The 65,224-nt window shown below is 41.3% G+C and overlaps 3 protein-coding genes across 4 annotated transcripts in view; 1 reads left to right on the top strand and 2 right to left on the bottom strand.

Annotated features, from left to right (window-relative positions):
- The first annotated feature begins 4,529 nt into the window (after positions 1-4,529).
- wnt4 (Wnt family member 4) lies at positions 4,530-29,977 on the top strand. The gene is made up of 6 exons (XM_022745034.1): positions 4,530-4,606; positions 25,676-25,757; positions 27,052-27,205; positions 27,489-27,620; positions 27,982-28,124; positions 29,129-29,977. The coding sequence occupies exons 1-6, from the start codon at positions 4,530-4,532 to the stop codon at positions 29,597-29,599; spliced, it is 1,059 nt and encodes a 352-aa protein (XP_022600755.1). The 3' UTR covers positions 29,600-29,977.
- Positions 29,978-42,397: 12,420 nt separating this feature from the next.
- Positions 42,398-59,237, bottom strand: LOC111221873 (cell division control protein 42 homolog). Of its 2 annotated transcripts, none has more exons than XM_022745459.1 (6): positions 59,158-59,237; positions 51,612-51,752; positions 50,888-50,960; positions 50,424-50,533; positions 49,659-49,856; positions 42,398-44,245 (listed from the first exon to the last, which is right to left on the bottom strand). In XM_022745459.1, exons 2-6 carry the CDS (start codon positions 51,714-51,716, stop codon positions 44,156-44,158), a joined length of 576 nt encoding a protein of 191 aa, XP_022601180.1. In that variant the 5' UTR covers positions 51,717-51,752; positions 59,158-59,237; the 3' UTR covers positions 42,398-44,155. The 2 variants fall into 2 exon arrangements, with proteins under 2 accessions (XP_022601180.1, XP_022601181.1); XM_022745460.1 differs by lacking the exon at positions 42,398-44,245 and adding an exon at positions 47,615-48,405.
- An 814-nt stretch (positions 59,238-60,051) lies between these two features.
- The window catches only part of snrpe (small nuclear ribonucleoprotein polypeptide E), a 16,219-nt gene continuing 11,046 nt past the window's right edge, over positions 60,052-65,224 (bottom strand). Inside the window, exon 5 of the mRNA XM_022745327.1 lies at positions 60,052-60,274. Coding sequence (XP_022601048.1) covers positions 60,219-60,274 — 56 coding nt within the window. The 3' untranslated portion in view covers positions 60,052-60,218. The remainder of the gene's footprint in view (positions 60,275-65,224) is intronic.

Raw genomic sequence — 65,224 nt, 5'->3', positions numbered from 1 at the left:
ATGTTTGAAATACACCACGGAAACAGATGTGCACTAAAACACATTTATGTCACTTTCATGGAGAAAGGTGCAGGTTGTTGACTTTTGTCAACCACTGTCAGTGGAAATCTCTACTGTTTGGTAGATGCTCATAATTTAAAAAAAAAAAAAATCTGGCTGGTTAATAATTGATTTTTGTTGTTATTTCCCAAAGGAACAAAGGAAAAAAATCCATTGTTTTTCTTCTGTTGGTGAGACCATGAAAGGGGTTAACTTCATATATAACATGAGGCTTTTATTTGTTTCCAGTTGACAAACTTCTCCCTCACAAATATGGCTGTTTCAGCCTCTGCTGTATAACATGGTGGTTGTGTAAATGGGGTACAGTTCGGTTATGTAAGAGCAGTCTATGAATTTGTGATTCCCTGCTGATCATCAACAAGCTCCTTTACTCACTTCCCCCCTCTGTTGGCCAATCAGCAGCAGAGCTGAGGCAGGTGACCTGTGGGGAAACGACCTGGATGCACCGGTGAGTCGTCCTCTTCAATTCACCTGACGCCGAAGCCTTCGCAGCGGCAGCAGACTCGGCGGCGGCAGCTCTCCTGCTCTCTCTGTAATGCGCTGTGAGTTTTACACACTCCCCTGAGCTCGGTGCAGGTGCCATCCGTCTCACTGCGGAGCAGACACGGGTTCAGCGAGAGCACAAGTTTGGAAGAAACTGACAACAGAGAATGTAGGTCAGCAGGTTCCCACACCAGCCCCTGCTCTGCCGTCCAGGAGCCTCCACTCTGTGGCTTTCTCTGAAGAACCTGCAGACTTTCTGCCCAGAGGAGAAAACTTTAGAGCCCCTTGTCAGTTACTGTTTTCAGTGTTTAGCTGATACTCTGTTTTTGGGCTCATGTTCTGCCTTTTTCCACTGCTGAATTCATTTGGTTTGGCTGCTGCAGCAGAATCTCCCCACAGGGATCAATACACATTTATCTTATCTTTAAGTATCCAAAATCAGACAGATGACTTGTCTTACTCAATGCTACAGTGTGTGTGTGTGTGTGTGTGTGTGTGTGTGTGTGTGTGTGTGTGTGTGTGTGTGTGTGTGTGTGTGTGTGTGTGTTGCACACAGCTGGTGGCGCGGCTGCAGCGCCTCGTCCCAGCAGGGTGTATTCTTAGCTCCCTAAAACCCAATAAGTGAAATGAGATTAGACGACACACACGCACACACACACACACACACACTCACACACACACACATAACATAACCCAAACCTCAACCACCACCACCACCACCACCACCCACACACGAACACACACACACATAAGCTTCAGACTAAGCCCATGTGTGAAGAGCGGCTGCTGCTGCCGTCTCCTGTCTGTGAGGTTTCTCTGGGTCTCTCCACATCTGTGTGTTGTTTGCGAGCAGCTCTGATGTCACATGTTAACACATGTTCGTTGTCATGAACATATAGTTTTCCTCTTTATCTCCTCCTGAGGCAGCTTTAAGGTTGGGAAATGTCATCTTATCCCACAGTGTGTGACAGTATGACGCCCTGTTCGTTCTGCACATGAGCTGTATGATCTTCACACTCAGTGAAATATTCAAACCTGAGTGTTTTTTTTTCCTTTTTGTCTTGTGCATCATTTTCTCCTAAACTCGGCCTGACGTACGTAGTTTGTATCTTTGGAAGCTTTTCTCTTCTAGAATTCAGAATTTAAAACAAAGCTCTGTGGGCTTGAACAAAGTTTGGCTGAACAGCGGGACTCTGTACCGACTCGCCCAGCAGCAGGTCAGCAGGTCAACACAACAGAATAGGTAAGATGTCTGTTTTTGGGGGTTTTGTTCTGTTCTGTGATGTTTCTCTTCAGTCGTGGCATTTTGCTAACACCTTATTGGTTTGCTTGTCTCCAATTATATATTAACTTTAAGTGTGAGGTGTGATAATGGTATCATTAATTCCCATGGCCACATTATGCTTTACTTATACTATGTATTTATATATGAACAAGTGGCAGCTCGTGCATACTATATCATATTTTATGCTGTATTAGTGTATTAGTAGCCTATTATAAAGTACATATAGTATGTGCATAAATAGGCAATACATATATATACATTTGTATATCTTATGTGTATGTATACTATATTATTACATTATACACTATATTATAGTATTTCTAAATGAATACATATGGTTATATACTATTACTTACATTCTGTGGTGCACTGTTATTGTGGTTTGTATTATTATTGTAATTACTTTTATGCTTACACTGAAATATGATACACTATATATTACTATATTACATATATAATATGATATCTCAAATGAGTCTATCATGGTACATTATACATGGTGTCTAGTACAGTATATGATCAAGTATCATATACTTCATGTTAAGTCCTGTGTTTTTTAGAATTTAAAAATCACTGTATAAATGTTTAATAAATGGTTTATAATTATATTGTAGTTGTGAGAAGTCTTTATTAATGTGCAGTGTTGGTTGACAAATACAACTTCTACTATGAAGACATACTTTATATTACTACACCTGTCAGCAGCCTCCACTTGACAAATACATTCATATACATTTACATCTGCTCACATCTGTTATAAATCCTTTATGATGACACTGCTTTAAGTTTTACACTTATTGTTTATTATTATTATTTAATTTTACTTCTACTCTTTTTTTCCACCTTTTTTCTAAATGCATCTGCACTTATTTCTCTTCATTTCTGCTGTTTGAAACACCTGAAATTCTGTCTTCTTTTCTTCTTTTATCTCCATTTATTATTTATCATTATTAACGTCTTAGATCCTGGTTTTACCTTTAAACTTCCGTTAAAGCTACTCTAAAATATCTGTTTAATATCTGTAACATCTGTGTAACATCTGTTTGATATCTCTGTATCTGCTTCTTTTATCATTTCATTCAAGCTACTCTCTGATCCTCAATGAACATTCAACCTCTACTCCGGGGGCCGTGTTTCTTATGGCTACAGCATTTAAAATAGAAACACTCGACATGTTTGTGCATCTTTTTATACACCTTTCCTCATAATTCAGTCTGACATATTCGGTATATTTGGAAACTTTGGGATCCTCACTGCGGTTAAAAATAAAGTCCTGTGGGTTTGAAGAAAAAAAGTCATTTGTAGCGACGGACTCAGGCAGCGCTGATTCTCCTACAATAAATAACTACATGTGTGTTTTTTTTCATATTGAAAAGCTTTTGTTATGTAAATAATTTTAAATATCATCTTACAGCCTTCAGCCCTCCACCTCAGGCCAGGATCAGGTGAGTCATATGGAGTCCTCGGCGGTGTTACATGAGGCCAGCATGGCTGCCTCACCTTATTATCCTCCTACAACGTTTTCATCAATCAATAGTGTGTAGCTGACATTTGTCATATTATTGGGATTTGCTGGTTTCAAATGCAGACGTTTTGCAGCCAAGCTTTAAATAGCCTGTTGACCGCAGAATATTTGGTTGAGTGTGTGACAGAGAGAGTGAGGTGCTGCCAAGAAGTGTGTGTGTGTGTGTGTGTGTGTGTGTGTGTGTGTGTGTGTGTGTGTGTGTGTGTGTGTGTGTGTGTGTGTGAAAGAGAGCGTGTTTATGTGTGTGTTGGAGAGGAGTGGAGGGTGACTGGGGAGGGCATTAGTGAATGGCTGTGCTATTGCATCCTCCCAGGAGACCTCTAAAACACACACAAAGTCCCGTCTACACACACACACACACACACACACACACACACACACACACACACACACACACACACACACACAGTACCTTCGCAGCTCACTAAACCCGCCTCCTTCATCCCCAGAAAACTCCCATCTCGCTGCCATACCTCTATATCCTCGCACCGCCCCTCAACTAAAGTCAGCGCACACACTCTCTGCTCTGCCAGACACACCGAGAGACGGTGGTGTGTGAGGAGGAGCCGTGCGTATTTACGCTCAGACTGTGTGCATGTGTCGGAGGAGAGTTGGAGAGCCCGCGGCGCGCAGACAGCAGAGCCCCGCTTGTCTGAGAGCGGGACCCGGCAGCGGGTGATAAGCCTTTAGGGAGGAGGAGGAAGAAGGAGAAAGAGAAGGAGAAGAAGAGGAAAAACAAGAAGAAGAAGGAGAAGAAGCAGAAGAAGCAGAAGAACCGCCCGTGATCTCGCGTTCATTTGGCTTTTATTTGCCTGCCTCCCCACGCGCTCTCCCGGCTCACGTTAACGCGCAGCTGAGAAGGAAAGCAAACAAGTTGATCAAGAAGAAGGGTCCGATTCAGCCCGAGCGGCTCCAGAGTTTTGACCGTATTTTTAGCATCCCTCCTTCTTCCCCCTCTCCCCGTCCCTTCTGAGTGCAGAGGGAGGGACGGGAGAACCGGGCGGACGGATCGCGGAGCTGCGCGCCTCCCCGGTGGCTGATCCACTGGATGCGGGATGATGATGGATTAACAGCCTTCTCCGGACCCCGCCGCTTTCCTTTTCTTTTCTCACCGCTGTCCAGCTCGGGATTATTTCAACTCTCACCGACACCCACCACCCCTCCCTCCCTCTCGAGATGACCGAGGAATATGTTTTGCGGTGCGTCCTGATGCTCTGCTGTGCGCTCCTCTCCGCCAACGCGAGTAACTGGCTGTAAGTTGGACTTCACATATCTAACCCTGATCCTGGCTCTACAGAGGGGAGCACATCCCTCACTCTTCTTCACCTCCACTCTTATCATTCACCTGTTCTCTTTCTCCTCCTCATCTTCACATCCTCCTCCTCCTATGTCCTCTTTCCCGCTCAGGTTAATTGTTAACCATCCACACTCACGCGCTCTCTTTCTTTCTTTCTCCCCCATATTTAATAACTTACAAACACCGCTACATCCCCCATTACAAAAAAAAAAAGTCAACAAGTGAAAACGCACATGTTCTTTTTGGGAAAGGGCAGGTTTTACGCATATTGGCGAAATTTCATATTCTTCATCGAAAATGAAAATTGCATTTTGCTTATAAAAAATAGGTTTTATGTATGAAATAATATATATTTAATGGCAGATGGAAACATGACAATAACGTTCATTTACAGCCTGAAGAAAAACGTTCATAAGGTTGGTGTGAAATGTATTTTTTTTTTGGTTTCGAAGTGACCAGGTCTGTGTCTGTTTTGTCCCCCTGACGCCCCTCAACCCCATTAGAGAGAAGCTGCTCTGGTGAATCTACATTTTGGAAATGATGTGGAGACCCAGTAGAGAGAATGAAGAGTTTTTTAGTGCAAGCATTAAAACTTTAATGAGCTAGTAATCTTCTAAAGGGCAATAAAGACAAGAAAAGAAAACTGGAAACTAAGAAATCTTTACTAGGAGGAGGTTCACACACCAGTTAAACCCCTGCTCTGCATCCTTAATAATATTTCTGATGCTTCATGTTTTTGTCAATGCTGATGTCACAGTGCAGGTCAAGAGAAAGAAAAATGTTCTTAAAGTTATTATTAGGAAGGTGTGGGAACTCCTTCTAAAAATGATCAAATTATAAAATGAAGACAGATACAGATATTAGAGCCAGATTATCAACAAAATATACATAATTACAGTTTTCTTTAATTGTAGTTTAGCATTAAATTCTGCAGGTGGACACCAAGAGTTTACATGAACATAATACAGTATTACAGGGATATCTGTGGAGATTAGATACAATAAAAAACTTCAACAAGCTCAGTAAAAGCTGACGTCAGCCCATTGTACTGTTCATTTATGTGTTTAACTCAGGAGGATGTCAGAGCAGTCAGACCACAGGAGTCTAGTTAAAACCCCCGTCGAGGATATAACACACAGCGTGAGCCTGCAGCTGAACTGCAGAGTGCCACCTCTTCCTGGGGCCGGTCGGTTGGGTCGCATGTGTGTGCCTGCTCTCCCAGCAGCCTGTGGGAGGTGGTTAGGTGGGTTTCTGCATTCCTCCGCAGGCTCCACTCCATTTTCTGCTGCCATTCATTCCTCCCAGCTTCTGCAAATTTACAAGCAAGCGCTCATCATTTATAGGGAGGGCTTTCCTTTTCTCTTCCACAGAATCGAGGCCGGGGTGATTAGAATCATGACATTCATACAGTTGTTATTATCTGACACACTTCCCTGCTGTTATAATCTTCCTACCGGGGCTCAACGGGTGGCTGCTTTGCCAAATACTGACTGCATGTTGACTGTCATGTTTGTATTTTAATACCAGCTCATTTCCTTGTGTTAACACCTTTGTGAGATTCATAATAGGATCACTACAGCCTACTGTGTTTACATCAGGAGAGCGCTGCAGACGGTCTAACTGAGGTTGTTGACAGATTCATCAGAATGAGTCAAATTAAGGCCAATGCCAAACAGCACTGCCTGCCCTCGCTGAGTGCAGGGTAATTGTGCTGTTTGGGGCTGAAGGCGTGGTGACAGCAGCACAGAACAGGCATGTACAGGCAAGCTTCCGAGCTGCCAGTCTGCTCTGCGGGATTGCACTGTTGAGGAAAAGCTGTGTGTGTGTGGGGCTGTGTAGACTGTGTCGGAGTCTTCAACACCTCCACAGACCCTCACGCTTCAGTCTCACCCCCCGCACAGCAGCAGGTACACTCAGGGTCAAAGGACGGGAAGCAATTAGATTACTGCTGTTAACAAGTGGTGGCAGCTCAAATATATAGTGTATATACAGAGCAGTTCACCACAGCAGGTCATATGACCTCCACGTTTATACATGTGGACGTGTGCTCCCAGCTTTGAGAAATGTATAGCAGGCTGCGACTTTTTCTTGTGTTTACTGTAGATGGCGAAAGTGACAGGAAGTCAGGAGACAAAACCAGAAATGAAAAAGGCTGAACGTATAAGGTTAGTGCAGTTATTAAAGGAACAGCCCAGTGATTTAGTGGTACACCTTTAAAGGTCCCATGCAGTATAAAGGTAGATGTCCATGTGTTGTTTGATTATAGATCAGGTCTAGGTTCTATATTAATACTGTGAAAGTATCAAAGTGCTCAGTCCACAGAGAAATGCACACAGCCTGTATTCAGAAACTGAGCCTTAAAACTTTGTGATGTCACAACAAAGCAGTTACTGATCTCAGCCATGCCCCAAGCCCCGCCCACCTGGACCCACCATACAACCTTGCAGGATTTGTGGTCTCTGAGTGTTTACCTGAAATCTGCTATAATTTTATTAGATCACTCAGAAAACAGTCAGCCAATCAGAAGAGAGGCTCAGAGCCTCCTCTCTTCTGATTGGCTCACGGGCCTGTTGTTACCAGAGCTCCAGAGAGAAGCCTGAGAGAGGAGATGTAAAACTACACTGAGATGGTTTTTGGTTCTTAAAACCACAAATACATCTTCTAATGGATCAACACTTCAAATAAAACACAGGAGAAGAGGAAAATATGGAGCTTTAAACAACTCCGAAGAGGCAGATTCTTAAAAATCGAAAGCAGCAGAAGCTGTAGCAGATGTCTAGACTTTTACCCCCTAGTATGGGACAAGCCAGATGTCATACCGCTGTTTCTACAGGCAGAGTAACACTCTTCATGACTAGTGAGTTCATCTGCATGTGTTAAATCAGTACTCTATCTTGCACTTTAAGGAAAAGTGAAAAAAAATAAACCTGGATCCGCCCCTTTAACTGGATCCACACCAAAATTGTACGCATTCTTTCCTCGCCCGTGCCCCATCCCTGAACTGAGTTTGTTGCAAATCTGTTCAGTACTTCTTGTGTAAAACTGCTGACAAACAAACAAACAAACAGACAAACAGACTCAGGGTGAAAACATAACGTCGTTAGTGAAGGTAATAATTGCAGCAACTTGTTCGGCTCATGAACTGTATTGGAGAAATATAACATGCTCTCATGATCATGTCTTTAAATCTGCTGTCAATGATTATGATTCACCACAGTTAAACTGTTTCTGACAGCTCTCGGCTGCTTCTTGCATCACATTCAACTGCAGCCTGAACCGGACTGTTTATTTACCTCACCTGTAGCTCTGCCTGTCACTGTCACCTTTAACCCGCGATCAAGGATGTGATCACTTTGCTGTTGAGTCGTGTTTGGTGTCCAGCTGCCGAACAGGGATTTCAATGCTACTTTTCATTAGTTTGTCCGTCATTGCCCTCCTCCTCCTCCATCTCTACCTCCTCTTACCCTGCACAGACTGGTTCTGCTGCACCTGCACCTTGCCCTAGGTCTGCTGTGTGTGTATGTGTCTGTGTTTTTGTGTGTATAATTTTTTTTTTTTCATGATGGAGTACGTAAGCTGGCATCTTGCTCAACAGTGACACACACTCAGTAATTACCACAGTGACTGCAGAAGCAGCACCACACACGCTCCAGATCATACACAGTCACATGCACAGCTGAAGACAGCTGTGTGTCCGTGTGTGTGCTTTGAAATCAGATCAAAGAATTGATGAATATACAATACTCACTTTAGTTTGCAGAATTAGAAATAAGGTTGTTTTCACCCTTTAAAAGACCAGTGTGTAGGATATAATATTCATAATTATGTTTTCATTAGTCTATAATCACCTGAAACTAAAAATTGTTGTGTCTTCATTAGCTTGGAATGAGCTCTTCATATCAACATAGGGAGCTGGTCCTCTTTCACAGAGCCCACCATTTTACACCGCCATGTTTCTACAGTAGCCCAAATTGGACAAACCAAAAACTGGCCTTTTCCTGGGGGTCCCAGCAAAAAGGAGAATCATTTATTTTCACTATAATTCCATCTATAAGTAACACGATGACAGAATGTATGTATGTTTTGGCCATGGGTTTCAAACACTTTATGTAATAAAACATCTAAAAGAGAAAATCTTATCAGATGGGGGTCCGTGGTCTAATTTGTGTCAGTTTAAGGGTCCTCACCTTGATGTTTAAAAGTTTGAGAACCAGTGCTTTAAGTTTCTTATACATTCAGGGAGTTTTACAATAGAGGTCTAAATGTAAGGGATTCTGCTCTGTAGTGATGGGTAGCAACCCAAATACCATAGGTGACAAACAGGTATAAAAGAATAATTGGACATTAATATTTTACTTCTTTACAAATAAAAACAACAAGGGAGCCGAAGAGCGTTCTAACATACGCCCTGCTTTGTAGCAAAAATATGGTCACAAACCAAAGCACTGGAGAAGTAAAACTTGTGGGGACGCCTCTGTCGCTCAGGGGTTAAAGGATAGGTTACTCTTCCTCTGCCACAGCTCAACAAGGAAACAATGTAAGTGCAAGCAAAGAATAGGAATTTCATACCAAAAGACTAACTTTGGAAGATATCCATTTTATTTGCCTAGTTCCACCTAAGCCTAATATTAGCTGCAGATAAACTTTTGATCATGCTTTTGCACAGAATGTGGATTTCATCCCCCATCTCTTCCATTGCAAACATGTTAGGCTAGATGAATAATTATAGTGATCAAAACCTGTTTCAGTGTACATAAATGGACATGGGTATGTGATTACTGTTTTATGACAGACTTGAAAAGTGTAAACCTGTAGTAAGATGCCAACCATGAACTATCAAGTTGGTCCAGTTGAAGTCCAGTGAGGGACCTTTGTTGCATCTCTGTCTGCCTAATACTAAAGGTATAACAATGCTCCCCCTCCAAGACAAATCAAAAATCAATCTAAAAAGAGGACAAGTTAAGTGATTACAATTCATCCTGAGGTGGGCATGAATGTCTGCACTACTGTGCACAACAATCCATCCAATAGCTGTCAAGATATTTCACCCAAAACAAAAATGTCAACCTCAAGGTGGAGGTAGATGAAAAGTCAGGGGATCACCAAGGTCATGATGATTCATCCTCTGGGGACCATGAATTGGCAAAAATTTAATGCCAATGCATCCAATAGTTGTTGAGATATTTCAGAGTTGACCAAAGTGGTGAATGTGACGGATGGTTTAGTTCAGACATTCATGGTTCTCAGAGGATGAATTGTAAAAACTCTTTTCTTGTAGTGACATCAGGTCAAAAATTCAATTCGTCCAGTACTTTGGTTTAAGACTAATGACATTCCCATCAGCCTCAGCTGTACTGTTTCATACTAAATAGCAAATGTTAGCGTGGCACACTAAACTAAGATGGTGAACCTGGTAAACATTACACTTGCTAAACTTCAACTGAGCATTCACACAAGTCAAGCATGTGTTAGCTTGCTGACGATAGCATTCAGCTTAAGCATATATGACATTTTAGCATGGCTGTAAACTCTTACTCTTGTTTGAGGTATTTCATTATTATTTTAAATATTAATTGACTGCGCTCATTTCAAAATGTTTTCAAAAGTTACTTAAAATGTACAAAATCTCAAACACTGACCTGAGAAAATGTCATCACAGAATAATTACTCACACCAGTGCTGTGGCAAAAGAAGGATCACATCTGGCATGGGTCTAAAGAGAAGACAAAAACAAGAGGCCTTGCTCAGATTCATTTATTTGTTTAGTTAAAGTGTCATGAATCTGCTCCACAGAAAGGATTATAATCCTCATTTATTTGCTTAGGAAAGCACATCTCCCTTAAAACCTAGAAAGAGTTGAGTGTTTGCTTTTTAAACACTTCGCTTTCAGTGGGGAACAGTGGGTTCAAGTTTGGATGCCATGTGCTACTGTCAATGTGAATCAAAAGATACAGCAGCAAAGCAAGCAGCATTTGGAAATGAATATGGCAGAAACTTCATGTTATCATGTTATCCTGCTTCATACAAGGTTCAGCCACTATAGTGTCATGGTTATGTTACACCCTGGGTCAAGTCTGGCAACAAAAAGGGGAGGCCACATACAGAATTAGAATACCAAAAAGTCATTTATTGAACCCAAAATAATTTAGTATATCTATGAGGAGTGTAAATAGGGCAGAGGTCAGTAGTGTGTGTAATGTGAGGAGTGTGAGTGTGGTGTTCTGTGTATTTGTATGTTGCAGAAAATCGAAGACACTAACACCAGGAACACACGGCCTGCTTTGCGTGTGCATGTATGCTGCGTCACGGCTACTGACAACTCTATCTTTCTACATAGAGTTTGCAGGCTACTCGAATGTTGTATTTCCTTTCACTGTAAATTAATTTGTGATTTGTTCTTAACATATAACATCACTAAAGTGCCACTGTCTCCACATGCAGCTGCTGACATGGATAAAAACATATATTTATATTCTTCATATCTGTGTCATATTCGGATTGAGCCTGGACAACTATAGTGAAAGTCAGTTTTATATAATGTTGCTGTTTTGATGTCAATACGACATCAACAGGTCTTTTCACTGTCTACTTTTGCTGTGAGCCACACATGTCACGCGTGAGACGACACATCTCTGGATGATGAGTCGTGCATTTCACGCAGCCAGTGTGTCCACTCTAACCCGTTAATATGGGCGCCGAAATAAAAACCAAGATGTTCCGCAGCTGCCACGCACATGCCACGCATCCAGTGCCTTCCCGACCTAAGGAGGTAGGTTAGAGAAGATGCTGAAACTCAGGAGAAAAAGAGAGATGGCCCATGGCAGTCACTTTATGAAGTTTAGAGGCCCAGCCAGGATGCTGCAGGTTCAAGTAAACAAGCCTCCAGACGCTGCCAAGTACCTGCAGGGGAGCAGAGCAAAACAGGTGGAGGGTCATAGTCATCATCAATGTCCAATATATAACACAGGATAAAGAGCACACGTACTGGTCTTTTTTTTTTGTGTCTAACCATCAGTCTCTCTCTTTTGTCCTTCTACTTCTTTGTGTGTGTGAGTGTGTGTGTGTGTGAACGTATATATGCATATGTCCCAGGCAACCAGGTGCTAAAGAGGTGGCAGCTGATGGGTAACCAGAGAAAGCAAAGGCCTTGGGTACACAGTACATGCTGGCGCCTCGCACTTCTCTTACACACACTCTCTCTCACACACACACATACACACACACGCACATGAATGTGGTAAAACTGTGGCATGTTATTTCGAGACCTCTTGTCACCAGAGTGTACACAATTATCGTGTCACACTTTGGAGCCACAGGGAATTGCTCAGGGTGACCAGATTACTGCCAGGACAGCTTGAGGAAACACCAGGGTCGCTGACAGACGAGGGACAGAACTCGGAGATCCAGAGAGGTGCACTGGGTTTTTGGGAGCCATAACACACCCTCTGGCGGCAATGTCGGAGGGCTGGAGCTCCTGGGCAGTGAACAGCTGATTGCATTTTTGAATGTACACGTCAGCTGCTGTTGGATGCATGGGCTAGTGGGCAAGTTAAACATGGTGGGAACGGTGACTTTCCTTATAACCATGATGGAGAGGTGAGTGGTGGCATGTTGGAGTTGCTAGATGGGGAATGAGGGTCTGGAGTAGGTTTTTTAGCTGTAGCTGGGGAACATAGAGACAGGAGGCCAGTACACAGGCTAAAAGTGCGTAAAATGTGTTTTGTGCAGTTCTGCAGCAGGGTAGTCGCTGACAAGAATGACTCAGGCACTTACACGCAGAGGTGAGACTTACCAGCACGGGCCCAACAAGTGGACCGGCTGCATTGATTAGGCTTCGGTTGGTAGTTGGTTGCGTCTCGGTCCCCGTCGGCTAACTAGCTCTCATGCTAAAAACAAACCCCGGTAACCCAGGGGGTGCAGAGACGGAAATGAGACACATATATTGTGGTAAAAGGCCCACAGGTGTATGTGTGCAAGTTTATTATTGTAGTTTATCCCACTGACTTGGTTTGCAAATCAACATGTTAAGCCATTGCAGTAGTGATGGCAGCAATTAAGTTACTTTAAAACTAGGGTCCGATTGCTGCAGTTTGCATCAAAAAAATATAATTGTAGCTTCAATGGCATGTTTTTTAAGTTTTCTGCACAATCAAATAGGCTTGGGCCGATATTCAATGATATCGAATATCACGATATTTCCCAACAAATTTATTTTATTTTATTTTTTTCTGGCAGTTTTGCAGTCTGCCCTGCTGCTGCATCCAGCCCTTGTTCCACTGCTTTGCTTACTGTACATTGTACCTTGGTGTGAGGCAAATAAAACTGAAGTGCTGTTCAATGGCAGCATCGCTTAAACCTGAAACATAAAATACAATTACGTAATTATGTTTTTTTGTTGTTTTTTTTTTAAAGAAAAAACAACAGAAAGAAGTAGCCCACAGCTAGCTCACTGAATCCATTGTAACTTTATTCCATTGTTGTTGTCTTTATGGGGATCACAATTCGAAAGTCCCTGCCCAGGTAATACCCCTTAATTATTAATGCACGAGCAAACTGTGGAGCATTAGGAACATTTAAGGACATTTAAAGTAACATTCAGTTTCACTTTGGTCTCTAGATAAAAAGTAAAAATATAAAACTAAGGGATTCTGTTCAGTAGTGATTGATTGATTGAATTCTCCCCTTGTACATAGAGAGTTCTTTATACATACAAACTTGTGTACAACACAAAATTTACACACGTGTGTGTTAACTGTGTAAACAGTAGCAGGAGCCGTAGATTGGTGCATGTCCAAACTTGCCCACTGTGCATGACTGATTTCAACTTTACAAGCAAACTGATCTTGTTATGTATCAAAGTAAATGTGAAAATAAGAACTCATCACTAATGCAAAGATCAGGTCAGTCAGTTTTTGTTTGTGTTGACAAGCATAGGGACATAATGTTAATCCTACCCTGGATACAGTGCGCTCTTCCTCTCATCTCTATCACTTTCGCTTTCTTTTTCTCTCTGTCTCCTCATCTTGTCCTTATCTTCCCTTCCCAAAGCTGAACTTTGATTGATGCAGGCTTTTCATTTTGGAATTAATGTTGCGAGCAAGTCAGCTAGCTATTTCATTCTTCCATCAAAAGAAATAAATAATAACAGCCACTGTTTAGCGTAGCACAACCGCACAGGAGCTATTGGTCACATAATGTCTGAGGATGAAATGCATTGAACTATAAGCAGTCCTCTAGTAAAATTACCTGTCGTGCTTAGCTGGATTCTGTTGCCTGTCCACTTTGTTGACATGATCAAGGAACCACCGTGTTGGTAGTTAACAACAAACTGATTCACTCCCCCACCAACACACAAGTGATGACACGTGTGATCAGATGAGCGTCAGTTTTCTTGGCGTTAGACAACATCTTTGCAGAAATGGTGACAGGTACACAGCTCAGGAATCAGCTGCAGCCAAGTCCTGCATTTAGAATCAATCAGCTGTTCACAGCTATTGTTTCCCAAGAGCTACAGACCTCCAACATGGCCGCCAGAGAGTTTGTTACATCACCTGAAATATGATAGAAAGCAGGACAAACAATCAGAGGACAGTGACATTAAAACAGGCTGTAGATTGTGTTTGGATGAGCCCATGAACATTACACTGACACACACCTGTGGATACACACACGCTAACTGGTTCGTAGCCTTTTGGGGCCACGGCACTAACACCAAGCAGGAGGTTAATTTCATGGCTTTTACTGCCTCTTTTCCCTAATGTGTGTGAAAGTGTGTTTTCGAGTGTATGTGTGTGTGTGAGGGTTGTGGTGTTGGCAGAGCGTGTTATTTTTAGGGGGAAATGAGCTCTAGTGGAGCCAGCAGCATAAAAATACACCCAGACACACGCGTGGGCACACACATACACACACACACACACACACACACACACACATACACACACACACACATACTCTTGTAGTGTGAGCTGCTCAGTCCAAGTGTTAATTGATCTCATCAGGTAGTTTTCACTCTCTCCTTTAACTCCTTCCCATCTCATCACTTCACTCTCCGTGCTTCCTCTTTTTTTGTCTTTCACTGTCTGGCTTTAAATGATTTCCTCGGTTCCTTTTTCCATTTTCTTTCCCCTCACATCCTCCCTCCTTCTTATCTTTCATTCTTTCCATTGGAGGTACTGTCTCCCTCTTACTTTTAATCATCTGTCACTGAATACATAGGAACAAGGCTATTTTCAGTATTATGATTCAAAATTAGATCCACCTAGTCTTCCCGCTCATTATTACCACCACCAACTGCAATGACTGTGCGTCAGCAACGCTTTATTTTTATTTTGATGTTTTGCTTCATCAACATTTGAGTTTTATTCATCATTTAAATCATTAATGTGAAATACTGATTGTGAATCCCTGTTGAGTCCAGTCTGACCTGAAGACGTGGCTGCTCAGGCTGGATTATAACCTCTTGTATTGTAAACACAACGATGACTGAAGCGAAGCTCTTGGAGGGTTCATGGAGGCAGTTAAGTTACTTTAAAACCCTTAGTGCCCAATTGCAACAATTTACGTCAAAAATCACGCTCCCTCTCGGACTCATAACTCAGTTAAGTCAAGACCTTGAAATCCATGTTGTAAACTGAGGCTCTCTCATATCAAGTCCCTGCCTTAATTATTAATGCATGAGCAAACTGTGGAGCATTAGGAACATTTAAGGACATTTAAAGTAAAGTTGAGTATTTCACTTTGGTCTCTAGACACAACGTAAAAATATAAAACTAAGGGATTCTGTTGAGTAGTGATGGTGAGACACCAGAGAAGTGAGAACCAGGCTAAAAATGAATTCTCCCCTTGTACATAGAGAGTTCTTTATACATACAAACTTGTGTACAACACAAAATTTACACACGTGTGTGTTAACTGTGTAAACAGTAGCAGGAGCCGTAGATTGGTGCATGTCCAAACTTGCCCACTGTGCATGACTGATTTCAACTTTACAAGCAAACTGATCTTGTTATGTATCAAAGTGAATGTGAAAATAAAAACAACCATGAGTTCATCCTTGATACTGTAGAAAAACGCATCACTAATGCAGAGATATGGATGCAAATCCCATTTTTATCAGTTGACAAGTTTATGAATTTTTGCACCCAACAAATTGACAATATAAGAGATCAAATCATTAGTGTTGTAATGAGTTGTCTAATATCTTTACCAGTGTGTTATTGTAAAGTCATCCTGTTCATTTGCCCACATCACTCCTGTGCCATTAGAAAGTCTTGATGTTGTCAATTCATACAAATTTCTATTTCCATATTGGACCTTACCCCACTATATTTCCTCAGGGAACTCACATATTATCATCACCTCACTGTCTTCTTGCAGCTCATTGACTTTAAATTGAAACTCATTCTCAAGAATATAGATTACAATAGATTTACAATAACAACAGACACATTTCTAATTTATTTCATCACAAGACTCTTAGCCCCTTTTACCCTGTGTTGTGGTTATTGAGCCAGCTCATGGGCTGTGTGGTTGATTCTCCCTGCTCTTATCTATGTAACAACATAGGCAGCAAATGTTGACAAGCTAAGTGTACCTGAAGTGAACGGGTACTTGGTGAAGAAAGTCACCAAGCAAATGAGCCAGTAGCATTCATCAGGTGTTCAGGAGCAATGTTCTGTTAGTTATAATGTGTTAAGGAGGGTTAGGGTTATAATAATCTGATAATGGTCTGGTGGATGGTCAGTGTACGACTCTTCATGGAGACCAGAAAATGTGTCAAACTGATTTTACTGGTCCTGACTTTACCTCTAGTGGCCCCATGAGGTTGACATTTGTGGAAGGTCCTAAGAGCTGCCATTGAATTTGCTTCACAGATTCATGTACCCACCAGGATGAACTGTAATCACGTTGGTGTCTCCTTCACTTGTCATCCTGCACCATAATCAGATCAGATGTCCAATACTTTGGTTTATGCCCAGACACCTGCATAATTAACAACTCTCTGAGCTGCTAGCATGGCTGTAGACTATTGGTTTTGTTTAGAAATGCATTGAAATGACATAAGTATGTTAATATATTACACTGAGAACGGGCGGACCCCTGTGAATGGATGATGTTTTACAGAGATGTAGAGACTCAAAAGCTGATATGATCATGCACGTCATCTTTGTCCAACCAAACCCAACAGCTCAAAACCACCACGTCACTTTGGTCACATGCTACGTTTTCTAGCAGCATCACCCATAGTTAGCCTGCTAACAAGCTGACTTAATCTAAACACAGAAATGGTGACAGGTACACAGCTCAGGAATCAGCTGCAGCCAAGTCCTGCATTTAGAATCAATCAGCTGTTCACAGCTATTGTTTCCCAAGAGCTACAGACCTCCAACATGGCCGCCAGAGAGTTTGTTACATCACCTGAAATATGATAGAAAGCAGGACAAACAATCAGAGGACAGTGACATTAAAACAGGCTGTAGATTGTTGTTGGATGAGCCCATGAACATTACACTGACACACACCTGTGGATACACACACGCTAACTGGTTCGTAGCCTTTTGGGGCCACGGCACTAACACCAAGCAGGAGGTTAATTTCATGGCTTTTACTGCCTCTTTTCCCTAATGTGTGTGAAAGTGTGTTTTCGAGTGTATGCGTGTGTGTGAGGGTTGTGGTGTTGGCAGAGCGTGTTATTTTTAGGGGGAAATGAGCTCTAGTGGAGCCAGCAGCATAAAAATACACCCAGACACACGCGTGGGCACACACATACACACACACACACACACACACATATACACACACACACACATACACACACACACACATACTCTTGTAGTGTGAGCTGCTCAGTCCAAGTGTTAATTGATCTCATCAGGTAGTTTTCACTCTCTCCTTTAACTCCTTCCCATCTCATCACTTCACTCTCCGTGCTTCCTCTTTTTTTGTCTTTCACTGTCTGGCTTTAAATGATTTCCTCGGTTCCTTTTTCCATTTTCTTTCCCCTCACATCCTCCCTCCTTCTTATCTTTCATTCTTTCCATTGGAGGTACTGTCTCCCTCTTACTTTTATTTGTCACTGAATACATAGGAACAAGGCTATTTTCAGTATTATGACTCAAAATTAGATCCACCTCATTGTTACCACCACCAACTGCAATCACTGTGTGTCAGCAATGCTTTATTTTTATTTTGATGTTTTGTTTCATCAACATTTGAGTTTTATTCATCATTTAAATTATTAATGTGAAATACAGAATCATATTACTAAACTACTTTACATCCTAGACTGCATTTAAAAGCCAGATTATCGTTAAAGGTCCCGTTTTGTTATTATTATTATTGTTATTATTATCATTATATTTTATACTTTTCCAGTGTTTTATTTGAAGTGTTGATCCATAAGAAAAAAGTGGTTTTAAGAGACAAAAATCATCTCAATATAGTTTTACATCTCCTCTCTCAGGCTTCTCTCTGGAGCTCTAGTAACAACAGGTCAGTGAGCCAATCAGAAGAGAGGAGGCTCTGAGCCTGACTAAAAATATAGCAGATTTCAGGTAAAGACTCAGAGAAACCAAATCCTGCAAGGTTGGATGGTGGGTCCAGGTGGGCGGGGCTTGGGGCATGGCTGAGAGCAGTGACTGCTTTGTTGTGACATCACAAAGTTACAGAAGTCCTGACAGCTTATTTTAATGCTCAGTTTCTGAATATATGCTGTGTACATTTCTCTGTGGACTGAGCGCTTGGATACTTTCCCAGTATTAATATAAAACCTAGACCTGATCTATAATCAAAAAAGACATGGAAATCTAACATTATACAATATGGGACCTTTAAAAACATATGCTTTTTGTAAATACATACTCTTTGTCTTTAGATTGATACTAGATCAACTCATTTCAAATAGTCCGATTATCTTTAACATGACATGAAGAACACACATTCGAGAAAGAGGGTGATTCTTGATTGAGGCAATGAGTCACTCAGTCATCATATATTTTGTGGGAGAAAATCTTCAAAATGTGGTGTCACCTGTTATGAACAATGACGGTAAAATAATGATTGGGAGAAACAGAGTTCAGGGGTCAGCTGCAGTTTAGGACAGCTGGGTTTCAGTCTTTCTCACTGACACTGGACTTGAGACAGGTTCAGAGGTCAGTATGAGGTTGGGTGGGGGTCAGTGTTGGTCAGTGTGAGCGAGGTTTGTTTTCTTTGCACCTCCTCTTTTTCTTTGTCCTCAGGAAATATGTGATCTGGACTGGTGTCAATGTCTTTTGATATATAGAGGTGTGCAGCAGCTCTTTAAAAAGCATAATGCCGTCACAGTTCAAGGTGAAGCAAACAGTAGGATTTTATGCTTTTTACTCAGCTCCCCCTCCCTCCCTGCTGCTTTCTAGAAAGGCAAACAGCAGCACTGAAGTATTTGAGAATTTAACCATGTTATTTTCGCTTTAGATCAGACCTTGAAAAATCTAACTTTTGTTCCAAACAGAACATGTATAGAGACAGGTTTATTATTTTCCATCTATCTGTCGTTTAAGAACCTAAACAGTGCTTTATTCAGATCAACACGCAGTGAACAGACAGAGGTGTCTCCTCAGGAACAGATGGAAAAACAGACCCTCTGCTGAGGACACTCTCTCTTCAACTGCCAGGACACTGAACATCTACAACTGTTGAGTCAGGCGTGTGAAGGTAAACTGGGAGAACAGTGCCCTCTAGAGGTCACTATAGGTTTTACATACTGTAGGTGTCCACTGCAGAGGGGTCAGGGAGGGTTAGCTGAGGTCACACTGGTCTCTACGAGCACTTTAAACCTCTGCTGCCTGCAGGCTCTCCGCCGGCTGCGCCGACTCTGAGGGTTTATTGTGTGTGTGTTTGTGAAAGTGAGCTACCGTTTTGTTTCGGTCTCTTTCTCCCTGTGGCACTTTACTGGTCTGAAGCTAAAGGAAAATATTGTCCGTGCTTGTTGCAGTGCTGCTGGCAGTTCTGTTAGCTCTTTTCAGTCGTGTGAACAGTGGCTCAGTAGAGAAGACGTTTCTTAGACTCTTGCTCGCAGCTCTCCTCCTCGCATTTCCCATTCACGCTATATTTACCTGTCACTGTGTACCTCCGCTGTGTGCTCAGTGCTGGAAAGGTAAACATGAGGATATTTTCATATAAATACACATTAGAGATGATGGAGGTGCAGAGAGTGTGCTACAGTTTGTGTCATTGTGTGTGTGTGTGTGTGTGCATGAGTGTGTGCAGAACCGTGTGAAGTTTACTGAAGCACAACTGTCATGTGGAGGTGTCCAGCTTCTATATCCCCCTCTCTCCACTTTTTTTTCTCGTCTCCGTTAGCCCTTATGTAATTTCCTTTATAGTTGATAAGAATCTTTTTATAGTCAGTGTGCAATGTTGAATACAAGCCTAGAGCTGTGGAAAACTGACAGAAGCAGGTAGAAAGAGGGTTTAATAAGGGAATTTAGATTAAATGAAAAAGAAATAAAAGACATGAGGTTGAGGGATCTTAGCACCATGTTAGCAAAAGTTATTGACCTGGATTTCCTTCAACTTAACAGACTTAACTTGCCTGTTTTGTCTGATAACATAAAAATAGTCCATCTAAAATCAAACGAAACATAAAAAAGAACCAGCAAATTCTCACGCTGAAGAAGACAAGAGCCAGCAAAAATCTTTTCTTTTTTTTGTTTGTTTGAGAAATGACTTAAAGGAATAATTTGACATTATGGGAAATATGCTGGATGAGAAGATACATACCACTCTCATATCTGTGCATTGCTCTCAGCCAAAAAAAAAAGTCAGGCACAAAACCTCCAGTAAAACAGAAACCTGTTTTTACATTTCAGTTTGTGCACAGGTAAAACAAACAACATGAAACGATAAAAAATAAAAGGTGTTAATGAAAAAGCTTCAGAGGCGTTAGTAGGTGGACTGTGTCGTCTTCAGGCAGAGCAAGGCTAGCTGTTTCCTCCTGTTTCCAGTCTTTATGCTAAGCTAAGCTAACTGTCTCCTGACTGTAGCTTCGTATTTACTGTACAGACATGAGAGTGGCATTAATCTTCCTCATCTAACTCTCTGCAAGAGAGCAAGTAATTCTTTTAACCATTCCTTTAACCATTGGTAAAAGTATGTGCCAACAAAACAGGCCTAATCTAATCTCAAAAATCCACTTACTGCCTTCCGATCTTTCAGCAGCATCTCACGGTCTTCACTCAGAATGAAGCTCCAAGAGATTGTTTTATTCCATGTGACTTAACTGTTATTTGATTATTAAAATAGTTGATTTATTCCATGTTGATCAACGAATCCACTAATCTTACAATGAAATACTTATTCTGATAACAGCTACTTTTTATTAAAAATAAAAGTTATTCATATTTATAGTTAATAAAAATGTGGTTTTGCATGGTATTCACCATTTTTACGTGATCCTCCATTTCCTGTCTACACAACAACCTGCGTCACAAGTGTCTCCTCTGTTTAGAATTATCTCTTATTTTCAGTTTCAGCCTCCCATGAGGCCGCGGGGGGCTCTGGGTGGGAGGTATGGAGCATTCCACCTGGACACTAGTGCGTTCGCAGGCCGCTGTGTGTTTGTGTTGCATTACACATCGCAGCCTTCACAAGATCACTGGCTCCACTGGGCTTAGGCCCCTGGGATTTAAGCACGCAACCACCAGAGGCCAGAGAGAGAAGAGGGAGAGGAATGAAGATGAGATGTGGGATGATGGTGTGTGTGTGTGTGTGTGTGTGTGTGTTGCCCTGTCCTTCTACGGGTTGACTCCTGTGTCTCCTTGTTGAGGTGTTTTGTTAACCTCGTCTCTGGGAAGCGAAGGGTACACACAGGAGAATGAACAGATAAAGTGAGACGGGGCTGAAAATGCTCACACACACACACACTCGTCTAAGGCCTGCACTAAACTATTCCCACGCGTGTATACACACACACACACATACACAGAAAATCACCTGAATAACAGCTTATCCAATGTTTATTAAATGTTTCCAGGGTGAACGTCAGGCCAGCGGGATGCCATCCAGCTGTTTGTGTCTTTGTGTGTGTGGCGCTGCTCGTCAGAGGAGCAGCTTTCAGTCGTCGTTGTGCATTTTCTGTCCGATGCTCTCCCAGCTGGACGCCTCGGCCTGACCGCAGCGCCCTGCCCAGGGCGACGCTGAATAACAAAGAGGGATCAAACGCCGCACATGGCTTTGATGAAAACCTCGCAACTGCAGTGGAGCAAATCAGAGCAGGGCAGAGCTGAGTTGGACTCGATCCACACAGGCACAGAAGGGGTGGGGTGGTGGGGGGGGGGGTTGGGGGGGGGTGGGACCTGTTGATTTAGGAGGAGAAATAAGAGTGGGGTTCAGGGTTCCCCCAACGATTTAAATTTAAATCAAACGATTTACTGCAATTCAATTCACAAAACATTTCCAGGTAAATGATTTGTGAAATTAGTTAATGAGACTTTACATTATTATTATTATATCTGCTATTATATACTGCTCTTTTTGTAAAGTGATAGAGCCACGCTGCTGCTGGTGTTGGTGCTCTCTCTCTGTCTCTCTCTCTCTCTGTCAGGGTCTGTCTGTATTTTGTCTGACTGTGTTTTTCCACATGAAATAAGTTCATTTACCATTTCAAACAATTCATAAAATATTTGGCTATATGTTCTCTTTCGTAAATAGCCGTGACAGTAGCGTCCTCGCGTTGAGTCAGTGAAACACTTCGGAGCACTGACGTACGTGTTTGGTCCCCTTGAAATGTTTTTTATGGAGGACGTTGTCCATTTCTAAAGCAGTAGACATGGAACAACAACAGTATTCATTTGGATGTGTTTGCATTTACTTGTTGGGCTCCTTTTTTCTCTGTTTTTGGTCTCTACCAGTTCCTGAGGGAGATATGTTGTGTACATATTATATGTTGACCAGCTGGTCTCTATAACCGTGTCTGTCTGCTGTGGCGGGCAGCTACTGTGGGTTCATCAGAGCTAGTCATTCTTTCTATTTCAATGCGCTAAATATGCTAAATATGTGCGTAGGAATACGCACACATAGTTCAACAGCTGAAAAAAATGTAGTTCCAAAGGAAAGGGCTGTTTGACGGCAAGATAAAGCGGTGAAAATATTTAAAGTAAAGCGTACACTTTGGCTCACCTGGCAGAGCGCATACCACAAAGGCTTAGTCCAAACCACAGAGGTCCACGTTTGAATCCGACCCGTGGCCCTTTGCTGCATGTCTTCTTCTCTCTCTCTCTCTCTCTCTCTCTCTCTCTCTCTCTCCCTGACTTTACTGTCTTTCTTACTGCAACTTTCAGAATAAAGGCAGAAAAACTAAGAAAACAAGCGTACACTAGCTTTTTTGGTGTGGGCATTTTTTTAAAAAGTGAGTAAAACACGTTTTTGTGGATGTCCCCGTCCACAGCAGCACATCGCTCAGCGTCTGCTCCAGCTGCCTCTCTAAACTGGGAGCGCACTAATCTGAATCCACTGCAGGTAATACATTGACTATAGATATTCCCTCATAGTAGTACCTCATACAACCCCACATCAAATAACCCAAACATCACTTTAATCCATAGTTAATATGATCAACGCAGCTTTAAACAAAATGTCGGGGGGTTCCTGACATGAAAACACGGCAGACACTCTGACAAAGGATGGGGCCTTCGACTTTATGAGAGAGTGAGGTCACCCCAGAGGCTGGATATGAGCGGATGTGGCTGAGATGTGGTGGAGTGGGAGAGAGCGGGGGTTATCGCAGCGATGAGTGCTAAATACTGACACTGTCTGGATGGGAAGAGAAGAAGGCGGCCATCAAAGAGGCAAGAGAGAAAGAGAGAGACATTATCTGGACTGTTGAGAGGAGCAGATGAAAGGGTGAATGGAGAGGAGGGGCTGTTTGACTTCTGATATACTAATTATACTACCACATTTACAAATAGTATTAACATAATGCACTAATGCTAAATGTCTATTACTTTTATCCCAAGCACAGGAGGGTTTAAAGAGCTGAGCTACCAGCAAAACAAGATAAATAATCAGGTCGTCATTTCGATCGATCCTGTCCACCGGTGTAAAACACTGGTAGCGTGACTTTATGTTGTGCATTACAACTTTGTCAATAATCTGACAGCAGAAATCTTTGCAATCTGGATCGGTGCCAGGGCTTGATTGAGACGGGCAAACAGGGCTTTACAGAGGTATGTGTGGTCTTGGGAACTCATAACCCGAGACTCATAAAACAAGCTTGAGAAACCTCAAGGAAAAACATGTCTACTTGTACAGAATAATAGCCTGAAAGTTAATTTTGCTGGAATTTGCCTTTATTAAGAACCATAGTGATATTCAGAATCTGCCCATTGTACAGAGGAGCCTGCAAATACTTCATATCACAATAGTTGGATTTTCACATTTATTATGAGAAATGGGGCATTTCTCATTATATGCAGCTTTGGTTGCCATCAGTTGTGTCTACAGTAAATGTGCTACTTGGGTTTAATGCAGGTTAGTTTGGATGTGGATATTTGGATGAAAGAACGTTGAACGCTAAACGACGTGCTCGTCCGATTACTGGAACAAACTGGTGAAATCACTTTTCTCCTGTACTGGTATTGGCTTCCTGCTAGATTTCAGATTGGTTTTAAACATTTTATTGCTGACTTTTACGGTTTTAAACCGCCTAGCTTCCATTTACATCTTAGATTTACTGACATGGTATCTGCAGAAGGAGGCCTGCTGGTGACCTTAAGGTCAAGGCTTGTGACTTAGGGTGACCGGACTCTTGGTATTAGAGCCTCCCCTCTCCTGACTGAAATCAGACGCTATAACTCATTACCTTCTTTCAAATCTCTTCTTAGAACACATCTGTTTGTCTTAGCCCTTGGTAATGTTTGATATGTGTTTATTGTTTATTCCGAATTATTGTTCTAACATATTCTATTGCCTCTCTTTACCTATTGTGCGATCCCTTTGCATAATGTTTAATATGTTTTTTAATACTGTTCTACTCTTATTTACTTGCTTTTTGATTCATTCTCATTCATATTGTTGTCTTCACTTCTACTACGCTCAAGCTCTTTAGCCCTTCTATTTTATCTGGTTTCATTTTTCTGTGAAGCACTTTGTTACTTTGTTAAGAAAAGTGCTGTATAAATAAACATTAAAAAAAAGTCTACTTAGTCATAAAAATGAAGTCTAAAAATGCAAAAGAAAACAAAAAACAAAAGTTTCAAAATTGCCAAAAAAAACCTAAAAAAACTAATCTCCACTTTTCACAGTGCAAATAAGCATTTCCTTTGACTCAAGTGTTTGCAGGCGTGATCTGTCCTCTGTGCCTCGTTTCTGGAAAAATGACTGTGTCAAGTGAAACTGCACCAGTAGTGAGGAATTATCACCTCACTTTGTTTTAGAAAAACTATGATTTTCTAGACTCAACATGTGTTTGAGGAGAACAATACACAACCAGGGCTGCTCCCGCTGAGGGAGGCTCACTTTAAGAAAGTGAGCCTATTTCTGTGAGGTGCAGCTGGGCGAGGAGATATGAGACTGAAGTGACGTGAGGTGGATGTGTGAGGGTCACGGCATCCAGACCAATGCCATTTTCTCAGATTATGTGTGTGTGTGTGTGTGTGTGTGTGTGTGTGTGTGTGTATGCAGGATATCTCCCTGACCTGTCTGGCCTGGAGGTGGTGTGTGTGATAAGCCACTTTCCCTCCTCTCAGTGTCCTCATTACCAGACATTTATCCAAAACATTCCCACAACGTCATGGGAACTAACCGTCCTTACACCATCCCTGCTTCATCTGAATGGTGTCATCTAATTCAAAGGGAACATTAACTGTGACAATAACAAAACCAAAGTGACACCGTGGTGGAGATCAGTCATGCGTGTAGGCATCAGATTAAGTCTTATGAATGTTAGCTCACCTTTCAGCTCACCTGTAAACACTTTCCTTTACCTTTTGGAAAACAAAACTGTAAAACTGCGCTTTAAAGAGAACCTGTTGTGTTTTTTCTCTGTCAGGTACTTGGCCAAACTGTCGTCAGTGGGAAGCATCAGGGATGAGGAGACGTGCGAGAGGTTACGAGGCCTCATACAGAGACAGGTTCACACCTCTACTACTCTCCACTACTAAGTACTAACAACAATGATTCACTTGTTACATGATAAACACAAACTAACTATTCAATATTCAATAACAAATTGGCCTCATGGAGACCAGGCAAGAAAGACATAAGTTATACCAGGTTTGTAACAAGACTTAACATTAGCATTGTAGCTAAGGTGGTGCTATTCAGCTTTAGTACAGCACCATCGGGCGTTCCACAGTGGTGAATACTTTGTCAACCAATGCGCAGCACGCAGCACAGTTCGGCTATAATGTAAATACGCCGTTATAGGTTTGTTGGAAAGTGTATCTGTTTATGTGTAAAGTTTGGAAAAAGTGCAAAACAATCATATATTTAAAGTTTTAATGCTGTCAACCAGTGAGACCATGTTCTTAGCTCGGAAGCACGGTACAACAAAAACAACTCAGTGGCTTTGGCTACCTGTTTTAAGTTTTTACACATAAATAAGTAAATCAAAGCTACAATATGCAAGTTCTGGAAATCAAGCTAGTGCTAGCATGGGCCTAGCCTAGCACTGCTCTGTTACACAAAGTCCTTCACTTTCACCCTTGTCATATATGCTGATATTAGGTAATTGGCGAATCAGAAGCTTGCTAGTCTGTGAGTCAGCCCTAGCCACATCTTCCAGCAGCTAACGCTAGCTTGAAGCCTCAGTGTGAGACAAGTAGTAGATCAGGAGCGTGTTTGAAAATGTATTGACTGACAGCCATGAGCTCCCGCCCCTGACTTTGGCCTTGTCTGAGGCTCGCTCTTAACTTTGGAAGGAAATATCTCTGCACTGCTTCCAGGCTGTTCAGCGAGTGTTTGAAAGAGCTCCACATTAAGATATGTGTTGGAGCATATTTCATCTTATCTTTAGCTTTAATAAATACATTCAAATAAGTGCTTACCTTAAAGTGGGGTCAGCAGCAGGAAATACAACTTTTGGAGGGTTGGAAAAAAAAAGTGGGTGAAAACCATTGTGCCTAAGGTGAAGGTGAGAGTGTGAGCACACCTGTCTATGGAGGAGCTGTGAAGACTTTACTCACTATTTGTAATACGTGCATCAAACCTGAACCATATCCTGAACCTCCTGATATTTGCCTGAAAGCTAATATGTTTCTGTTATAATGTGGAGGCATTAAAACTCTCATCGTGCTCTCATTTGTTCACATGAATAACAGAAAGTCACCACCATTCATTTGGAGACAACATGTCACCATTGAGACTCACTATTTCAGTATGTATGTGTACTGTAGCTGACGTAGCTCCTGTGTGTCGCTGCTAAAGGTTCAGATCTGTAAGCGCAGCGTGGAGGTGATGGATGCGGTGCGTCGTGGAGCCCAGCTCGCCATAGACGAGTGTCAGTTTCAGTTTCGCAACCGTCGATGGAACTGCTCCACTCTGGAGACAATGCCTGTGTTTGGCAAAGTGGTCACCCAGGGTAAGATTATACACTGCAGCGAATCCTGTCACAAACATTTTATCCGTCAACTTAAATATATCTAAACATCTTAAAAATATTGTGACATTTTTTTAGTTTGTTTCCATTTGTGTTGGCTCCTCCCGCATGTTAATGTCTGGGCTCATGTAGACTTTAATACAAACTGCTTTTTCAATTCAGTATAAGAAGCTCCTTTCAGCTGCATAATGAAACAATATGACTGTGTTTGTGCGTGTGTGTGTGTGTGTGTGTGTGTGTGTGTGTGTGTGTGTGTGTGTGCTAGGCACCCGTGAGGCAGCCTTTGTGTATGCCATCTCAGCAGCCAGTGTGGCGTTTGCGGTCACAAGGGCCTGCAGCAGCGGAGAGCTGGAAAAATGTGGCTGCGACCACAATGTACATGGAGTCAGTCCAGAGGGTAGGTCTCTCTCTCTCTCTCTCTTTCACACAAACACAGACAGACAGACAGACACACACACACACACACACATATGCAAAAGCAACAGAAGGAACAACTGACCCAGTACATTTTAATTCAATAAATATGTGACATTTAAATGTTTATTTTATTTTGAAAGGACCGGACAGATATCATAGGTAGCATATTAATTATCTAGTCGTGTGTGTAGTGTACCCAGATCTTTTACAACATCAGTACCAGGTCATGCATTACTACAATGAGCCACCAATACCAAAATAAAAGTTTGTGTTGCATTCAAGTGTCATGTTTATGTAGTGTTTAAAGACAGGAAACATCTCTTCTTGATATGGTGTCATAGGGTTCCAGTGGTCGGGCTGCAGTGATAACATTGCGTATGGAGTGGCCTTTTCTCAGTCCTTTGTGGATGTGAGAGAGAGGAGTAAAGGCCAATCCTCCAGCCGAGCTCTCATGAACCTGCACAACAACGAGGCTGGAAGAAAGGTAGGAAAGATGAACCCTACTGAAGAAAACACTGCACAGGTGTTAGAGGAAGATGTTTTCTAAAGTTGAGAAGTGGAGTTTCTGGAAATGAGTCCAGTCTCAACTTATTTGAGATGACTGAGTTTTAAGTAATTTGAGATGTAGAAAAAGATAAATATACTATATATACAGGTCAGGTTCCAGGTTATTCGGGTTAAGTCCAAGTCAAGGTTCAAGTCAGGGAAGATAAGTCTTTCAAAATGATTCCATGTAATCTGACACAAGTCTACATCAAGTCTCAAGTACTTCAAGACAAGTCTTAAATTATCAGAGGTCCAGTTCAAGTCTGAAATCATTCAAGAATAATCTAAAGTCATTTGAGACAAGTCCTATAAAGTCTCCGGTCTGTTACATCACGTCTGAAGTCAAGTCTCAAGTCATATTAATAATAATAATAATAAACTTTGTTTATATAACGTCTTTCAAAACACAGTTACAGAGTGCTTTACAAGACAATATAAATATAATTAAAGATATAGATGATAAAAGGAACAAAAAAAGTTTGTGAGTCAGTCAGTTCATAGTGTGTGAAGTCTCTGAATGCTGACATTCTGGTGCTGCTTTCAACATTTTCATTTGTTATTAACAGTTGTTAATAGTGAGTTTCACAAAACTGAGAACATGTCCTAAATATTACATGACATTACATTTATTCATTTGGCAGACCTTGGTGTAAGTACTAAGTACTACCTCTATTTAATACGTGCAAGGAAAATAGACCTAAATATAAATAATAGACCTAAATATTCGTTAAATATTAGGCTTTGTCATCCCTGTCTGTAGATTTTTTCAGTTTAGAATTAGATTCAGGTCTGGAATATGTCTCACAGCAGTCAAGTCAAAATTCTTCACTTTTGTTTGAGGGGTGGATGTTGGCATCCAGAGCAGCTCGTCTTGATGGATATGATGCATCATCTTATCTCAGTGTCTGTGTGCTAATCACAGTTTGTTTGGCCTCTCTACAGGCCATCCTGTCCCACATGCGTGTGGAGTGCAAATGTCACGGTGTGTCAGGCTCCTGTGAGGTAAAGACCTGCTGGAAAGCCATGCCGCCCTTCCGCAAGGTGGGTAACGTCATCAAGGAGAAGTTTGACGGCGCCACTGAGGTGGAGCAGCGCAAGGTGGGCACCACCAAAGTCCTGGTGCCTCGCAACTCCCAGTTCAAACCTCACACGGACGAAGACCTGGTCTACCTGGACCCCAGTCCAGATTTCTGTGACTATGATCCACGCACGCCGGGTATGCTGGGCACGGTGGGCCGCCAGTGTAACAGAACGTCGAAGGCCATTGACGGCTGCGAGCTGATGTGCTGCGGTCGCGGCTTCCAGACGCAGGAGGTGGAGGTGGTGGACAGGTGCAGCTGTAAGTTCCACTGGTGCTGTTACGTCAAATGCAAACAGTGCCGCAAAATGGTGGAGATGCACACTTGCCGGTGATGGACGTGGGAGCACAGAAGGCGCTGCTGATGAACAAAACAAACGCCCCACACTCTTTCTCAATCACCAAGGCTTAGAGGGAGCGAGGAGGACTTGTGACGCTCCCTCTTCTCCTGCTTGAAACCACCCCACCCTCCTACTACTGGTCAACGGAAACAGACTGAGTGGCTGAGAGGTCAAAGGTCATCCTATTCATTTTGTGCCACCGTAATGGATATCAGTAGTTTATGCATGGGATTTCCTACAAAGCTACAGAGGCAGTTTGTTTCTTCTGAAGTAGAGAGCATCTTTCACTTTCTGTCCCCCTCCCTCACTCTCATGTTTGGTTTGTCATTGATGCTTCTTATTTTTGTAATGTTTAACTTATTTGTTGAGACTGAGGTGATTGACCGGGGGGGGGGGGGGACCTAGAAGGAGGGGACAGACGAGTGGAGATAAGGGACAAACTGGACCCATGGGTGGGCAGATGGGTGGGTGGGATTAAGGGGTTAGGGTGGGGTCAAGAGGAGTGTCGTTTGCCCTCTGTCCTTGCTGCTGCTGCTTCGGTGACTCACTCTGAGTGCTGGATGTCAAAAAGGGAGACGCCAAATCTGTCGGAGGATGGACTTGAACAACGAAGAGGAATGAGTCGCAGACGGACTCTCTGTGATTCTGAGTGTACATGGCTGCGCTGCGCTGAGGTTCAATTTGCTGTTGACTCATTTATTTTGCCCCCTGCAAAGCCCTGATGCTGCTCCACTCACACACACTCACTCTCTTTCCGTCAGAGGGAGGACGATGATGAACAGGTGAAAGCCACTGTCAGCTCCTTTCTGTCTTTTCTGTCGGCCAGTAGCTCCGGCAGGTGATGGGCATCAGACACAAAACACACTCACATACTCCAAAGCAACACCTGTATTCATCCATACCTGCTACCTGCAAAACCAGAAACCCTGTACTGAAACAGATTCCAGATCAGATATAAAAAAAAGATTTGTTACCATATCAGAGCATCTTATTGTGAAAATCTCTTGCGTGCTCTTTTTGGACTGATGTTGATCTTGGCCTCCTCCTGCATGTCGCCATCTGCCAAACGCTAGTTGGCTTAACGCAAACACAAGTAAACACACAGAGACATGCATGCACCAGCGAACACACACCGTGTAAACACACACAAAGGGGTCTGCCAGAGGGTTGCCGAGCATGTTCACCATGCATGATGACTGAAGCACTTTCTCTCCAAGCGCACATAGAGCCCTCGCCCCACAGCGACAAACCTCCAGCCACATATTCAATTTAATCTCACACACACACACACACACACACACACACACACACACACACACACACAGTTTGCCATGCCACTGTCGGGACTCTTGTTGTCTTGTACCACCACCATAAAGCCAAGCTTTCCTATAATAACGTGCTATCATTATAGAGGCATACTGTAGATCTGTAAAGACTTATACACTGAAGAAGACTATACTGCCTATGAATGTATGTTAATACGGAATATATGCTGTGTCAAAAATTGACTGTTGTGGATTCTTTCAAGAGAAACTACGTGTTGTGTGTGTGTGTGTGTGTGTGTGTGAGAGAGAGAGAGAGAGAGAGAGAGAGAGAGAGAAAGAATGCCACAAAAACAATGTTGCCCAGAAGGAAAGAAAGAACATGAGGGGACAGAAGGATGGAAAGTGAAAGAGAGCAGATCCTATTCCACCACCAAGCCCTGAAACACACACATACACACACACACACACACACACACACACACACACACACACACAGCCCTGCTGACAGACATACACATATTTCAATAAAATCGTCCATTTCCCGTGTCTTTCAGCTGCGTTATTATGTGGCCACAGCGTGCACCGTGCAGCATTTCATCTGTGTGTGTGCGTGTGCTGTTTGTGTGAGGTACATTACACCCCGAGGTCCTTCCCTGCACCCCTGACACCTATAAACACAATTTATGCGCCGTATATCACCACATACAGTATATCAAGCAGCGATAGATGGATGTGTTTCCCGCGGCGCTGGGAACCTGGTAGTCTGGTTTCAGGAAGAACCAGAGCTGCCACTCGGGTTTCAGCAACCGTCTGATTGGGTTTGGGCAGAAGAGGGAACAGAGGCAGGAACACCGGGCTAGAGCAGGGATTACAGCGAAATGCAGACCACATGGCACAAGCTTTTTCCCTCCTCCTGTCTCTATCAATAGCATACTGCCCCCCCCCCACCTCCCCAACTCTGGCTTTCTCACTCTTTCTCCTGCAATATCTTTGACTTACACTGGTTCCAGTCCGCTCCCCCTCTGCAGAAAGTGTAACTCTAACCGCTCTCGGCCTACGATGGCGGGGGATCTGTCCTTCATTAAGCTACCATGATGGCCTAGATGAGATGGGTGGTGGTGGCCACACTGATTGGGAATGTCTGTGGGCTCGTATGTGTGTGTGCTTAGCCTGTCAGACAGCCATATGTACAGTCAGGCAGTCAGTCAGTCAGAGAACTCTAATGCCTCTTGTGGTTTGCTGCGGTTGTGGCGGAGACAAGAGGCTGACAGTAGGGTTTTACCACTTAGTGCGTGTGTGTGTGTGTGTGTGTTTGTGGGAGTGTGTCAAATTTAAAATGCAACAAATATGGGTTTATGAAGGATGATACAAATATTTGTGGAATGAAACTACTCATAGCTCATTTTGTACTAGTATCTACCATCTATGCAGAATCCTTTCAGGGCCAAAAATCCCACTGCTCAATCACTGGATCAGGACGCAGACATGCCTTCTCTATTCATTACACTTTCTGCTGCTACTACTAGTTTATGGTGGTAAGCTATGGTGTTGCCTAATGTTCTTTAGGTAGATGTAGCTGTAATTGACATTACATACTCAGTTCACTTACTTTATTTTACTTACTTTTACTTTTACTTTTATTTACTCTTCTGTACTTGTGTTGCAGTTTTAGCACTGCCATCACTCTGTAATCATCACTTGTGGCCTTAGTAGCAAAAGTTGCACCTCATGTTAAAGGAGCTATTTGTAACTTTCACTATTGCTACATAGCTAAGGTTAGCATTAACAGCTGTTTACTTACCACTCTGGAAGAAACCTTGTAAGTTCAGCATCAAACTTTACTCCTTTACTCACCCAGAGCTGTCAGAGGTGCAAAGCAACCCTCTTGTTTTGCTTCTATGTCTATATCACGTCTTTTGTTCTACTGAAGTTAGCATGCACTTTCTGATACCCAATCACTGTAGCCTCCAATCTGCCCTGTAAACATAGTGCTGCTCACAGGGTGTATTATAACCTCTTGTCATGTAAAGCCGTTGATGGCCGAAGCTCTTGTCAAGCAACGAGATCCCAACAAGAAACCTCATTCAGCAGAGAAAACTTACAGGTAGCCTCTAATGAAATAGATTCATAGCAGATTCATGATTATGTAAATGTGTAAATTACAGAGATTTTACAAATGATTTTAAAATGAACACAATTTAACATGTATTAGTTCTACTTTTGAGTGGACCTAGAAGCTACACTACACTCTCCACTCTGTAAACATCTTCCAGATCATCTGACTTTTGGTAAAGAAAACAGTAATATTCTCCAAAATACTATTTAATTTACTAAACCTAGTCAGTATTAGCAAACAAGTATATAATAATACAAACTGGATAAAGCATTTCTACAGCAGGAGACACACTTTTAAAGTTGGACAGTGCACTATATCCATAGTAACAGGGCAAGTGAGAGTCCGCCAGCTGTTCCTCTTGCTTCTGTAACTCAGTGCAATCTCTCATTCAGTATTTCTGTCATCAGCCTGTGTTGTTTGAGTTTCCATATTCTAAGACACATCTGCATCCACTACAGTGCTCGCTATTTGAAGATGAAAACTCTGGGATTTTGATGTTTACAGATTTTAAAATTACTTCAAACAAAAAAAAATTACAGCTCTCATGAATATTTATTGGCATGGCAGTAGTAACCTGGTTTTGTTCACAAAGCGTCTCTTCTACAGTCATTTTTCCAACTTTATAGCCATAATTTCTGCTGTCTAAAAATGTTGTCCTCTCTGTCCTGCTGTTATTACAGACGTGTCTCAGCCAACCGTGAACTCCTGACTCAACCCTTTAGGGATTATGGGAAATGGTGTTTGTTAAAGGCCTCTAAAAACAGAAATATTGAATAAATAATATTAGATCTCTTTATAAAAATGTACCAGTCTAACTTGAACACTTGAAGCGATCCACATGACAGACTGTTGAGAAAGGCTGCACTTGTAGTTCTTTACATTACTAATAATGTCAATAAGATTTTGAGTGAGGTTTTCTTACCTTGGGAAAAACCCCAGAAGTTCTGGTTTCACATCAGCTCCTGAACTAACTTTTATTCAGTGTATCAACATAAAAATGACAGGTACAACAAATCACATAAGTCACGCAAACTTTATAATGAAAACAACCTGACAAATGCAATTAGTTTGATGTGTTGTTCAATGAGCGTGTGTTACATCTAACAGAAGCGCTGGTTCTCCACTGGTAAATACTTCCTAAAGGTATGAGAGGTAATGAGATAACGATGGTGTCATTTCACTCTTTCACATAAATCTTCCAGCCTATTCGTCTCCCAGACAGGCGGCTAATAGTTCAAATTACAGCTCAGGTACCTCTGCATACCTCAGGTTAAAGGTTTTCTGATGCTGTCTCTCTCGCTCTCTCTCTCCCTCTCTCTCTCTCTCGGTGTGTGTGTTGTGAGTGTGAAGGGTTAACAGTGCAGGTTGGCTGGATATTAATGCCACTCGCTCAGAGAACCCAGGAGAAGGCTGGCTTTAGCCCAGGGCCCAGCCCTCCCAGGCCTCTCTCAAACTCCCAGATCTCTTCAGCATACTTCTCATATTAAAAGAAAACAAGTTACACAAATGAGACAGATGGTTCTTGTTTGTGATGACAGTTGCAATTCTTTCTCTGTTGGCCCTCCTCCCCTCTTCTTCCCTCTCGGCTTTCCTCTGGTGTCTCTGCTGTTTTTTGCCCTAAAACAGCCACGTTGTGCAACATGAGCGGAGCGGGCGAGAGAGTCGAGCTCGTGGGCATCAAGACACGGACGACAGGCTTCACATCTGACACGGCTACTACACTATAAACCCCTTATTAACTCGCTGTATTTTCCCTGACACCGCCTGTAAGTGTGATGTCCTGTCCACCCACAAGTGGACATTAAGTCTCTCAAAAGCTGGGTAAACTGCTCCTCCAGTAGGTGTAATGTGTGCTCTCATTCATGCCGTTTCCCATCTCTTCATATAGCAGCCGTATCTTCCATGTATCGCAATCTTATGCTGCTATTTTGCATTATCAAAATATGGTGTCAGCACCAATTACAAGTATGAGGAAAGACACAAACCATCAACCTCCACACCCGTAACTCCTGTTTCACGATATGAATGACACCATTTCCTGCACCGCAGCTGCAAAGGTAACTCACTAACATTGATTAGCTGCATATAAACATCATTTGCAGGACAAAAAAAAAAAAGAGGATTTGTTGTCATTTGACTTAGAAGTTACCTCATATATATTCATGAGGGGACGAAAAGCAGGGGAACAGGGGAGGTAAAGACAGCTGATCAGTGAATAAATTTGAAGTCATTGTGGGAGAGGGAAGGACAAACACACAGAGGAGGCGGATAACAGGAGGTCTGTGATTGATTTTGCAGAGTGATGTAGGCGACCTACAGCAGCTTAATGTCGACATTCCTCCCCTCTGCACTGGTAAACTCCTGTTGGCTGTGACAGACTGACTGACACTCAGCTACACACACAAAACAAAAGAGCTGCAGCCTGAAACTTTTTTTAAATATATGAAAATGATTTAGTGACTAAACCCTGTACTTACCTCCCCGCTGCCCTCATCACCCCCCAGCAGGGATGTGAGAGAGGTGTGAGGAAGACTGTTTTCACTATGATGCACCAAGGCATCATATGATGTAAATGACAGAAACAACAGCAAACAACAAATAAGGATGTTTATCCCTGAAAGAACAAAGATCACAAAAGCTGTGAATGCTCCAAATCAGTGGTTCACAACCTTTTCCAACTCATGGCCCACTCGAAAATCTAAAACATGCAGGCGCCCAACATCCAACCCCATAACAATACGGAGGCCCAGTAATACGTTCTCAGAGCACTTTTTATTTTAACGGTAAAACGTTGGAACTGAACTGAAAGCAGGGGAAGCTCAATTTGTCTAATTTGTTGGACAGGGGGAGATATCACCTGTCCATTCACCATCTGTCTCTTGACTCCATGTCCTTTTATTTCTTCCTGATGCTAACCAGTTATCAATTTATCACTCCATTTTTTTCCATGGATGTATTTACTGCGCAATCAGACTGAGAGCATACGATGTGGTCCGGCAGCAACATGAAAGCTCCTATCATTGGTGAATGTGATAGGCCTTCATACGAAGGAAAAACAAGAAAACAAGGTAATGAGTACAAAATTGTACTATTTGGCAAATGATTTGTCAGCATACTTGCAATACCTTAGCAGCCCACCAGTGGGTCTTGGCCCACAGGTTGGGAACCACTGCACTAAATAAAATCTCTCATAGACCAACGAGTTTGTGAAAGAGCACGAGTCTTACATCCTCTTCACACTCAATCTGATATTATATGGCTAAAAATAATAACCGCCGCTGTATAGATGTATATTTTTCCTGAAGGAGCCAAGATATATTTGGAGTGGAAAAAAGAAGAGAAGAAGAAATGAAAAAGTGTTTTCATGATTCTTTCATGCTTCAGATTTTACACAGGTCATGTTTTTATTTTAGGAATAAATATGAATAACTATTACAGAGCTGCTGTTGGTGCTGTTATTCCTGTTGTTTACGGTCCCTTCACATCAGCTGACTAATCATTCAACAGAATCCGAATCAAAGGGGTGTTGACATCTGGAAAATGACTTCCACAGAGGACACACACCTGTGGAAGCTGCACATTTAATGAGTGTGGTTAGAGTTCAGAGAGACTCACGGAGACTCAAGACTTGAGTTGGACTTGACTTTAACAGCTCTGGGTTAAAAGATGGACGGAGACACATTTACTGTGAAATTGATCCAGGTGTCGTGTTCGTCTCGCAGCCACTCAGACGACATTTTCTCCCAGCGCGGACAGATCAGATAAAGACGGATCAGAGAGAGAAGGAGGAACATTCAGGAGGAGTGAAAGTGACAACATACAACTCTTCTTACTCACTCACACACACACACACACACACACACACACACACACACACACACACACACACACACACAGACGGTGGATCAGGCTGTTGATGGGGGCTTTAGCTGCCACAGCTTCATCTCTTGATGCTGGTATGAAGGTTCACTGTGAGCTTACCTCTGCACACACACACACACACACACACACACACACAATAACACACGCTCTCCATTGGTGCTTAGAGCAATGTGTCTGTCAATAGGGAGATTTCATCTGAACTGCAAAGAACTTTCCCTTAACACCTGGGCACTGCACACACACACCTGTGTGTGTGTGTGTGGGTGTGTGTATTTAAGTGTGTGTGTGTATATGTGGGTGAAAGCAGTTGGAGCATGTGTGTTACATGTATCTATAGGCCAACAGCAAACTGCCGTGTCAAAATAATCATTGCAGTGACCAGTGGTAACATCAGACTACACACACACAGAACACACAACCACCTCAGGTTATCTTGGGATACACACACTCACTCACTCACACACACACACACACACACATACAGCTGTGTTAGAAAATGGAAAATCACATCATGGTGTTTGGATCTGCTTCCTTTATGAAAAACCCTTTTTTAACAGCAGCAACAAAATGAAACCACAATTAGGTAAAAATGTAAAGTTCCCATTTTTGACACTTTGGGGTTTTTTAATTTGACGTTTTAATTTCCATAAGACGATATAATTGTGATTAAAGTTCCAAAAACCATCTCAATATAGTTTTACATCTCCTCTCGCTACTGTCTCTTTCAACTCTCTGAGCCTCTAGTCTGATTGGCTGGCCGTTAATCAAATCAAATATAGTATACAGGGGAGTGTTCGTCTGACTGGCCATCCCTGGTGCCACCTTACCTTGTTTTTTTTTAAATCAAGGAAGAACATGCTGCCCAGTGAGAAACCATTTGACTGGAGTGCTAGCCAAACTGAAATTAGCAAACTTTTTATTTCTGTTCCATGCCAATGTATGGCCTTCTCATATGACATTATGAGGCATAAATAGTAGAGGAACCCCCAGGCTTTCTCCAAGTAACAGACTAACGGAGTATCCACCTCAGTCTCAGCCATGAAGAAAATCAAAAAATCTATTTCTATTTTCGATAGCATTAAGACTGCACATTGAACAAATTCAGTAAAATCCAATGGGCCGTATTCACAAACTCAGACCTGTTCACAATCAGTAATGTCCCTCATCGAGTCAGTCTTTTCTAAAACACTGAGCAGATTTTAATGGCAGCCAGGATTCAGTCGGCTCACAAAACAAATTGAACCCAACGCTGGAGATGATAGTTTGCGCAACTCTGTGCTACGTGGACGATGGAATAACCCAGTTTGCAGGACTGATGATCTCAGCCTCAGCTGCCTGCCTGAGTTATTCATCAAGCCAAAAATGCTTGTCAGACCGTCACTGTCTGACAGGTCATTAGGTGCACATTTAATAATCACTAACTGCAATAACCACATAAATAAATGTAATTTATTTGCATCTGTCGATCAAATTTTTTTTTATTTTGGAGGAAGATTCAAATGTACCTTTTATTTTTTATTGACTGATTTCTTTCACATCCAATGACACAGTCCATTGACCTATCAGACACCAATCACAGTGGATGTAGGGAGGAATTTCACTCATGAAATAATGTCACCCATGGCAACAGGGTTAACCCCGCCTCCTCCCTTAGCTTCCCATCCCACATCCACAATCTATCTGTCACTATACAGTACTGTGCAAAAGTTTTAGATTCTTATCATCACATTACACCACCAGAAAGTCATTTTTCAGAGAGACAATTCAGTCATATATACAGAGAAGACATAGAATTTTATATAATAATCATATTGTAGCTTAAAAGTGCCTCTTACACATACTAAATATGCTGGGTGCAGGTTTATAGAAGATGTTTTTGTCATGGCTGTATTCTTACAAATTCCAGTTTTTCACTTGAAAGGTATATTTTCATTGAAGTTCCCGTTATCCTTACTTTCCCCCACGATTTACAGTATGGCCTAGTTAAAAATAAAGATGGCCCCTCACCCTTTTCTCTTCCTCTGGCCCCTCCTCCTACCTGCTGGAGAGCATTTAGACCAGGCGGAGCGGGCCAAACCTGCACCTCTACACCACAGCCAACATCTACATGAAAACCACATTGTGTTCCATGTGTTGGCAGGAGCTCTGGACACTGGAACAGCAGAGACTGTCAAAGGTTCAGCACCGGCACGGCTAAGCAGACTGTGTCCTAGCTTCAGCCAGCAATGATTTACTCTCATGCACACACACACACACACAAAGACACACACACACACACATACGCATAGCAGGCATGCCCTCACACTGTATATAGCTGAGATGTCTGAACACTGATTTACTGCTGAGCTCTGATAAACTGCTAAAATCCTCAGCGTGCTTTTCATCACAAGTCAGTATCTGTGCAGATAATCATAAAATCATCTCATAAAAATGGGTGCAGCACACATACAGGCAGCTCTCCGCCAGCATTGTGTGTGTGTGTGTGTGTGTGTGTGTGTATTTCAGGTTTCTCAAGTGTCCTGGTGTGTTGCCTGGTCATTACATCCCCACCTCTGCCTGCTCGATCCACCCAGAGGAGACGCTCGACCACGGTGATTGGACGACCCCAGAGGACAAAACATTTAGACTCATTTGTCAAACATGATGAAGACCAATGGAGGCCAGGTGGTGTCTCTCTGCGTCTGTGTGTGTGTGTGTGTGTGTGTGTGTGTGTGTGTGTGTGTGTGTGTGTGTGTAAAACGGGCTGAGGAGCATCTGTGTGTGCGTGTGTGTACACCAATATTTCAGCAGAGAGGAATGCCCTTGGTTCAGCCTGTGTGATAATTAATGGCTGTCAGCGTCTCTTTAGCAGAAGAAGGCGCTGACAGACAGCACTCCAGAAAGGCAGGGAATGTGTGAACGCCTCACAGGGGTGGATGAGGGTGGAGGAGGGAGACGAGGGTGGGTTGGGTGCAATGCAACATCCCCTCCCAGCCGTCTGTAGCAGATGATCCAGGTCACCAAACCTGGGATATCACCCTCATTTGCTGCTGTTTGAGGAATTCCTGGACATCTGTGTAAGTTGTGTGAACGTGATACTGATCTCTCAACACCAACATTACAGCAATACATGGTTAGATACTAGATGTGTGTGTGTGTGTGTGTGTGTGTGTGTGGTGTGTGTGTGTGTGTGTGTGTGTGTGTGTGTGTGTGTGTGTGTGTGTGTGTGAATGACAGGGGATAGGTGTCGCTTCAGAGACTAATGTAAAAAAAAAAAAAACTTTAAAATAAAATTTTATCATAAACTAATGGAACAATCTGTTTTCAGTGCTGTGTTAGTTTTACCTCCATCTCTTTGTCCATCACAAAGAGATGGAAAATGTGTCATTGATGTGGCTCAGGATCACATTACCTATTGAGCTTAAACAAATTTCATTAACATTAAAAGATGATTATGGATAGGTTTTATATCATCTGTAAAATATGTCACAATTACCAAAAGACTTAATGGTAAATTAATCAGTCTTGGGCCCTGATGATGGCATTACAGTGATTTAATGTTGCACTTAAAGCTGGGATACAAAAACTTATTCTGATTTTAAAGGATTTGTTTTGCAATATTGGTAAAATCTGCATCTTAAATTAATTACTAACAATGTTATTGCTTCCATCAATTAGAAACATTTTGCAACGATATTTGTTGACTCGTCCATGTGTTTTGATTCTGTTAATTGCCATTAGAGAGATTAAAGCAAGAGTGCAAAACAGTGTTTCTGCTGATAATTGAACATCCAAAGATCACAAAAGGTGTGCCACAAGGTTCTATTCTAGCACCTGTTCTATTTTCTATTTCTATAAACAATACTGTACAACCAGCCAGTGAAGATTCATTTGCACACAGACAATACTGTTACCTATAGTTTCTACTCCTCAATCAAACTATTACTGTCCCACAATCTCCATTCATCAGAGACCCACAACATTGACCCTGAATGCACAAAAACTAAATGTATAGATTTCTCCATGTCCATTCTGTACAGATAGTAGATAACATTAGTCTTCAAATATGGTGTTCACATGCAAATATCTCAGAATATTCTCGTAATTCATAGACTCCTGTGCCATCTTCTTGAAGTAGGTTAAAACATTTTTATGCATACAGGCTTTTGGTTAGTCTGTCTAAATACCTCCATTTTATTTAATTGCTTTTTATTTATTGTATTGCTTTTTATTACCCTATTTGTTCATCTTGAACTCTTCTTTCTTTTTCTGAGGAAAACCACTTTGTGATTTTTCTGTGAAAGGTTCTATACAAATTAACTTTACTTACTACTGAATGAGAAATGAGTCCTCCACACTGATAGTTTTGTAAAGAAACTTACCTAAGTAAGCTTTTTATTTCTGTTTTAAGAAAAGATTTCCCTCTGCAGTGAGAAAAAACCTTGTTCAGTCTACATGTTCATTTGTTTGGGATTATGGTGGCATGTTGTAAACTGAAGCATGCATTAATTTGATGTTGAATGTTGCTTCACAAACTCATCACTGTAATTTATGCATGAACTGGATGGACATCACTAAAATTATGAAATGTACCTTTTCATTTTTAATGGGATTCTTGCTGAACTCCTACTCCTGTCTACCGTAAAAAGCTTTCTATTTTAAACGGTGACCAGATCATCTCCGTGAATAATCAATGGGTGAGCCATACTAGGGACTAAATGGGTCAAGCTTCATAAATGTTGGATCCCACAATTCCCTTCAAGCCCATGAGAGACATTATACAACTGTTTTCACAGGCCGAGTAGTATTCCTCATGGGTAGATCAGATGTGTAAAATCAATGGACTCTCCCTTTTAGTGTTTCATTATTTCTACTTAATAAATCCATTGTTTACCTATCAACAGTTCTCTAGTTAACACAGCTTAAGTACCTGAGGGTAACATGTTATCAGGCTAGATTAATCCTGTTTATTCTCATTTGGCTAATTTAGTTCTTTGAACAGTTTGACGGTTGACTTGTTAAATCTGGATTAAGTTATCAGGAATAACAATGGGCTCTTATTGAGTACTCAAGTATTGAGTTGAAACCATGAACACATATATATGTGTATATATCTTCATGTGACATGTATGTTTGGATATCCACACTTTCTTTTTCATATTTTCATGCATCAGTTTCACTGTGACCCACATGGCCATCAACAGCTGTGATGTTTGGGTGAACAGCACCTCCTACTGGCATAACATGCCATGACATCATCCAGCTGGGATGCCCCCAACATTTGGAGTAGTAACTACAAAAATATGTACACATACCATGTTAGCCGCTTTGAATTATAGGTTCATCTATATAAAATTTGACCTTTGATTTTGTTGCAAGCTCTGGTAGAGATTAACCTCTTCTGTTAGGAGGAAAATACTTAATACAGCACAAGAAAGCCAACATACAGAAAGAACCTTCCAGTCATTAAAACAATTGTTTGGAGATGAGTAGGTTATTTTATAGTTCACCAGTCACAATAAAAATAAAAAGAATGGCAAGGGAAACATGTTAAAGGCAATTAAGGTATAAGTTTAATATTTTTGAAAAGAATGCATATACAAAGAACAAAGACTTTAAACAAAGCATTTGGTTTTGCACCAAAACAACAACAGGTTATAATAATTATACTGACTTGGGCTGGACGTCAACCCAACTCTAAGCCACCAGTAAAGAAAAACAAGAACCAACCAATCACAAATAATCTTTACCAAACAGTCTCTCTGCCACTGGAGGTTTTTATTCAACTAAACCAATCAGAGGTTTTCTTGGTATAAACTGGCAGGTAAGAGTTCGGATGAGTTCCGACCCCTAAATGTAAAAGGAGTGAAAGTAACCTTTTTTTTTTATATATTTATATATATATAAAATAAAAAAAACAGCACAAACAGAAATAATGAAGAAAAAAGATTTTGGTAAAAACACCTGGAGCCTACATCAACATTGTGTGCCAGCTTACATTATAATTACATCTGTTAAACCTATCATTTAGAACAGAGACCAAGGTTCAGCTACATGCAGCACCGCACAGCTTGAACAGGTACAACAGACTGGACAGCCCTTCACACCTCAGACATACAGCCTGGACTCAACTCACTACAGGAAGGCACCAAATTCTGACCTGGCACAGAAATCTGGTGGAAATTCATGTTCACTGATCAGTTGTTTAAATACGCAACTCCAGCCAAGAAACATTGGTTTTACACGGATGTCTGTGCTGTACCCGTTCCAAGTGTAAGGTGGTGACAATGTTAGAACAGTATCCTGCTTTACTCTCCCTTGGTCCCTGGCAACGCATGAAGAATACACCGCTTGTTCTGCTAACACTGTTTAAGTTCCCTGCATCTAAAAGGCCAATTCCTGTGGTCGACTAGCGGACCCATTACTACTGGATGCCTTTAGCTCTTCAAGTGATCACCACACTCCAAATGGACTGCGACTCTGCACTGTGAAAGTCCGCACTAGGAGGACTGGATAGTAGATGGCAACATTTACCAGTTTAATTTCCTCAAAGAGTGTGTGTTTTAGCCTTATTGCCCTGAATTACCAAGTCCTGTCAGACCTACACAGTTTCCTTAGTGGTTGAGAGTGCGTCTATCTGGATCGTGGAATAAATATCTCCGACTTGTCATATGTTTGAGGAGAAAAGGGGATTGTTGGCAAACAAAACTACTCTGTTAGCATTTCTTCTGGTAGTGCTGACAAAGAACGTAGGGATCTGGCGATGAGTGTGCTCATTAACAGAGAGGGCGGGACCAGCAGCATGAGCAGCCACCAATCAGGTGGCTGGGAGGGGCCGGGGTGGGGCTTATATCCATGAAACCTTTACAGTGGCTGAGGACAACTTAACAGCTGGGCTTCTAGAGGTTGATTAGGCCACAGCACTGAATTAAAATCAATCTATCAAAAGCTCGACAGAATGAATTGTACATGTGTGTAAGCTTGGTATCTGGATCACCGTCTGCCCGGAGCCCACAGCACCCTGTTGGCCAGGTTAGGTTCATCTTCTGTCCCAAACTCAGACTTGGGGGTGAAGCTTCTTATTATTGCAGAGAATTATCTGAATCTTGGTCGGCTGTTTTCCTTCTAGTCTTCCCTGTGGAAGACAGTGCTGTCAACCAGCCTTAGCAGAGCAAGGGAAAGGGGTGTGGGGGCAGGGGGAGGGGGGCGTGTGTGTGTGTGTGTGTGTGTGTGTGTGTGTGTGTGTGTGTATGTATTTAAATGTGTGGATGAGTTATGTGTGTGTGCTTTGAAAAAGGTAGGAGCCTCTCATAGCAGCACACATTTGCGTTTCTTCTTGGGCTCTGGGGGCTCCAATGCAGCCAATATCGCCTCATCAAACACATTCTTTAGGCCTTTCTGTGAACACAAACACACAAACATACGGGCTCAATGAGGGGGCATCAAACACACACATGGGTCAAATAAAAAGGTTGAGGGGAACAATCAGCTTTAACAGAAGAAAATAGAAGCAGCATATAACATCATTTAGTGGGGTATCATAAGAAAAGAATGTGAGAGCTGTCGGGGACAAAAAAAATATTCAACAAATATATAATTATTTCAAGATTAAAACAGATATACAACACACAACTCAAGAGAACATCGTGTTTCCCTTTCAATGTGGCTGTATCAGTTAGTTGTGTGAGGGGATAAAGTGTCAACACATAAATCACATGCGTGTTTAAGTGCAGCTGAAATCAAAGGCAAGACAAACAAGAAAGTGGAGGAAAAACACAGCACGACCCCCGACGCTACAGCATAAAACAAAAATGGAAAAAACATTTTTAATCACAAACCTCGTGTTTTTTTTTTTCTCGACTTTAGATTAAAACTGCTGACTAACTTTGTGCAAGAAGGCATCTAGACTCAACACAGAAAAGATATTTTACAATAACAATAATCACCATGCTCAGCTTAAAAGGGGGTGAATGTTTTTTCTCTTTGTATTTGGCCCTGAGCAGAGCTGCTTACACCATGAGGTCGGTCATGTGAAGTAACCAGAGCTGCTGTGACACAGAGCTGCTCTATGCAATAAACCAGTAAGCCCCACAGCGTTGCTTAACTCAGTCAACTAACCCCGCTAAATTCTTCTGTGATAAAGCACTGGAAAAAGAAGAGAGCCACAGAGAGGAGAGCAAGTTCATTTGTCCTTTATTAATTCAGTAACAGGTAATTTCACACAATTGTAGCCGTTATATTTTCTGGACTTCCAAGATAGCAGGATATGGACCACAGTTAATGGCACATTAGTGTCATATATAGAGAAGGTTGGGCCAAACCAGGCAGATGTATTTTTCAGAATACTACAACTTAAAGAAACATCATGTGTAGCTTAGCAATAAACCAAGTATCATATACTGCCAAAGAGAAAAACCTTTATCTAGTGATTATGAAGCCAAAATGGCCAAACACTCCCTATGTATGACATTAGTATTTAAAAGTCCTACATTCAGAAAGTGTTCAGACCTGCTCTTCTTTTTCACCTTTTATGTTGCAGCCTCATTCTAAAATCATTTCAATTTTTAGTTTTTGCCTGCGTGCTATGGACCAGGTTTTCATTAAGGATGTCTGTACTTTGCTCCATTCAGTTTTCCCTCAACCCTGACCAGTGCCACCACTGTGCTTTACTGTTGGCACGGTATTGAGCAGGTGATGAGTGGTGCCTGGTTTCCTCCAAACATGACACTAAGAATTAAGGCCAAATAGGTTTCATCAGACCAGAGAATCTTGTTTCTCACAGTCTGAGATAGGGCTGAACAATTAATTGCATTTGCGATTATATCACGATATGATAAAACAAGATTTTCTAACCGCAAAGGCTGCAATTACACTCCGGTACACTCGAGAGTAGAGCAGTCGGCTAAAACAGGGAGCAACAACTTGGCATGCTACACTTTGACCTGTCGTATAACGGCCTCAGGCTCGACAGAACCTGGCACTGCGGAAACTTTAGTGTTAAAGAGGAGCAGTATGTCGGTTGTGTGGAACTATTTTGGCTTTAAAAAAAAGAACGTCAAGTATTGTGCAGAACCAGCCTACCATTGCGAACTCACAGGGCAACACTACTAACCTGTATCAGCACTTAAAAAAACACCAGAGCCATGTACGATAGTTGCATTGCTAATATGCCGCCCACCAGTGTGTCAAGTAAGCCAAATACCACCCGCCAAGGATCACTGACCGAAATGTTTGAAAGCATAACTCTGGCATGGGGAAATTACTCAGAAAATAACAGAGTTCATAGGGAAAGATACGGTGCCTCTCAGCACGGTGACCAAGCCTGGGTTTACAGATTTGATAAATACACAGGATAAGCGGTACAGCGTACCCTCCCACTCATATTTTAGTCAGGTTGCCATGCTGTTTAAAAAATACAAGCTGAGAGTCGCAGTGGAGCTGAACACAGCTGAGTTTTTCGCTACTACAACTGACATGTGGTCAAGCCGTACAACAGTGATTTGTTACTGACTTTCAGATTAATGTTTACACCACGCTTATTTGGCAGTGCTTTGTTATGTTGTCATGATAATTATTACATGCTTACAAGGCTGTAAATTTGTGAAATAGAAATATGTCATTCATATCAATCCATGCATCGTCTAATTTAATCATGACATACAGGCCTGGCCAACAGCAAAGAACAGTTTATGTTTAATCCATCTAATATTGTGTTAGTCATAATATAGAATGATTTATTGCCTGTTTGTGTTGAATAATACGGAAGATAAGGAACTAATCACAAAAAATAATCGCATATCAAATCCCAATCACAATATTGGTAAAAAAAATTTAAAAAAATTCGCAATTTGATTATTTTCCCAAATCGTTCAGCCCTAGTCTGAGAGTTATTAAGATTATTATTACAAACACCAAGCAGCTTTCATGCGTCTTTCACTGAGCAGAGGCTTCTGTCTGGCCACTCTGCCATAAAGCCCAGATCAGTGTAGTACTGCAGTGATGGTTCTCCCATCTCCACAGGATCCCTGGACGTGTTCCAAACTTCTTCCATTAATGAATTACGGAGGCCACTGTGCTCTTGGGAACCATGTATGCAGCAGAAATGTTTTTGTACCGTTCCCCAGGTCTGTGGCTCGACACAAACCAAGACACCAAAGACCAAAGTCTGACCATAAGGAGGAGGAGACTCACATCCTTATTGGGGAGGACTTCCTTCTTTACACCTACAGACCTTTGATCGACATGCTGAACCAACGTTGCTTTTTTTCCATCCCATATGAAAAATGCAAATAGAGGAGGTGCTGTAGGAACTACGTGATGCTAGACACCCCCAGCCTGTTTGATGGCCATTTCTGGCCCATGTATTTGAAACATAAGAATAGCTGTGAGACCTTAAATAGATGAGTGTGTGCCTTTCCAAATCATGTCCAATCATTTCAATTGACTACAGGTGTAGAAACATCTCAAGATCATCAAGATGATCAAAAGAAATGGGAGGAACCTGAGCTAAATTTCAAGTGTCATAGCAAAGGGTCTGAATACTTATGTCAATGTGAGATTTCAGTGTTTCCTTTTTAATGAATTTGAAAAAAATTCTAAAATTCTGTTTTCACTCTGTTATTATGGGGTATTGAGTGTAGGACGGATGAGGGAAAAAATTAATTGCAAAAATTTTAGCATAAAGGCTGCAACAGAACAATATACGAGAAAAGTGAAGGGTGTGAACATTTTCTGAATGCAGCGTATATGTAAGTATACCAACCACAGTCAGACTCAAGTTCTGTTTAATCGGACATCAACAGTTGTACAAAAAATACATGAGCATTAGAAATGGAAGCTCTGTTTAGTGTTGAGATCAATCTCAGTGTGGAGCCATGTAAAGCCACCACCCTCGCTGTAGTCCAGACCTTCCCCACGTAAACTACTACTACAGGACAGAGGGGAAGAACTAACAAACAATGGCTACATCCCAAATTACATCCTACATCCTCTGTAAGATACAGCTCTACTGTTGGCCACATTAATGAGCACTGGGCCAAAATAAGAAAACTAAAAATGTTACAGTGATGACGTACAAAACCTGTGATGTAAAACTGAACGGATGTAAACCACTCCAGAATAAGATATGAAGTTCATTACCACACCAAACAAACCAAATATCAGCTGTTACAGGTTAGAAAAAGGCAAAAAGTCATTGAAGTGCAGTGAGGCCTTGAGTTAACTAGGCCACAACACAGAGGTTAGTTGTAGTGCACTACAGAGTAGTAGTTTGTTTTGGGAGTTACCGGTATCAGAAAGACTACTTGGTTAGTTTGATGGCTGAGATTGAGACTGGTCTAGATTTAAAAAGCAGCACATGTTAAGAGATCGAGGGGAGGAGAGGACAGGAAAGAGATGGGGTGAAGGAATGAAAAATGCAGAGAATAATGGCAATCAGAGGAGGCGATGAGATGAGTGGCACAGAGAGTTTAAAATATACAGCATTTCCTCTTTCTCTGCGTCTCGGGTGGCTCTAGGGCAGCTAGGATAGCTTCGTCAAATACATTCTTCAGCCCTCGCTATAACGACAGGAGAGGGAAGAGAACAACAGCACAATTAGCACAGCAAACACAGAAAGAGATAGATGGGAGGGGAGGATAAGAGGAACATGGCAGAACAAGGAGAAAAGTATGTGTGAAGTACAGGAGATCTAGGAGTTACAGGACGACTGTGTGAAGAAGATGCATGGTACAAAGATGAAGAGTGGAGTGCAACAGTGTTGAGATGAACTCTACTGCAAAGAGAGAGGGCAGGCATTCATCAGTGAGCTGAAAGTGAGTTGTGGACTGAGTGCTGAGATCCCTGACAGGAAACAGGAAATTACATCAGCAGCTATGCAACAGTAGTGCCAAGGAGGAGGGGGGAGGGAAGGAAGGAGCAGTGCGGGGGCCCGAGGGCTACACCTCAGCTCCATCAACACTATTGTTCTCCGTCTGAGTGAGGTCTAACGCATATGTTCTCTGAGTCATGTTCTCTCTATGAGTTTCTAACAGCAATGCATCAATGCCACACAAATACCCAAGCAGATCAATTCATAACAGCATAGACTGATTTACTAACCAACAATCCAGACAATCCAACACAAGTCCTGACTACTGCGATATAAAATCCAATACTGGGATACACAGTAATGTGCTGTTTTCATTTTGTCCTTTTTAAACTCTTCCAATAAAAGAATATCATTTATTGGGTGTAACAAAACACTGACATTACAATTCTCATTAGAAACATTAAACTAAAATAGTGAAATGGAAATTAAGCCAGGCATGCTACTGAAGAGGCTAGCAGTCAGCTCGCCTGTACGACCATGACCCCTTTTCCACAGAAATCAAAGTTATCTCTCTAACTTCACCAATAGCAGCATTTTCATGTTACAAGACATTTTACCACCAAAAGGAAATTTGAAGCCATCCGTCATGAGGTTATTGATGCTTTGGTAAAGAGAACCTACACTGCTCTCCTCACCAGCACTAAATACAACTAAATGCAGCCTTCTTGCTGTGACCAGGATACACCTATCTACAGCAAGGTTTTTCATTCAAGAAAGCCTCTAATGTTTTATAATTAGCAAGACCACTGAGTTCATGAGTTACACAAGTCACTGAAAACAAACCAGCATGCAGAACCAAACTCAACCACAGCGTGCAGTCCTGGGGGAAATATAGACATGTTCCTCTTTCCTCCACTTTCTTTGCTCTTGCCATAATGGTGTGAACTGTGCGTGTGTGAGAGACACTGTAAGTCATAAATATACATGTATACTGTGTATTACCTGTGTGAGGGCTGAGCACTCCACATATTTCACAGCCTTGAGGTCTCTTGCCAGCTTCTCAGCTGTCTCCGGAGTGATAGGCTTTTGCTTGTTCTTGGCCAGCTTCTCTATAGTTGAGGGGTCATCCCGCAAGTCAATCTGAGTCCCAACTAGGAGGAAGGGGGTCTTTGGACAGTGATGGGTGATCTCTGGAACCCACTGGATACACAAACCAAGGACAAGAACAATCAACACACCATATCACATGCATTTGACATCAGGTTGTCAACAAATGTTTCCTCCACACTAACTCAAGTTTGATTCACTCTCACTTCTTTCAGAAATGATTACGACAGATCCCTTTTCTATGAAAAGGGTCCTGTAGCCTCTGACAGATCATTTATTTTCTTCACACAACTTCTCTTTTATTTCTATATTTGATGATGAATGTGTGTCTAGTACTGTTCTGGACAGAAGAGTTACTCATTACTTTTACAAAGAAAAAAAGTAAAAAAGATTATTTGTTAACATTGAACAACTCATGATGTTCTGATCATGTCCAAGGCTTAGACTCAGGAGAGGCATACAGTGGGTATAGTGGTTTCATACCCTTGCCCTAGTCTACGCCTCTTTACAATTTTATTTTAGAGGTCTACACAGTTCAGTTCAGGAATTATTAATTTGTGGTATTAAACAAACCAAAAAAAAACAACAACAAAACATTCAGAATTCACAGTGGAGAGGAAAAAGACCAGGGGCAAGAAAAAAAGGAAAGGTTACACTTGCCTTTTCTTTAACGTTTTCAAAGGAGGAGGGAGACACAACAGAGAAACAGACCAGGAAGACATCTGTCTGAGGATAGCTCAGAGGTCGTAACCTGTCGTAGTCTTCCTGACCTGCAGAAACCACATACAAACATGTATAACTCGCAGTCTGGCCATTGAGTTACAAGCACTGATACATTGGACAAAGTGGGACAAATCTGTCGGCAGAGCCCCAAAACCACAGGGCACACCTCAGTCTAAAATAAAACTGCAGTTGACACACTCTACATGTTAGTCTGTGGATGAATGTGAAGGATGACAACTCATAATTTTTTACATGCTTTCCATTTTACTTCATAAAAACACTTCATAGTACAAAACGTGCAAAATATATTGAAAAAGGCTTAATAGACAATAGTTACATAAACTGGATAACCTGGATGAACAGACCTAAACAAGTGTAGGTTGGAAAAAGAAAAGACATACCTGCTGTATCAAACAAGCCCAGAGTGTAGGGCTCACCTCCAATCATTACAGTTACAGCATAGTTATCAAACACCTACAACACACAGACCAAAACCAACAGTTAGTTATTATAAAAATGTGACATTTTATTACTGTAAGACAAATATGGTGTCAATACTGAAACATACATTCTGGCTCAAACAGAATGGTTCCAGCTGATACAGCTCCAGATTTGGCTGTGTTCCCAATGGAACCTCAATCCTGCTGCAAGTGGTCAAAACTGATTGGTTTACCATGTTTAGGGCAGCAAAGAAAACATGATAGATTTCTTGTTACGTATTTTGAACAACCATAATGTTCTGTAACAGTGGATGATCTGGGAGGGTCTTTAAATTGACTACTTGTTTATGGTTACAATTATTGGTGCCATTAGTTAAAAAGGATGGATTAACCTGACTAAACGACTAACACACATAACCTGTAGTTAGAATAATAAAGTCTGTAATTTTTTTGTTCAGGGGGTTTACTAAACCAAAATCAGTCATGTTCCAAATTAAACATCCCCTCCTGAACTTAAAGTGTTTTCCACACCATGGCATCCCTGGGTAATTGTGCAGAGAGCTAGCACAGAGGGTGGAAGTTGGACTATCATCTGTCAACCTTGAGCAAGTAGTGACTAAAGTATGGACTATATTTACATTTACACAAGTTCAAGTCCTTTCTATCCAGCCAGTACAACACCTACCGTAGGTACATATTCAGAGGGAAACTTGTTTGTGGTGTAAGAGATGAGCAGGCAGGTTTTACCCACAGCACCGTCCCCAACTACAACACACTTGATGGTCTGCATAGCTGTGTTTTACAGTCTTCGCTACTCATTCAAGATCTGCAACAGAAGAACAAAGAGAGGAAACTTCATTAGTTAATGGCACTGTAAAGTCACAGAGACACTCACCATGAGCACAGGCTAAAACTACTGGCTACACAATACACAGGGAAACAACACAGAGACACAGTGGATGTAATTTTGCTTGTTTGGCATTCACCCATTTTAGTTCTTTTAATATAAACATGAAACCAAAACTCTAAACTCTACACTAAGTATTTCACTGCCTAAGTATTTGCCTCTCCCTCGGGTCAATTCTTAGTAAAGGCACTACTGGCATCAATTACAGCTTTCAATCTTTGTGGATTACTTTGATCTAAATTAGAACTGTATTCTACTGTGTGGACATTTTGTGTGAGCAGGATATACAGAAGGAGAAGAAAGCATGGGGTGGTTACTGACCACTTTTCTGGGGGAGACTTTGAGCAGCTCAACACCAGATGGCTCTTTCATTACTGGTCAATGACAAACTGTTGGTAAAAGCACTTAAACATAACTGAAAAATTGAATTACCCTGACCCAAGGCCTGTGTAAAAATCTCATTATCTACTTGACTCTGGGACATTTATGGGGAGATAACCCTGTCCAGTCAGCGATTAATAACTGAACCTCCCTGATCAACCACAGAGTCAATGGAAGTGTCCAGATGTCCAGATGAGATTTTCTAATTTAAGGGATTAAAGCGATTGTACAGATCCACAGCTGGAGCCCCATTTGGGGACCAAACAACACAGTATCAATGTACTTCACACAAAGACATTGCACACTTTGTGGCTGTGCTACCCCAGTATTTGGGTGGAGGAAATGTGAAAGCAGAGGAAAAAACACCAGACTGGGGTTTTCTCCTTTACACAAAATTCCCAAGACACAGATCAGAAATAAAATCAACAATTGTTTTAGTATGATACAATAACAACAGCATCACAACAAGCTCAAAAAACTGAACAGAATTTGTTATCCTTTGCTGCTTTAAAGCAAACTTGGTGAAAATAAGATTTATGGACCTTTGTCTGAATGTCAAAGCTAACAGATGTCTGCAAAAAAATAAAACATGTCACTGTAAACGGTCATTAATATCTGTAGCCTGCATTAGTTTGGAATTTAAAACCTCACCTCACAACCAAGCAGCTGACCATTTGAACCTGTAACAATTCTATTTGAATTTTGACGCTAGGATCTGGATAAAATAATCCTTTCTTCTTTTAAAACCACATGGCCGACCCAATACCACAGACCAAAGCTGAAACTAAACCAAGAAACCTGAGGCTAAACGATCATGACCTGACTATTTTCAGAATCCGAACAATGTTGTGGTCATTAAAAGGTCACCTCTTCAGCTGCAAAGCAGCAGAAAACAAGTACCTTGACACAGCTGCCAGAATATGGATGACAATGCTTACAAGAAACCTCAGCAGGTTTTCTTCACAACAGACACTTTGACTTGTAGCAAAAGCACAGGTGTTACTAATAATATTAATGATGGCTCTGTTCTATTCAAGTGTCCTGGTAAACCCTGACAGTGTGACAGTGAGCCAGCAGGAACAATGCCAGAACCCTGAAACTGAAGCTACTGCATGGAATTCAGCTAGAGCTGATACTGATAAATGAACAGAAAATAAAATCGGCAACTATTTTAATCATCGAGTTCCATAATTTTTCCTGGAAAGATGCCAAACATTACGTGGGTTTAACTTCTCAGATGAGAGGATCTGCTGCTTTTCACTGTCAGACGAAAAAACCCAAACATGCCACCTAGGTTTGTGGGAAATTTTGATGGACATTTATAAATATTTTCTGACATTTTACAGATCAAACAATCAAGAAAATAATCTGCTGACTAATCTACAATGAACATAACAGCTGGTTGCAACCATAAATTCAGTCATCATTTACACCTGGGGTTTTCTTACTGTGACAAAATATCTCCAATTAAAAAGGCCTATAAAGTAAAATCATAGAAGTTCACCGTGAATCTGTCCGTAGCTACGCAGTGCATCTTCATGCAGCGAGCATTTTGAGACTATACTATATGTTGTATGTGGACCACAGTATTCCCCTGTTTCTCCTCCACAAGTTACAGTATGTCAGCGCTAAGCCACTGCAGAACTCTGCAGCAGTGTGTGGGGGTGGGGGTGTCACTGAGAGAAGCGGGAGAGACAAAACGGCAGGCACCAAATGTTACAGTATCAATGTGGTTTAACAAAGGAACAGAACACAGATGAATATCTTGCAGACACACAACGAATACACTGATTTCTTTAACATATTCATTCCTTTGCAAAGTAGGCTGCCATTATGTTAGATAGGCCTTTATATAATATTTGGTGCTGCTGGCTACAAAACAAATTTTAGAAGAACTTTTTTCTATTACCCTCAAGAAGAGTTTTCCTGCCCAAGAAGATCGACTACTGAATAAAAATGCAATTAAAGAGTAGGTCTGACTCTGCTAATGGCCAATGACTAATACATTACACTCATGGAAGCAGCCCAAGCTAAGGCACAGACTAAACAGCTTTTGCCCATTTACCATCAAGGCAGTTATAGGGCCGGTTCAGGGGCAGTGCCTAATCTTGAATCAGCCCTCTGTTTTGACAGCTAAAGATCCGGCTCTCGTCCTGGAAAACTGTATCAAGAGCAGCACCAACATTTTGCTGATCTAAAACGCAGAACCGCTTATGTCTGGGGCACAGGGTGGGGATTATAGTGACCAACAAGAGCAACTAAAACTTTGTGATCACCATTTAAAAAAAAAAAAAAAAAGCTAGTGTAGCATCTAGTCTGCCTAATCCAAAGAAGAAAAACCACAGCTTCAGTATGGATGTGAAAAGCAAAGCAAAACCCTTGTAAAGAGCGAATGTAGTCCGCCATTGTTGTTGTTGTTGTGCTTAGTGCTAGCATAGCTAGCTGTATACAAGATGTAAACAGTCACGCAATCATGAAGGTCTATTGTGGCCCTCTATCCCGTGGGAAAGAAAAGCGGTTCTTAGAAGGTTTGCAAATTGAACCAACTCCAACCTGGCATTAGCACCAGCCCATTAGCATCAGCTAATAGGACAAAATACAGATGGGAAAACATTAGGGCATCACATGTCCTATTGCTTTGACTGAATATTTTCCTTCAGTGACTGAATTTTTTTAACAATCAGAAAAATCTGAAGGCTGTCCGTCATTTAGGCAGATTCTAGTTATGTTGGTGCTGACAGCGCGTTAAGGAACCACAGACTGAAGGACTTTGAGCATGTCTGTGACTACACACAGAAGAGGTAGCGCGTGCTGTGGGATTTACTCTTGGTGAAGCAAGTACTTGCAGGATCGGAAAATCCCACATTCAGAGTCATGTTGACTTCTAATCACTCATGGGAGATATGTTCCCCTACTTCAAAACTCTGGCTAAAGTGGCGCTGTAATTCTAGTCTGCAGTGTGGCAGCAGAGTGCAGGTTCAACCTTCAGAACAAAATTAAAATGGCCAAGAGAAGTCATCTGTCTGAGGCAAAGATGTAAAACCTAATGACAATCGCCTCTGAAAGCAATTTCCCTTGATGCATTTGATTACGCTCAAGAAAGCTATGCAGTTTAAGTCCCTGGAATGATACACCAGGTCAAATAAGTTCAATTCAATTTCATGCCAATGGTTTGTTCATCTTTTAATTGCACTTGTCTAATTTTGTAAAATTGCATTGTTCACATTTCCCTGTTTAGGCACAATGGCCATTGTGTTTTATTGTCCTCAGCTGTCACTGCAGGGAAAAAAATCAAGCATCTGCTGGTGTTGACAGGAAAAGTGACCGCATAGTCTGTATCTCTGTTCATCTTTGCTCTCTGTGCCCTTATAAATGCATAATCTGAGAGTTTTTTTTTGTTTGTTTTTTATTTAAATCAAATGCTATTAAATAGGCTATGTCTCATTATCATCTAAAACTGGAGTTAAAATGGTGGGAAACAATAGATTATGATGGAAATTTTCCATCTAAATGACGGACAACTAGAAAGTCTGACGCAAACTGGTGGGGAGACAGTCTCGTCATTGTGTTGCACTCAATTGTACACATGAAAAGCACCACAAATAGTTGTTATAAATAAAATAAATATAAAAACAGTATATAATAAAAAATAGGTTTGATCGCTGGCTCCTTTCTACCCACCATGTAGCTCACAAATCATTGTATGAAGAGGGTGTAAATGATCAATGATTTTGTAAAGTTACAGAGATGGTCAGACACAGACCCCTCTAATCCGGCATCAGAAAGGTGTGGAGGGGAGCTGTCTAACTATCCAACCAGCAGGAAATCTGAAAAACTGTACCCTGCCCTTGATTCCTAGATGTGGTACCTCTAATGTGGTTGTGTGTTACAATAAGGCCAATTGCCATTTTTTGTGGGTGGGAAGGTGGCGAGGGTTTCCATGCCTGCTGCTGTAGAAGCGACTTATATTGGTTTGTTGTGGAGCCTGAATGGAGAGGGGATGGTAATAATTTCAACCTCAGTAAATTTCTCTCTGGCAGGTGGACCTTAGAAATGACAAGGACATCCTCAAACATCCTGTGAGCAGGTGGCATGAAGGGAAGTTGAAAACTGGCAATTTAATAAAAATGGGGTTCTCCAAAGGGAATTTTACCCCATTTTACCCCACACTGCAAGGAACATGACAATGACTAGTAATTGTGTAATACAGCAACATCGATCCAACAGAATACTCGGTCACTGTGTGTGTGTGTGTATATATATATGATAAGGTGCTGAGATGTGTAATTTTCTCTGTTGCATATCATTATAAAGTTAATACTGGATTTGTCTTGTCCATTAACCAGACTTTATAAAAAGACATTATCTTCATTCATTGGTGACAGGTGAAGTGAAGCCACAGCTCTATAGAATCTTTGCAGTACTGGCTTTTTGTTTGCAGGTTAGGTGTTACTTCCCTATACTTCATTGTGTCTCAACTATGATGACTGCTACCTGGACAGCTTAGTAGCCCAATGTTCCAAATTTTGAGCATGTTTCAATGTATGTGTGTTATACACATGCCTGTAATTTGTGCTGATATTTCAGGGTTTTCCCAAAATATCAACATGTAAAGCGACCACTTTACATGTCATTATGATCTACAAAGTTTAGACAGGCATTCCAGATAAGTATTCAAGAGACAACAACATTCCAGCACACAACACCAAGGAAAGCTGTGCCTTATGTACCAACTAAACTAACTGTTAAGCAAGGGCTGCCATTGTCTTGAGAACACCTACCACTTTGGGCGGTGAAAAAGCAGTTAGGCCGTATTCGGACCTGGTATTAATGTGTCTCAGGTGAGCCGATCACAATCAGTGGACAACTCTAAGCACGTCAGTTCACATCTGGCGCTAGAATGCTTCTCCACGTGTCTCTAGTGACCACTTGTGATCGCATCTCACTTCCCCACTCTATATGCAAATAAACATGTATGTATTGTTGATTTTAGCCAGTCCGACTCTGAAGGGTCCGTGTCTATGTGTATGTGGGAGAGAGAAAAAAAGGAGAGGGAGAGAGGGAGAGAGAGAGAGAGAGAGAGAGAGAGAGAGAGAGAGAGAGAGAGAGAGAGAGAGAAAAGAGCATGGAGGGGCTGAGCAAATCAATTAACTGCACACATCTCTACAATGAAATAAGGTTTTCTCAATTTGAAATAAAATATTTTCACTTCATTATGAAACTGTGGCAGGCCTAATTGGACTGTCAGGAGGATGTCAGTTGAGTAGGTGGTCCTTCAGTCTGGCCCAGTACATACCTCCTCCAAATGTGGTATCAAAGTGATCCAATTTCAAATGTGTTGTAAATGCATCTTGGGTGCACTCACACCTGTACTAGCTGTCCACTTGTGATAAGATCACCCAAGATGGATGTTAATGCCAGGTCTGACCAGGGCCTTAGTTTCACTGCATTGTAAATACTGTTACAGCCACTCAAAAGTGTATGAACCAAAGTATGTTTTTCAAGAGAAAATCTAAAAAACTCTGAAATATTTTACAAACTCTAAACTAAACACTCAAGTAAGCTGATGGCCATGGGCAACAGAGGGTGGCTGCAGCTGCAATAATGCTGCCAGACTTAATCCACGCATTTGTGTTTGTCGGCCAGCAAGTACTCTGAGGGCAGGCCAGCTTAAAGACTAGTAGTGAAAGCAGCTAAGATTCAGTTTGATGTGGCAGTTTCCCAATAACAAAGCTCCTAATTTGAAATGAAGTCTGTGTGTTAACCACTGCATCATGCAAGAAATAAACACTTATAATAATAAAAACTCCATCAAATCTGAGCGATGTGCATTTCTATTGAAAACTGAATTCTTCTGCCAACCACAGACTCCAACATCACTGCATCCCAACAACCTGCTATGTTGCCACTGGCATTACATCGGATTTAACAACATTTCCTCAATGATTGGTCAAAGCTTCCATCCAAGCATCTGAAACAAATACTCAGGGATGGGCTCAAGGCTTGACCAGGAAAATCCTTGGACATCAGGCCATTTGAAACCTCACACATGCAGAACTCAGAAAGAACTCAAAAGCATTTTCCTTGGGATATCAACCCAAAACATATTAAGAATTGGCTGAAAACTTACTGTGTTACGTGCGTGTGCTCACAATTTATGACACCCGAAATATGCGACAACGATTGATGTGAGACACTGTTACCTGTCAGTCTGTGCGTTTAATCAACGCTAACTACATAACAAAAACATAATAAAATCACGTAGCAGGGATGGCTACCAGTCTAAGCTAAAGTTAGCTTGGATGCGATAGCCTTAGCTGCTGAATTTCGGCCACATCCCCGGCCTCAATCTGGCCTAATTTCCTGCCGGTTGTTTAAACTCTCGACAAACTTACTAGCTCTCCATCTTATTAACCAGTCGGTATTATGAACCTGCACCATAGCATCCAAACATTACGCCATACAAATATTATTTCCGAGTCGGTGCTTAGATTAAGAAAAATACGAACCTAGCGTTTGTTACGCCTTTTTTATTCAGCTCGTTAAGCAGCTAACAGCTAGCTAGCAACTACCTGCATATTTTGCTGTTTACTGGCTTTGCTTAGAGGTAGAAATTAATGTTAGAATTTCACTAAACTCACCATTAAATTTGATGTGAAATATGGTTGCTACATGGTGCAACGAGATTTATTTACTGTACTGTTGAATGTTACAGGCACTTACTGTATGCCTGCCTTGCTAACTACTGTCCTCCCCAATTGGCTTGCTAGCTAACTAGCTGGGCTAACCTTAGCGGATGCTGTTGCTGAATGACATATCTAAACTGACAATTACAACAAATGTACCACATATGTAGAACGTAGATGACATTGGCAACATTCAAACTAAAAACCAACCACAATTACATCCCTATAGACGAAAAAAATACATTTTTTCCCCTTACCGTATCCTCTATTTGTGTCTTTACGCCGGGCGTTGGCAGCTCCGCGCTAGGGGCTTCCCAGTCAACAGAACAGGGACACGTTGCGTTGCGTAGTGAAGTACTACGTAATTACGTTAATCAATTTCACTACAACTGGTAGGAACTGTAGGCTTATCAACTGCTGTCTGCACGTATCCCAAAGTCTTCTATGCAGCAAACACTACATAGTCGACAATCTAAACACAGCTTTGCTCACAGGATACTTTGCTCAAACTAAGGCCCCCCAAAAAAGCAAGCAATAAGGGTCCCCAGTTCAGATAGTATGTTGTTTCAGCATGAAATAATACAGGCCCTTTATGACAATCTACATTTAAATGGCATTTTTCTTATTTCAACATTATTAGGCTAAACTTCAGCTATTGTGCCGTCTGTAAATATAGTCTTTGATGTATGTTCCACCTACTTTGTACAAGAAATTTCACTCAAGGAATTTCTCCATCTGTATTCACTCAATACAAATGGATGTTAAGCTTGGCAAACGTAATACATAATCATAAGGTAGCCTATACAGAGCATTTACAATCTGAACGTGCTAGAATTCTGCCTCACAAGTTCTGTTGTATTTTACTAAAGCCTCTTTCATGCAGTGATTACCATTTTTTTGCATTATACTAAATATAACACTATAGCAAAAGGTCCAAAAACAAAACACAAACAAGTTCATTAATTCTTTCAAGTAAATGTACTTAGTCCTGTTACAGTGTATGTGGAGCTAGTAGTTTGACCTACATAAGTACATTGCAATACCACTGTCTGCCAATAGATGGCAGTGTAGTTCCATGACCTAAATACTCATGAAACGACTGAGGTCTGGGTCACTAACATTTACAGTGGAATAAGTTAAAAAAACAGTAATAAGAAAAACAAACTTTATTCTCAAAATGGATCCATGCAGTAGAAAGAAACAAATTACAATATTCATGTCATATAAACACAAACATACTTAACACCTTTTGCAAAAACAAAACAAGGGAAAATATTTCTTTCTAAGAAAGGTATGATTTGTAGGCATCTCCATTGTCCTAGTTGGACACACTCTGCAACAAGGTAATGTTGTCTCCTTTCAACATGATCCTCCCTGGGAGACACAGATAGAGGAACAAAGACAGAGAAAACCAAGTGGAGGTGGATCAGAAGAGGAAGATGATGGATGGAAAGAGATACAGAGTGTCAGTTCACCTCTAGACAAAGCACTAAGCATCCACCAAGTTGGCTAAAGATCAAAGGGAATCTAGTGTCAGAGTATATGAAGGATTAGTAGCATGTTTGGTCTCTCTCTACTAGCCTCTCCCCTCACAGCTCAGGTGTGTTCATCAGATAACATACAAGCCAAAAAAGCAGAAATATAGCAGTCCCCAAACATTCACTAGGGTAGTTACTATAATACGTCTTGGGTTGGTGAAAGCAAAGTTGGGAGGCAGGGTATTCCTTCTTTTGGTATTAATTTCCTGAGATTAAATTTATCTACAGTGGTTTTAATAAATTTAGTCATCCAAATATCTCTTTTTGCTATCTTTGAGACTGACCACAGGAAAAACTGTTAGCATTGAAAGCAATCAAGCGAATTTAAGCAACATGTCAGTCCTTTTTATCATTGTCTTGCTTCATTTTATAAAGACACGCAGACATTTATGAAAAAAGAAAATGTATTCCATGTGTAACTCACTATCTCTTTACTTGTCTGTCTCTCTCCACACACACATACATACATACATACATACATATATCTTTATATATATCTATATATATATACATTATAATATATATATATATATATTAGTATATATATAGATATATATATAATTAGTACTATATATATATCTATCTATATATAATATCAAGAGTATATATACTATAACAATTTCCCATCTGACAAAAAAAATGCGATGTCAAAAATGTAGGTGGACTCTACCCAGGGCTTTACATGTTCTTAGTCTTTTCATGTGGACTTCTCAGCATCATCTAGAACTAGGTTCATGTACTCATCAAAACCTGAGAGGGAAAAGTAGGTCAAAAGAAGTTTTAACAGGCCTCATAGAAAACTTTCACTTTTTTCCCCAATCCCCCCATATTTCTCGTGAAGACTTTGGTCCTTACTGAATTCAACCAAACAGCAAACTTGCAAATTGCTCGTTTTATTACAGCCTCAAAATCTTCTGTGTTGTGACGCAATAAATGTTACACTACCTATAATTTGGAGTATTCTTCCCTCAAGATTCCTCTCAGGTTGACTTGCGTTCAAAGGTCAGAGCTCTGGCTGGCAACACTTTAACGACATTTAGAGTTGTCCCTAAGGCCACTTCCTGCGTTGTCTTGAATTGTGGAATAGGGTCATTATCCTGTTGAGGCGTGAACCCATGCATGCCATCTGTGGTCCTGAGCGCTCTGGACCAGGGTTTTCCATTTTTAAGGATATCTCTAATTTGTGCCAACAGCTCTTTCCTCACACCCTAACCAGTCATCCATGTCCTGAAAAAACACACCCACAAGCACGATGCTGCCACCACGATGCGTTCATCAGTGGGATGTATTGGGCAGAAGATGACTGAGCACCGGTCTAAATTCCTCCATGAATGATTGCTTTTGAATTGAGAACCAAATAGGTTCAATCTATGGTTTCATCAGACCAAGGCTTGTTTCTCACAATCTGGCAGGTTCCCTTAGGTGTTTGTGTGTTTTTTTTTTAACAAACTCAAGCAGTGTCGCTGAGGACAAAGCTTCCGTCTGTCCTCTCTTGCTATAAAAGCCCAAGGTCGGTGAGTGCTGCAGTTGTCTTTTTATTAATAAAGTTGAAAATATTTCATTTGTGTTTCACGCTTTGTCACAATGGTACTGGTGAGGGGAATGTAGTTATTCTTTTACTTTAGGGCATAAGCCGCATATGTAACAAAAACTGAAGGGGTCTATATTCGTTTTTGAGATGCACTGTTCATACCCACACCAATGATAATTATCATGAGATTTCCACTGGCGCTGTAGCTCTGAATTCAGTGCACATACATTAAAGCTGGGTCCCATGCTGAAAGACTCCAAATATCTTCCACAAGCATTTGCAATTTATACTCGTCATATGAGTGCTTCAGTCTCATGGGAACGTCTGAACACTTCATTAACAAGGCTCATTATTGTTCTTATTTGGGTTCTACACCAACGACTTGTTGGTCTTTGCTTTATATTCTACACCAGCTAAAAAACTTTTTTTTTTCTTTTTTTTTTTATTATCAAAGCATAACAATACCTATTAATCACCTTGTCATAAGTCTACTCATGTTTGGGGTAGGACTACAGTCTCAAGTCAAGTCCACAAGTGGTTTTACGTTCATTAGTAGTATTTGCAACATCTCAGTGTGGACCCAAAGATTGGTTCTTGTTTTCCACGTTAACATGCATGGGTCAGATACTCTCCATCTTAGTGTAGACAGTCTAGGACATCCTCCTCCAGACATTCAGCAGCATACTTAAGGCACTGAAAATATATTTCTCACGGTGTGGGGTTTCGCGCACGGATTCATTCATACTTACAATTGAGGGTCTGCATCGGTCTGGCGTCCTAGAGATGCCCTTTCCTGATCCACACTCCATTCAGGTTTGTGGGAATTAATGCACCGAGCAATTTTTGTTTGCAACCCTATAAAAATCAATAAGTGGGAAGAGAGAGAACAAAGGAAGGCAAAAGGAAGAAATATAAATGTGGTGAACTACCTTAATGGACTCAGAACAAGAATCCATTGTCATCTGAAACTAATACACAGTTGGGCACAGTCACTAAATTTTGGGTTGTATGCGGATGGTCCGTATAGCGGGATCACATGGAAGGGTGCAATGACTTCAGTTACTTCTCTGGGACGCGGAAGGTGTAAATTGCGCCCTTTACTGGTACTTCATAGCACCTTAATTGCTTCTTTAGTCATATGTTAAATGGAAATTACTATGGAATCAGATAATTCATTGAATTTTTACTTGTTTAATAAAAATTAAGCAGATTAAAAAGAGAGCTAAGAATTAAACTACAATATGCAAGCCCTCTATCCGCATTGTTGAACCTGTTCATACAACCAGACCTGACCTAGTGAGCGCATGAGATATGAAGACAATGCAATGAATTTCTGTTTTATTCCGACAACCAACACTAAACAAATCAGAATAGACTATAAAATGCAGGCTGAACTTAAATACTTACATTGCAGATACCTGAAAATAGGTTCATGATACATGGATATAGGGAAAATTTCACAGTTTCATAAGCGCGCCAACACACACACCACACACACACACACACCACACACACACACACACACACACACACACACACACACACACACACACACTGGATCAGGAAGGCAAATTATGCTTCAGTGACAAATTAATGCACATAACTGGTTACTGACAAAATGTTCCCTGATCACATTCTTAGGACTTTTCCATGCTGAAATCTTAAAGTTGTTGGATTACATATGCTGAAAAGCAGAAAAGAACACGTGTAAAATCTAATGAAGGTCGCCACAGTAATCTCCACTTAAACTGAAAACTTATCTGCATTACTATGATTCCAGTGATTACTTACATTCTCCTATGAAATCCACTTATGGCGAGAGCCAAATGAGGCTGTGTACTGCGAGAAAGCTAATTAAATTACTTATTTTTCACAAACAAACAAGATCACTCACCTTTGGATCCCATTGTAATAAGAGGTGCAAGAACAGTTATCTTTACTTATGCATTAATCTCAGATTATGTTATATAATAGATAAATTGTTTGATCATAAAATATCAGAAAATTTTACAATGTCGATGTCAACGATTTTGCCCAAGCGAGTAGTCCAAATCCCAAAGATATTCAATATTACAACAAAATTAATCAAAAGACAAGCCGCCATTTTGCGAAGCTTGACACTAGGAATGTTTATTTGTTCGACTTATTAATCATTAGTAAGTTTCCTGTGTTGTTTTAGCTAACAACTGACGTATTGTGCTTAAAACTAATCTATTGTTAATCATGTTGCACTCATTTATTACACAGTAAATTCCGGGGATTCTGTGAGTGATTAAAAGACGCCAGTAAATAAAATACGTAGAAAACTGTCTGCAGGGCGTACAGGTGTTAAAGGTAGCTCTTCTCTGGGGGTATGTGTACATACGGTGTTCGATGGTGTAATGATTCGATATGAAACCAGAACTGTTTGGAAAAGTATTACAAATCAATACGGCAATCCTGTAGGTTATACTCTTAAAAAAACACCCTATTTTCTTCTAAAGTCTGTCTTCGTTCACTAAGGAATGAAATGATTACCACTAAATCAATAAAAGGTGTCTAGCTTGTAGCTTCTGTAAGCAACCAATTCAACCCGAAACCTCCGTTCATTTCACAATAAATAAACGATATCAATGGGCACTGGCACACATAACTTTCTGGACCGTGTTGTTCCTTGTCCTCTTTGTACGCACATCCTCCAAACATATAAATACACAGCGGATAGGTATAGAGGAAAAAAAATCTGCAAGCTCTTTTATTGGGAAGTTGTTGATATTCAGAACGAAAATACATTACCCGAGATGAGAGCATATTACTTCAAAAATGCGGGTTTTCCTTACACGCGCAGTTGCCCCGCGCGCCGAGAAATGTGGATATGATAAGATATTGTATCTGTGAGCATTGTGACATCCCGCGCTCCCCTCTTAGGTTTAGGTGGTCTTGTAAGGTTCTTTTTACCCCTTCCAACCCATCCTACAACATAGGTTAGATTACTCACTAACCCTGTATTCTGAAAAATAACTAATTCTGTACACATATAAGTGGAAAGGAATCTAAAACATTTTTATACTTCAATAGGGGATATTCTCACTTATCATCAGTGTCAAGAAGAGCTAAGACACTGATAATATATATGATATATAATATGTATAATTCTCACAAAGAGTGCCAGGATGTGTGAGTCTGTTATACTGTCAACGCGTACAAATAACATCAAACCAGATTTCCTCGTACAGAGTTTGTATTCTTTTATCATGAGTACATTCCCTGCCGCCT

The sequence above is a fragment of the Seriola dumerili genome, unplaced genomic scaffold (assembly GCF_002260705.1).
Source record: "Seriola dumerili isolate Sdu_G_001 unplaced genomic scaffold, Sdu_1.0 BDQW01000088.1, whole genome shotgun sequence".
NCBI classification, from domain to species: Eukaryota; Metazoa; Chordata; class Actinopteri; order Carangiformes; family Carangidae; genus Seriola; species Seriola dumerili.
The sequence above is the reverse complement of the archived record's forward strand: the minus strand, read 5'-3'. Positions and strand labels throughout refer to the sequence as shown.

Excerpts from the sequence above, each read along its gene's own strand:
- wnt4 (XM_022745034.1), top strand. The coding sequence starts at position 4,530 with ATGACCGAGGAATATGTTTTGCGGTGCGTCCTGATGCTCTGCTGTGCG. Across the intron at positions 4,607-25,675 it reads GCCAACGCGAGTAACTGGCT|GTACTTGGCCAAACTGTCGT; the intron begins GTAAGTTGGACT and ends TTTCTCTGTCAG. Across the intron at positions 28,125-29,128 it reads ACAACGAGGCTGGAAGAAAG|GCCATCCTGTCCCACATGCG; the intron begins GTAGGAAAGATG and ends GCCTCTCTACAG.
- LOC111221873 (XM_022745459.1), bottom strand. The coding sequence starts at position 51,716 with ATGCAGACCATCAAGTGTGTTGTAGTTGGGGACGGTGCTGTGGGTAAA. Across the intron at positions 49,857-50,423 it reads TTGAAAACGTTAAAGAAAAG|TGGGTTCCAGAGATCACCCA; the intron begins GCAAGTGTAACC and ends TTGTGTATCCAG. Across the intron at positions 44,246-49,658 it reads AGTGCTCAGCCCTCACACAG|AAAGGCCTAAAGAATGTGTT; the intron begins GTAATACACAGT and ends TTGTGTTCACAG.